This window comes from Lathyrus oleraceus, chromosome 1 (genome assembly GCF_024323335.1).
Source record: "Lathyrus oleraceus cultivar Zhongwan6 chromosome 1, CAAS_Psat_ZW6_1.0, whole genome shotgun sequence".
In the NCBI taxonomy this organism is placed as follows: Eukaryota; Viridiplantae; Streptophyta; class Magnoliopsida; order Fabales; family Fabaceae; genus Lathyrus; species Lathyrus oleraceus.
Genome location: NC_066579.1, coordinates 118,678,460 through 118,750,548, shown reverse-complemented (window position 1 = coordinate 118,750,548; position 72,089 = coordinate 118,678,460). Strand labels below are relative to the sequence as shown.

General features: G+C 35.1%; 1 long non-coding RNA gene across 1 annotated transcript; it reads left to right on the top strand.

Moving 5' to 3' along the window:
* The first annotated feature begins 24,056 nt into the window (after window positions 1-24,056).
* LOC127115510 (uncharacterized) lies at window positions 24,057-35,653 on the top strand. Its single transcript, XR_007800754.1, has 2 exons — window positions 24,057-24,325; window positions 35,400-35,653. It is a non-coding gene; the product is annotated as an uncharacterized LOC127115510 (long non-coding RNA).
* The last annotated feature ends 36,436 nt before the right edge of the window (window positions 35,654-72,089 follow it).

Here is a 72,089-nt window from a genome sequence, read left to right as displayed (position 1 = left end):
TTTCCATCCTTCTTCGGAACGAGCACAATATTGGCCACCCACTGCGGATACTCAACAGTCACAAGGAAACCAAGGTCAATCTGCCTCTGCACTTCTTCTTTGATCTTTACTGCCATATCAGGATAAGTTCTCCTCAACTTCTACTTGACTAGCGGGCATTCTTGATTCAACGACAATCTATGCTCCACAATCTCAAAATCCAACCCATGCATGTCTTTATAGGACCAAGCAAACACATCTAAATATTCTCGAAGAAGATCAATCAACCCCTTCTTAACTTCTGGACACAATCGAGACCCAATCTTGACTTCCTTCACATTATCCTCGGAACCCAAGTTGACTAACTCAATCTTCTCTTCCAATGGTTGAATGGCTTTTTCCTCGTGCTCAAGAAAACGAGACAATTCATCACTTACTTCTTTATCATTTCCCTCCTCAGCCTCAAACACATGGAATTCAAAATTTGGAGAAGGAGAAGGATCATTGTATTCTACGGGGTTAGAAACCAACCTACATAATGATTTGATATTTTGATTTTAGAGAAGTGAATTGTGACCAAATATTATGCAGATGGACAATTATATTATTTATTTATGTTTTTTTGTGATTACCATTTTCAGAATAAAGCAAAAAGTAAAAATAAAACATCATAGATGTGGATGAAAAGAATTATATTTTATTGATGATCAAATTTGAAAATGCCCAAACAATGCTCACTTCTCCCTTAGGCATAGGAGAAGGATTTAAAAAAAAACAAATAAAATGAATTACTTAGATCGATGCATAATAACAGGAATATCAACAGTAGTCCAATTGTTGCAAGCTTTTCCATGCGTCACAAAATTGGTGCAGTCTTTACCTTCATCACCCTCTAGTGTAAGACCCCAATTTTGACCCTAAGATCCCTCATGCAATTTCATCATATGCATTAACATTGGGATCACACCCTGGCATCCTCTTTACCCCTCTCTCATTGGGTTTGTTTTGGGAGAGATCACCAAGCACTATGTGATTGTATCATACTTGTATATTATCATTTTACTAACCAAAATACCAAAAATATGTCTTTTTCATTTGCCTAACTCTTTTGTAGGTAGGGCATGATCCCATTGATTTATCAAGTTCATATATAGGGTTTGAGGCCCTCATGACAAAGAGCATAACCATGAATTTGATCCAGGAATGGTTATAAGCATCATATATGAGTTCCATTGATTCCTACATGTGATATTGATCAATTATTCTTCAAGAGTTTGGAGGTGATTTGCCTTGGAAACCCTAGTTTGACTGGGTATCTTGAGTAACTTCTCCAACAAGCTATCTCACCAATTGATCAAATTCCTCAAGGGACACTTCAAAATTCATCATCTTATGCATATATGATCTACCATGATCCAAGAAAGTCAAGAGAATTGAAGGTTAGCAAGTCGGTTGATGGTGGTTGGCCAGATGAATTCATCCGATCAAAACTAGGTCTCCCTAGGCCCTATCTCCTCCAATTTTCATCATATGAAAATGATTTCAATAGAAATGTTACTCTACATGGCATTCCAAACAACTTTCATGTTGAGACCTAGATCTAGTTTTTCTTGGAAAATCATTTTCTATGTTGAAACATTATAGGTCATTTTGTCCTAACCCTAATTTGAAATTCAACTTCTGTAAGACCCCAATTTTGTCCCTAAGATCCCTCATGGCATCATAACATTGCATTTGCATTGCCTAAAGGATCATAAGCCTCTTGATTCCCTTTGCCTTTGGGTGGGATCCCTTGTGAATGGTTTGAGATCACCAAGCATGCTTGAATTATATATTATTGCTTTTCTCATTTTGTTTATTAACCAAAAGCAGAAAAATATGTCACTAACATCTTTTTTTTGTAGCTTGAGCAATCACAAGGTCCAAAGCATCCATGAGATCTTTTGTGCAATGATAAGGTCAAGAGGAGATGAAAGCAAGCATGGTAATGGTTCCCAAAGCTCTCCTCCATCAAATATGCCTCTCTAGTATCCCAATTCATCATTTTGATCAAAGCAAGTCAAAGGGTTTGAGGTTTGTCCCCCAAAGGAACCCTAATTCATCTGTGCACCACAATGCCTTGCTCATGAAGCAACCTCAGCCCATGGTCAAATGCAATCAAGGGAAGTTACATTATAGGTCATTTTTGACCTATACCATTAAACAAGTGATTTTTCCAAACTTCAAAAATGCATAACTCTATCATTCTAAATCCAAATGACATTAAATTTGTGATCATTTTTAAGGTATTTGAAAGAGCTACAACTTTGATGAAGACACTTTTCTCATTTGAAGCTCACATAAAATGTTAAGTAAGGTGGAATATTGAGGTATATGGCTTGACACTTAGAAAAAATTTCAACATGTTGAAATTTCCAAACTTCCACCTCAAAATTCACCATGATCCAAGCTGCAAATGAAAAAGTGTTGAACATAAAACTTGTTCCCCTTGATCTAAGCTTTCTAAAGAACTCAAGCTCATGCATTTTGGACAAAGATTGTTAGGTCTGCGTATGGCTTTAACAGGGTTGCATCATTGGAAAGAATCAATTGCAAAAACTTCAGTTCACAATGCCTTGCCATTCAAGCTTCATTCAGACTTCACTTGGAATCATTTTGGACCTTAATTCATTGCATCATGGGCCTGTACATGCCCATGCACTCGTGCCATTCACATTGCCAATTTTGGACAGATTTTGAAGTGTGCAAATATCATTCCCTTTTGCTATAAATAGAAGGCCTCTTAGCTCATTTGAACAACACTTGGCGTGCCAGCTTTGCCCCCCATTGAAAATCTCTCATTCTAAAGGAAAACCTGAGAAATTTCAATTTGAAATTTGAGTTTGAATCTCAACTGTTGGAGATTCAAGAACTCTGGGATCCAAAGCCTTGCAACCTCTCTAATCACTTCCTGCTAGCTTCTCAATTGTGATCAGATCGTGTTTGGAGCAAGCGACATCAAGAACTAAATAGCATTGAAGGTAATTTTCAAAAAAACTTCATCTCTTCGACTCTCTCTCAATTCCACTCAATTCTCTTGGATCCTTGGTTGTCTAAAGTCCTACCAATGTAGGCAAGAATATTGAGTTGCTTAAAGGTCAAATTGAAGCAACTCAGTTGACACACCTCAAAATTCAACTCCTCATATCTTTTTATATATTTGGAGTTGGATGAAAACAAGGTAGGATTCGTGCTCTACGCCATTTTTTCTTTCAGATCATGTCCTCCTTTTTTTATTTTGGTGATGGTTGAGGGTGGACCAGTCCGGTGAGGTCCATCGGAGAAGAAGACCGGAGTTACAGCTCCGGCGGTGCGTTGGCACGTCTCTCAGCCATATGATTCAGTTGATTTATTTTAATCTCATGTGTTGCTTGTAATTACCATTTGTGTTACGCATTGACTCGTGACTATGGTGGAAAGCGCGCTGATGGCCATTTGATCTGTCGCCTCAATTAATGAGGGAGATCAAGTGGTCCACGTTTTTTTGTATTTTTCTTATTTTCTTTTATTCATTTTATTTTCATTAATTCATATTAATTTTAATATTGATCCAAAAAATATGAGAGTTTCACCAAATAATTTCCTCTTTCATATTCTGAATTAAAATTATTTTTTGGATCATTATTAATATTTTTTATAATTTAATTGATTTTGTGTTTGTTTTTAATTGTTTAAAAAAATTTAATGCTTTAAAAATTATGAAATTTTTTCTCCAAGGTCCTTTGACCTTGTTTGACCTATGACAAATCTCATGGCCATTTCTTTGGTGTTTTGATGTGGTTTTAGGAATTTGACAAACCATATTTAATTTAAATGTAGTATTTTAGTCTTTTTAATTTGAATAAATGTCAATTAATTGTGTTGACCATTTGTGATGAATTGTTTGAGTTTGACTCTTGTTGTTGGGCCTTGGTCAAGGTTGACTTGACTTTGTCAAGTTAATATCATTGGATTTAGGGGATTGATGGAATGTACATTCCATCTCCCAAAATGAATGGATGACATTAATTTGGTAAAAGTCCTCCTTTGACCAATTTGAGTTTTGATTCATTCCCCTCCCTCTTCATGTCATTCCCCTTCTTTATGCATTCATCTCATTTGGCCTATGATATCTCAAAGTCCTAAGGCTAGTTGATTAAAAAATCAACATAAGTATGGATGAGATTAGGCCACCTCTTTTGCATATTCTTTTTGTGTGTGGTATGTTTCATGAGCATAGTCCATTATACTATGTCTCTAACATGCATTAACACCAAAATTCTATTGCTCGACCTCAAATAGTTGTGACTTCTAAATAAGTCCAATTACGATTGCTTAACATAGCGCTAAATTTGTGACACAAAAGGCATAACATTCTAGTTAGTGAGATTGTAAGTCTCCCCTCTTTCATGGTATTGTGTGGAAACTTGGTCTTTTTTCCTTCCTTTGTAAGATGTCTTGGCTCAAGGATCCATGCTTTTGATAAGTGGGTTGAGGGTTCTCCAGAGAATGACTTAAAAACGAAAAACAAAAGCAAAACAATACTAACTTCTAATTCATTAACAACTAACTTTTAATTTCAAGTCATTTACTTTAATGTCATTAAATTTTAGTCTTTATTCATTTGCCGTTATTCATACAATTCTAATTGTTTATGTTAATGCAATTTTTACTTTGTCCATTTGGACCATATTGTGTGATGTATCATGTTTGTGTATACTTTACTTGTTTGTGTGGCTTTTGACCATTAATGTACATAATAACAACAAAAACCCTAAAAAAAACTTTTGTGTGGACTGTTGACTTGATCTTGGACAAATGGACTTAGAACTTAGGCAACATTCCTATGCTAAAGGACTTGGCCAATGCCAACTTTTTTGAAACCAAATGCTTGCAATTTGAACCTCATTTGATACATCATTCAAGATCTCTCTGAGTTCATCTGCAACATGATCATTGTGAAGCTGTTATTTTGAACCTGTAACTTGTGGAATTCATCTTTTGCATGGGCTAATTTGAAGAAGATCATGGAGTGGCTAAAGCTTGGATGTGGCTATCTTTATTTGATGCCTTTGCTCTTCAAGATTGATATAATTGTGCATTTGTGTGTTGCTTGATTCTAAATGTCCAAGGGAATCTGGGTTTCTATTGACATTCTTGTCTATTGGATTGCTACCCATTGGTCAGATCTTTTCAACCCTTAACTTTTAATTTTGTGCATAGGATTAGTCTCTTCATCTTCTACCCATTTCTTTAATTTCAAAATATCTCCCTCCTTTTAAAAGTTTCTTTGATTGAACTTATTTTGTTCCAAACTTTGACCACTTTGCAAAAAGATAGAAACTTTGCCCTTATGCCATTGCATTTTCAAACTTCTTTTCTTAATCAAACTTGTAAATAAACTTAACTATACTTGACTTAAACTTTCAAAAAGCCAAAAAGAACTAACTCATTCAAACCATTTTTGGTATTTTGGTATTTTGGTTAGTAAACAATGAAAAAAAAAGTATGATACCATCCAATGTGCTTGGTGATCTCTCCCAATGCAAGCCCAATGAATGAGGGGTAAGGAGGATGCCAATGTGTGATCCCAAAGCCAATGAAAATCATGAGATAGCATGAGGGATCTTAGGGTCAAAATTGGGGTCTTACAAGATGCAATATGAAAGATTTTAGGATTCCATTTTCTGAAGCCTTAGAACAAATGCAGACATATGCCAAATTCATGATGGAAATTCTTACAAAGAAAATAAGGTACACAGATGACAAAACAATTCATTTCGGTTCTAGCTATATTTCTATAAATCATATAACCCTTCCGCAGAAATAAAAAGATCTTTAAAGAGTTATGTTACCTATTACCACATGAAACATAAATGTTGGAAAAGCATTAATTTATCTTGGTTCCAGCATAAACCTTATAATTTTATCAGTGGTTCATCGTATAGGAGATCTTGACATGAAACTTACAAACATGACATTAGAACTAGAAAACAAATCCATCACTTGTGTGTCAGGGATAACGGAAGACATTTTGGTTAAAGTTGACAATTTTTTGTTCCCTGTAGATTTTTTGGTGATGGATATTTAAGTAGATGATGAAATTCCTTTAATTCTAGGCCGACCCTTCATGAAGATAGCAAGAATTATGTTAGATGTGGATGATGGATTCATGAAATTCAAAGTTTAGAATGAAGCGGACAGTTTCAATTTGTTTGAATCAATAAAGCATCCAAACAACAAGGGAGTATGTTGAAAAATTAATACTGATAATGAATCAAGCATTGATATAAGAAAGAAAAAATACAAATTAATTCATCTGAAAAAGCTCTCTGACAGATGAACTTAGTAAACTCAGTGTAGGAGAAGAAAAAAAGATTGGGGAGTGTATAAAAGAACTTGACATGTCAAAGGAATATTTCCCACTGGAAGCTGGACTAGAGAAAACAACAGTTGACGTGAGTGAGAAACTTTCACTGTAGTGGTAAATTCATGACCATTAAGCTATGGATAAACTTAACGTCAATAAAACAAGAGTCGCCACCGTGCTTTTATTGTTTCTAAAGGAAAGGGGAAAAGTACGAACAAAACCCCAAGATAAGAAGTTTTCAAATCAAAACTAATAAAATGCCAGAGATTACAAGTAAAGGGGTTGGTTACGCAAAGGGAAGGTGTTAGCACCCAAAGTATCCTAGGTACTCCTAAGGAGCCCTTGTTTATGTGTGCATGTGTTTTTGGTATAAAAGATGTTTTCAATAAATATAGTGGGTGGATAAGAAAAGAATTCATTAATTATATTTTTGTGTTTGACAAGACCTTCGGACTTGTGCCTATGTACCAACATAAAAATGAGGGATCAAAACCTTGTAGTTCGTGGTATCAATTTCAAAGTGAGTTGATTGCTTTTAATAAAAGTTTAAGTTTAAAAGAGGCACAAAAGGCCTAAAAGAGTTTGAATGGGTGTCAGTTCTTTTTTGTCTTTTGAAATTTTAAGTCGAGTATGGTTAAGTTCATTTACAAGTTTATTAAGAAAAAGAGTTCAAAAATGCAGTGGCATAAGGCCAAAGTTTTTAATTTACAATAAAGTCTAAGTTTAAAAATCACAAGCAAAAAGGTTTTGAAAGAGGGGAGAGATTTGAAATTTAAGAAGTGGGAGAAGATGAAGAGACTAATCTTAAGCAGAAATTTAAAAGTTGAAAGTTGAAAAGATCTAACCAATGGGATGCAATCCAATAGACAAGAATGTCGTATAGAAACCCACTTTTCCTTTGGACTTTAAAATCAAGCAATATCAATAAGCAAGCAAGATGAAGAGCAAGGCATCAAATAAAGATAGCTACATCCAAGTTAGCAACTCCATAGTCTTCTTCATAATCTTCCATATATCAGATGACATACTCCTTGAATGGTTCATAATAGGCATTAGACACAGGTTCAAAGTAACATTTGCATCAAGACCATGTAGCAGATGAACTCAGAGGGATCTCAATACTTGCATCATATGAAAGTTAAATTCACAATGACTTGGCTTTAGAAAAGTTGGCATTGGCCAAGTCCTTTTGCATAGGGAGTGTTGCCTAATTCTAAGTCCAAGTTTCGGATCAAATCCAACAGTCCACACAATTTTTTTTCGAGTTTTTGTTGTTTATTATGTATATTAAGGTCTTAAGACCACAAACACAAACAAAATATGAAAAAAAGTATATACAATCTCAATATATTCACAATTCATGGATCATGTGAGCAAAGTGAAAATGGCATTAAAATAAACAAGTTAAATGATATGAATAACAGCAAATGATAAAAGGGCTTGAATTTAAAGTGCATAAGGTAAATGAATTGAAATTAAAAGTTAGTCAAATGTTAGTTGATTAGATGTTAGTATTGTTTTTGCTTTTCAATTGTTTGAGTCATTCTTTGGAGAACACTTAACCCTCTATTCACAACCATGGATCATTGAACCAAGACATCTTCCAAAGGAAGGAAAAAAGGCCAAGTTTCCACACAATACCATGAAAGGGGGAGACTTACAATCTCACTTACAAGAATGCTATGCTTTTGGGTCAAAACTTAGCGTTATGTTAAGCAATCGTAATTGGACTTATGTAGAAGTCACAACTATCTGAGGTCGGGCAATAGAAATTTTAGTGTTAATGCATGTTAGAGATATGGTATAATGAACCATACTGCTAAAACATACCACACTTAAAAGAAAATGGCAAAAGGGTGGAACTAATCTCATCCATACTTGTATTGGTTTATCAACCAATTAGCCTTAGGATATAGAGATATCATAGTTCAATAGAACGAATGAGATAGAAGGGGATTAAAGATGAAGAGGGAGGGGAAATGAGACAAACACAAATTGGACAAGGGAAGGATTTTATCAAATTAAAATCATTCATTCATTTTGGGAGATGAAATGTACATTTCATCAATCCCCTAAATCCAATGATTTTAATCCAACAAAGTCAAATCAACCTTGACCAAGGCCTAAACACAATAGTCAAACTTCACAAGTCAACAAAAATGGCTTAACACAATTTATTCACAATTAAACAATTGAAAAAATTAATTAAAAATGCATTAAATTAAATTATGTTTGATCAAAAACCTAAAACCTCTTCAAAACACTAAATAAATGGCCAAGAGATTTATCATAGGTCAAACAAGGTCAAAAGACCTTGGAGAATTTTTTTAATTATTTTTGAAAATTCAAAAGTATTTTTAAACAATTAAAAATATGCATAAAAATAATTAAATCATGAAAGATATTAATATTGATCCCAAAAGTAATTTTAATTCAGAAAATGAAAGAGAAAAATATTTGAAATTTTTTGGTGAAAGTTCCATATTTTCTGGATCAATATTAAAATTAATATGAATTAATGAAAATAAACAAATTAAAATATAAATTCAGAAATTAAAAAAAATGTGGACCATCTGATCTCCCTCATTAATTGAGGTGGCAAATCAGATGGTCCCAAGCGCGCGTTCCAAAAGGTCTCTAGTCAACTGCGCAACATATGTGGTAAGCACAACCAACGCCTAAGATTAAAACAAAATGAAAGGATCATCTGGTTCAGAGACTTGCCAACGCATCGCCGGAGCCAGAGCTCCGGTCTTCTTCTTAGGTGGACCTCACCGAACTGGTCCACCTTCAACCATCACCAAAATGAAAAATCAAGACATGGATTTAAAGAAAAAATGCCCAAGAGCTCGAATCTGGCCTCAATTTTGTCTAACTCCAAGTATATAGGAAGATACAGGGGGTTGAATTTTGAGGATCATGATCTGAGTTGCTTCGATTTGACCTCTAAGCAACTCAATCTTGTTGCCTACATTGGTAGGACTTTAGACAACCAAAAATCAACAAGAATAGTGGAGAAATAAGAGAGAATAAAAGAGTGGAAAAATCTGGAAAATCACCTTCAATGGAGCTTCAGATTGGCACAATCTTGCTCTCAATTATGTTTGGCCTTGCTTCAGATGCTTGATTGAGTAGAAATGAATCAAGGAAAGGGATGTACTCTTGGATTTTCAATCTCAAAAATAGTGGGAGATTCAAACTCGATTTTCAAAGAATATATTCAAGCTTATCCTTTAATGGTGAGGGTTTAGGATTGTTGAATCAAAGCTTGCGCATGAGGTCCCTATTTCTGAGAAAGAGAGCTTCTTCTGCCTCCCTACTAACACTGCATTGGTTTTGCCTTCCTTCTTTCTGGCGAAACTATTACCGTACTATTTGCTCGAAGATACCTCTTCCTTAGACAATCGTCCCTCACGAACACCTTCTTCTAACCTCATCCCCATATTTACCATTTCGGTAAAGTCACTAGGGGCACTAGCAATCATTTGTTCATAATAAAACAAACTCAGAGTCTTGAGGAAAATCTTGGTCATCTCTTTCTCTTCCAACAGAGGGTTGATCTGAGCGGAAATCTCTCTCCACCTCTAGGCGTACTTTTTAAATGTCTCTTTTTCCTTCTGAGACATCGACGTCATCTGGTCTCTATCAGGCGCCATATCAACATTGTATTTGTACTGTTTCACAAAGGCTTCACCCAAATCATTAAATGTACGAACACTTGCACTATCCAATCCCATGTACCACCTCAGAGTGGCACCAGTCAGACTGTATTGGAAATAGTGAATCAATAACTGATCATTATCAGTTTGAGTTGACATTTTCCTAGCATACATGACAAGATGGCTAAGAAGACATGTATTTGCCTTATACTTTTCAAAGTCAGGGATTTTGAACTTCATCGGGATCTTTATATTTGGCACTAGACAAAGTTCAGCAGCACTCTTACCAAACAAATCTTTTCCCCTCAAGGTATTCAACTCCTTTCACAACTCAAGGAATTGGTCTTTCATCTCATCCATCTTCTCATAAACATCAGGGCCCTCAGACGGCTCAGAATGGTAAATGGTGTCCTCAACATAAGGCAGAGTATGAACAATTGGAGGTGGAACAGGCATGATCGGGCTAGATACCGGCATGGAAGCAAAAGTAGGCGCAAAACCTTCGGGCACAAAATTTTGCGGCATTCCCCACGGGAATCCAGTAGGCATGGAAGGAGCAAACTGAGTGGCAGGCACAATTGAGGTAGCAACCTCTGAAATGACAGTCCTCTGAGGAGGAGGAGTTGCAGGCATTTGGTAAGACTGACTTTGAGCAGCTAGAACAGACTTCATCATGGCATTCAAGCGGGAAATCTCGTCCTTCAACTCTCGGTTCTCTGGTTCCAAGTGTTCCATGATTCTCGGACGATTGGCACGAGTATTGTATAGATGAGTCAGCTTAGCTGAAGCACAGAAGAATAACCAATAAGACATCTGCCGGAGGAAAAACCCATTATGCAAATGATGCATGAAATGCAATGCTTTGATTGTTTTTATTTTCAAGGAACATACTATTTTATTTGCAAATATATAATAATAACAATTGTAACAATTTAATTGACCATAAAAATTTCTTTTATTCATATAATTTGGAAGGATTGCACTGAGTACAATTTCAGAAACCAAAAATACAAATACAAGAGAAAAGGAAACTAATCATCCTAAGGATCCCCTAACAACAGTGTCAGATAATCTGGCTGCAGGCGCGTACTTCCTTCGGATGTGTCAGATCTCGGACTCAAAAGAAGTCTTCATCTGAGCCTTCTCGAGGACAAACTAATCAATAATCTTCTTCCAAGCACCGGAAGGCTGAGGCATACTAGAGGGAGATGGACCCTCTGTTTCTCTTTGTCTCTTCACTGCTCGGTCTTCAAGAAGTTCAATAAGCGCATCTTTATCCTTAGACTCAAGTTGCAACTCCTCATGCTTTCTGCTCAAAACATGGAACGCTCTTTCAACATATCCTTCTCTTCCTTCATCTTGGCGAGTGCGTCTTCCAACTCCTCTACGTCTTGGTTAGGGAGAGTTGATGGCTCAACCACAACCATAGACATAGGTCTCTCACAAGCATATGACATCTTCAACTCCAAAGCTCCCTTCTTCACCCAAATAGTGTAAACTTCCAAAGCTACACAGTTGCGTGGACCAAGCTCGGATCTTTCTTTCCTATTCACATTATGCCAAGCGTGAACTATCTTCTGCTTCAAAAGTTGGGGATCTTTACCCTCTTGATAGAAAAGCCCTTCTGACAGAGTGTTATTAGGTTTGTCTCTCAAGGGGAATCCAAGTTGACGACGAGCCAAAGTAGGGTTGTAGTTAATTCCTCCTTGTGTACCAATGAGAGGCACATTAGAGAATTTAACACAACTATCAATAATCTCCAAGCTACTCAACGAAGAATCATACCAAACTATATCATCATTAGTGAGAGACATGAGTCTCTGAGACCACCGTAGACATTGTTTGTTCTCCACAAAAGCAGGCGTCTGAGGCAAGTGCAAAATAAACCACTTGTACAGAAGAGGAACACAACACACAATAGTTCCACCACCTTTAGAATTACTCAAATGCAAAGAGAAGTACATATCACCCAACAAAGTAGGCACGGGATTCCCAATCAAGAAGATTTTAATGGCGTTAACATCAACAAAACCGTCAATGTTAGGGAACAAAGCCAAAGCATAGATGAGCAACACAAAGATAGCTTCAAAAGCATCCACACTACCGGCTTGAGAAAAGGCAGTAGCTTTCCCAATAAGGAACTCAGAATTCAACCAAAAGATTCCTCCTTTCTTCACCCAATGAGCCTCAATCTCAGAATCCTTCAGATGAAGAGCTTCAGTTATGATATGAGATCTGGGAATCTCTTCCAATCCACTAAAAGGCACTTTGTCAGAAACATGTATTCCCAAGAGATGGGCATACTCCTCTAACGTAGGCACGAGCTGATAATCAGGAAAAGTGAAGCAACGGTAGAGAGGGTCATAAAACTGAACCAACACACTCAAAAGTCCTTAGACCACAATAGCAGATAACACAGATAAAAGCTTCCCATGGTGTTGCTTGAATTCTAAGGGATCTAATACAAAAGATGATAGCTTCCTTAACTCTTTCAAATCTGGACATCTGAAACTGTACTTCTTAGTGTTCCTTCGTCCATAATCCATGGTCTGAAAATATTTGCAAATAAAACCTCAGTTCCTTGAAGCTATTTTTTGTGTGATGAATGTTATGATGCGCATGAATGCATGAATGCAACAATCACAAATAAGGGATCACACACAAGGCAAACAAACAAAGGTGAAGGTATGAATCAAGTCATTGTCAAGACCAATCATCTATTTTGGTGGATTATGATCGTCACCTTATCAACATCCAAGTTCCATTGATATTGACAAGACTTGATTGGATCAACCAAGAATCAAGGGTTTGTTGTGAGTCACGAGCACGGAGTCAGGTTAAGAACCATCCCAAAGGAGTGTGCTAAGGATAAAACCTATAGATCATGTTCTAAAAAGTTCCCAGAGTCCTAATTCCATCTATCGGATATTATAGGTTAGGATGACTGACTCATCAACCCATAATATTCTCAAGAGAAACTCGTCTGAGTGTAGTATCGCGTAATAACTGTTATCAAGTCTACACCTGAACAGTCTTCGTACTATGTCCTAAATAGGCCAAGATGGGTTAAATGTTCTACGGTCCTTAGCTTCTCGGACCCCAAATCAGAGAAAGTAATGCCTAACCACAAATAACTTATGTGACATCAATAGATCCAAAAGGGTCTCCACTGAGTAGATGGGTCTCAAGCCAATTGTTAAGGACTACTCCACACAAGTCGAACATGGCTATACCATCCTCCTATCTTAATTGCACTCAAGTTCGAGTTAGAACTTATCTCACCATTCAGAGATCACCAAGCATAACAAATAGATTATATCACACAAACAAATATACAAACATCAAATACATAATATATACACATAAAAAAGTAGGCTAAACCCACTGAGGACTACTCCCCAGTAGAGTCGCCACTTAATTTCTGTAGCGGTAAATTCACGACCATTAAGCTATGGATAAACTTAACGTCAATAAAACCAGAGTCGCCACCGCGCTTTTATTGTTTCCAAAGGTAAGAAGTTTCCAAATCAAAACTAATAAAATGTCAGAGATTATAGGTAAGGGGGTTGGTTACACAGAGGGAAGGTGTTAGCGCCCAAAGTGTCCTAGGTACTCCTAGGGAGCCCTTTTTTATGTGTGCATATATTTTTGGTATAAAAGATGTTTGCAATAAATAGAGTGGGGGGATAAGAAGAGAATCCATTAATTATATTTTTGTGTTTGACAAGACCTTCGGACTTGTGCCTACGTACCAAAATAAAAATCAGGGATCAAAACCTCATAGTTCATGGTATCAGTTTGAAAGTGAGTTGATTGCTTTTAACAAAATTTTAAGTTTAAAAGAGCCACAAAAGGCCTAAAAGAGTTTGAATGGGTGTTAGTCCTTTTTTGTCTTTTGAAATTTTAAGTCTAGTATGGTTAAGTTCATTTACAAGTTGATTAAGAAAAAGAGTTCAAAAATGCAATGGCATAAGGCCAAAGTTTCTAATTTATAATAAAGTTTAAGTTTAAAAATCACAAGCAAAGAAGGTTTTGAAAGAGGGGAGAGATTTGAAATTTAAGAAGTGGGAGAAGATGAAGAGACTAATCCTAAGCAAAAATTTAAAAGTTGAGAGTTCAAAAGATCTGACCAATGGGATACAATCCAATAGACAAGAATGTCATATAGAAACCCATTTTTCCTTTGGACTTTAAAATCAAGCAATATGAAGAGCAAGGCATCAAATAAAGATAGCCACATCCAAGTTAGCAACTCCATAGTCTTCTTCATAATCTCCCATGTATCAGATGACATACTCCTTGAATGGTTCAGAAATAGGATTAGATACAGGTTTAAAGTAACATTTGCATCAAGACCATATAGCAGATGAACTCAGAGGGACCTCAATACTTACATTAGATGAAAGTTCAATTCACCATGACTTGGCTTCATAAAAGTTGGCATTGGCCAAGTTCTTTTGCATAGGGAGTGTTGCCTAATTCTAAGTCCAAGTCTCAGATCAAATCCAACAGTCCACACAAACATTTTTTTAGGGTTTTTGTTGTTTATTATGTACATTAAGGTCCTAAGACCACAAACACAAACAAAATATGCAAAAAAGTATATACAATCTCAATATATTCACAATTCATGGCTCAAGTGAGCAAAGTGAAAATGGCATTAAAATAAACAAGTTAAATGATATGAATAATGGCAAATGATAAAAGGGTTTGAATTTAAAGTGCATAAGGTAAATAACTTGAAATTAAAAGTTAGTCAAATGTTAGTTGATTAGATGTTAGTATTGTTTTTGCTTTTCAATTGTTTAAGTCAATCTTTGGAGAACACTCAAACCTCTATTCACAAGCATGTATCCTTGAACCAAGACATCTTCCAAAGGAAGGAAAAAAGGCCAAGTCTCCATACAATACCATGAAAGGGGGGAGACTTACAATCTCACTTACTAGAATGCTATGCTTTTGGGTTAAAATTTAGCGTTATGTTAAGCAATCATAATTGGACTTATGTAGAAGTCACAACTATCTGAGGTCGAGTAATAGAAATTTTAGTGTTAATGCATGTTATAGATATGGTATAATGAATCATACTCCTAAAACATACCACACTTAAAAGAAAATGGCAAAAGGGTGGACCTAATCTCATCCATACTTGTATTGGTTTATCAACCAATTAGTCTTAGGATATAGAGATATCATAGGTCAATGGAATGAATAGGATAGAAGGGGATTGAAGATGGAGAGGGAGGAGAAATGAGACAAATACAAATTGATCAAGGGAAGGATTTTATCAAATTAAAATCATGCATTCATTTTGGGAGATGAAATGTACATTTCATCAATCCCCTAAATCCAATGATTTTAATCCAACAAAGTCAAATCAACCTTGACCAAGGCCCAAACACAATAGTCAAACTTCACAAGTCAACAAAAATGGCTCAACACAATTTATTCACAATTAAACAATTAAAAATGCATTAAATTAAATTATGTTTGATGAAAAACCTAAAACCTCTTCAAAACACCAAATAAATGGCCAAGAGATTTATCATAGGTCAAACAAGGTCAATGGACCTTGGAGAAATTTTTTTACTATTTTTGAAAATTCAAAAGTTTTTTTAAACAATTAAAAATATGCACAAAAACAATTAAATCCTGAAAAGTATTAATATTGATCCAAAAAATAATTTTAATTCAGAAAATGAAAGAGAAAAATATTTGAATTTTTTTGGTGAAAGTCCCATATTTTTTGGATCAATATTAAAATTAATATGAATTAATGAAAATAAAAATAAAATAAAATAGAAATTCATAAATTAAAAAAACGTGGATCAACTGATCTCCCTCATTAATTGATGGAGTAGAAATGAATCAAGGAAATGGATGGACTCTTGAAGTTTCAATCTCAAAAACAGTGGGAGATTCAAACTTGATTTTCAAAGAAAATCTTCAAGCTTATCCTTTAATGGTGAGGGTATAGGGTTGGTGAATCAAAGTTTGCGCATGAGGTCCCTATTTCTGAGCAAGAGAGCTTTTATTTATAGGCCAATGTCAATGATATTTGCACACTTCCATTTTTTGCAGAACTTGAAAATCTCTCTTGCATGCTTGCATGGGTGTGTGATAGGCCCATCAAGTGATGCACCAAGGTCCAAAAATGAGTGTAAGCCGTGCTAAAATCATGTTGTGAAGCCATACATTCGTGTATGAAAAGTGGAACTGGAAATCTTCCAAATGGTCCTTCAACTTTAAACCATGTGCAAGTGCCTCATACTTTGTCCAAATGAGAAGATTTTGGATTTTTTGGAAAGGCTAGATCAAGAGGAACAACTTTCATGTTGAATGCTTTTTCATTTGAAGCTTGGATCATGATGAATTTTGAGGTGGAAGTTTGGAAAATCAAACATATAAAAAAAATCAAAGTACCAAGCCATATGTTCACTTCTTCCACCTTGAATAACTTTTTCTATGGGCTTCAAATGAGAAACGTTCCATAATCAAAGTTGTAAATCATTCAAATCCATTAAATTTGGTCACAAATTTGACCTTATTTGGATTTAGAATGAAGGAGTTATGTATTTTAGAAGTTGAGGAAAATCACTTGTTCAATGGTATTGGCCCAAAATGACCTATAATGTTTCCTCTTGGCACATGCATTTGATAGTTTAATTTTCACTTACTCCAAACATAAAGTTTGAAATAGACATATTGAATTTGATCATTCAAGTTGAATGGCTTTCATATCATGCAAAATGAGAAAGTTATGATCTTGGGAGGTTGATCTCCAAATTAGGGTTTAGACAAAATGACTTATAATCTTTCACCATAAAAATGACTTTCCAAGCAAAAATAGTTCTTAACCTCAACATGAAAGTTGTTTGGAATGTCATTTAGAGTAACATTTCTCTTGGAATCATTTTCATATGATAAAAATTGTAGGAGATAGGGTCTAGGGAACCCTAGTTTGACTAGTTGAATTCCTCTGGTCAACCACCATGAACCAACTTGCTAGCTTGATATTCTATTATCTTTTGGGACTCATGCAGGATCATATATGCATAAGATGATGAAATTTGAAGTATCCCTTGAAATATTTGATCAATTGTTGAAGAAACTTGTTGAAGAAGTCACACAAGATACCCAAATGAATTAGGGTTTCCAAGGCAAACAAACTTCAAACTCTTGATGATTTCTTGACCAGAATAACATGTGAACATCATGGGGATCCATATATTACACTTAGAGCCAAAGTAAACCCTTTCTTGACTGATTCCTTGCATTGAGGGTCTTGAACCCTAGAAATGAGCGTGATATATCAAAGGTGAGCATACACACTACCTACAAAAGCAGTTAAACTATACAATGACATATTTTTGGTATTTTGGTTAGTAAATAAAAAAAAAGTAAGTATGATACAATCAAATGTGCTTGGTGATCTCCCCCAATGCAAACCCAATGAATTAAGGGTAAGGAGAATGCCAATGTGTGATCCCAAAGTTAATGCATATGATGATAATAACATGAGGCATCTTAGGGTCAAAATTGGGGTCTTACATTCACCACCAAATAAAGTCAAAGGAATCAAAATATTTCAGAGGCATACCAAATTTTACAAGAAAACATCAAATATTTAATCAAAATGGTCAAGCCATTAAGGAAGCTGCACCAAAAAGCAAAGCCATATTGTATTGGTGAAAGTGAATGGATAAGTACAAGAAAGCCACCTCAAATTCTTTTCAAAAATGGGGTCGAGCTAATGACGTTAAAAAAACGCTTGTTGGGAGGCAACCCAATGTTTTAAGTATTTTAGTTTTTATTTTCATTTTAGTTTTAAAAATTGAGAGTTTAAATGGCATGATTGTTGTACAAAAGAAAATTGCAAAAATATGATGTACTGGCATGCGCGCTTAGCCACCAAATTTGGTGTTAAGCGCCACTGTTTTGAGCGCATCATTTTTGCGCTAAGCCCAACTTTTATATGCTAAGCCCACATGACAGTACAACAAAAACAACATTTAATGAAATTTAATCTCATTCAACCACCACCCAAACGGGATTTTTGTTGATGTTTCAAGAAACCATAATATTTGAATGATGGTTTATGTTTTTTTATTTTGTTTTAAAAGTTTTTTCAATTATTAAGTAGTAATGTTGTGATCTTAATTTGTCAATTGTTTTCATTTTGGTGTTTATGTCAAACTTGTCTATAAAAATTGCTTGAAGAAGCAAAGAGTGAACACTCAAGATTTGAGTGAACCAACAACACGTGCAGTGGTAATGATAAGAATTTGAATGAATTGCACAAGCCAAGGTACATGTTTATTACTTTTTAGAGCATATCATGAATATGAAACTTGTGTCCTGCACAAAATCAATTCATGCATTCTTTTGCAATAACATGTCTCATGCTTGAACCACTTTAGAACCAAACTAAATGTGAGGTAGCTTTCCATTGATCACTATATGCACAGGAGACCATAATTTTTTGTTTTAACTCGGTTGACTTATGTTTAATCTTGCAACCATTTGTAATGATATGAAAGCATAGAAATGATCAAGGAAAATATTTGAACTCGAGCACAACTACTTTCCTAAAGTAACCTACCTTGTGAGCAAGCGAGTATTTGATAACTCATTTGAGCCTAATGGACAAAATCTCATCAATTATGAAATGTTTAGATTCACTAAGTAAGTCAAACACTTAGCGAGCCTTCTCTATTCATTAAAACATTTAGTTCATAATGGATTAATGAATAGATTTTTAATTTTTCTTGTGAAAAATCAAACTCAAAAGTGTCACTGAATTTTATCCATTGCCTTAGGATGAATTGATTCTGAATTTTTCTTGTGAAAAATCAAACTTGAAACCGTCATTGAACTCTGTCCATTGCCTTAGGATAGGGGAGCATTCAAGTGAAATTCTAAGATTTATTCAAGTTGGGGAGATGAAAAAGAGGGTTACTTCAAAAGAAAACATCATGAAAAGTAAAGAAAATAGAAAAGAAACCTTGGATGCTCATCTAACCTTGGCTACTTTGAATCGTTGACCATAAATATGACCTTTACTTGGTACCCAAGCCCCATTACAACGCTTGAAAGACCTTAGTGATCTATGCTTTTGTGCTTTCATAATGGTATGCCTATATGAATGCACGATTTGATTAAGAGGTTAGCAAAATTATGGATGCGAGTTCAAATCCCATATTGTTTTCATCTCTTTATTAACTTACAAATAAGTGTGTTAGGTGTAATTAATGATTGAAGATGTGTATTGCCTTGGAATTCTTGACATGGATTTTATGTTGAAAACTTGTTTCATGGTCATGGTTTGATTCTATAAGGTAATCAATATAATAACATGCATGTGCATTCTATAATTGAAACATTCACTTTGAATATTTTCTAAGTGTCATATACCATATTTTGCCACTTATCAATGTCAAATGCCTCGACTAAGGGACTTATAGTCTCATCAGCCAAGCTACATATAACTTCGCCTGAGGGACTTTGATTTCCATTGCTACTTAAACTCTCGCCTGAGGGACTTAGAGTGCCCTCAGGCGGGATCAAACATAGAAATCTCGTCTAAGAGGCACAACCGAAGTCTAGCCTAAGAGACTTACTCACATGTCTTATTTGAGGGCTTGATAGAAGTTCCACCCAGGAGGCCCAACTTCTCGCCTGAGGGATAGTCTCATCAACAAGGTTACATATAGCTTTGCCTGAGGGACTTAGATTTCCCAGGCTTCCTAAACTCTCGCCTAAAGGACTTAGAGCTTCCTTGGGCGCCATTAAATATAGAAATATCGCCCAAGATACACGACCGAAGTCTATCCTAAGAGATTGAGTCACAAGTCTTATCTGAGGGCTTGATAGAAGTCTTGTCTGGGAGGAAAATGCCTCATCTGAGGGACTTATAGTCTCATCAGCTAGACTATATATAACTTTTCCTGAGGGACTTAAATTTCCCAGACTGATTAAACTCTAGCCTGAGGGACTTAAAGCTTCATCGAGCGAGATCAAACATAGAAATCTCGCATAAGAGACGCAAACAGAGTCTAGCCTAAGAGACTTGTCATAAGTCTTGTCTTAGAGGTTGATAGAACTCTCACCCAGAAGGTCCAACACCTTGCCTGGGGAACTTATACTCTTATCATCCAGGCTACATATAATTTCGCCTAAGGGGTTTAGATTTCCCATGTTGCTTAAACTCTCGCCCGAGGAACTTAGAGCTTCCTTGAGTGGGATCAAATATATAAATCTCTCCCAAGTGGTACGACCGAAGTCTATCCTAAGAGACTTAGTTAGATGTCTTGTCTTAGGGCTTGATATAAGCCGCACCTATGAGGTATAATGCCTCGCCTGAGGGACTTATAGTGTCATCCTCCAGGCTACATATAACTTTTCTAAAGGGACTTAGATTTCTCAAGTTACTTAAACTCTCGCTTGAGGGATATAGAGCTTCCTCGTGCGGGATCAAACATAAAAATATCGCCCAAGAGGACCGAGACTCAATCAACAGGCTTGTTTGTGGACTTGATAGAAGTCTCGTCTAAGAGGTCGAACGCCTCGATTAAGAGACTTAGATTTCTCAAGATATTTAAACTTTTGTTTATGAAACTTAGAGTTTCCTAGAGCATGGCCAAACAATACAACTTTTATTTAAAAACTTGGAGCTTAATAGGCCTTAGACGTCACACAAATCGTCGTGAAACATACGACCTTTGGATACTTCCATGTACCACGGTCTAAAAACATTTTGTCCTCCATCAAAGGCCTTATATCTTAGGGATTGTGTAGTGTTATATTTGTAAAAGACCTGGCAAGGGCGATGACCATAAGCTTTCTCCCAGAAAAGGCGACAACCATGTGTCTCCCTCAAAGAGGTACCCCCTCAATAAATGTTCTCCTTGCGCCCAATCATAAGAAATGTGGGAAAAGTCATTCGTGGGGCTAAGAGAAGTCAGGGTCAGCGACTAACACACGATCCCCTGGGAAATGGGGATTCAACAATCCACCATTGACTGATCGAGCGATGATCTTTTCCAAGAAAACCATAAGCCAAAAAAACCTCTACAAATATTTTCCCCCAAGGGGATGAGAAAGGAGATCGAATTCATATGCTTATACCTAAGCATAGATAAATACCCATAGCCTCTCACCTCATGTGAGCATGTCCTCTAAAGTACCATAAACATCATCATATATGACTTCTCGCAGCCGTGGATAAGTCATAACCACCATACATCATAATATATATACTTAAGTCTCTGAGTGGCCTTGATTTTGTATTTGTAACATGCACATCTGTACTATAAATTATATATATATATATATATATATATATATATATATATATATATATATATATATATATATATATATATATATATATATATATATATATATATATATATATATATATATAAATTATAAATTATAAATTATAAACTCAAAATTAACCATTGAAATATAACCTTAAGTAAAACTTTTAACACATTCTTTTCACGATCCTCTGGAATAATGAATAACTAGATTAAGACCCGTGCGATGTGCGATTGTAAATTAGTTTATTCGTTTTTATTAAATTTTAAATATATTAAGAAATTATTTTGAAAAATATGATTACTAAATTTATATTATAGTAATTTATTATAAATTATAATTAAGACAATGATATGAATTAATCACATATAAAAATATATAATTTATTTGAAAGGAAAATACATGCTTGTAAATTAGGAATGATATTCATAATTAGCTTTGCAAATTTAAATAACTATAAAATGATTTTTGTTTTATTTTGATTCTCATGTCTTTTTAGTAGTTATCTTTAATTTTGTATATATAATTTTAAGTTGTTAAAGGTGTGTATTCTCATTGTTAAACAAAATTAAAAGTTTATTTGCAAATATTATCAAATAAAACTTTATTAGCTTTATTAAATTTATATTTATTTTTGTCAAACTTTAGTTATCTAATGAGTAAAGAGTTGAAAATGCTGGTTGTTATTTTAATTTAAATATTTTTTAAATAATTATTTTTAATTTATTATACTCTCTAAGGTCACATGTATATTTTAAAATTGAAATTTAGGAGAATATATATAGTTGGAATATTAATTTTCTTCTTAGATCATTTTTGTTAAAAATGAAGAAAAAAAATCGTCTTTTTTAAGGTTCGAGGTGACACATAAGACTATAGGATGATGGAATATATACTTATCTATTTAAAAACTGAAAATAAGATTTTGGAGGTGATACATAAGATTATAGGATGATGGGGCACAAATAAAATAAAATTGTTAATATGTGTTGCCATATAATCTGAAATTTCAGATTTAATATATTATATAGATTGGAACATAAATTGAAATCCAATAAGAAAAGAAATTTAGTACATTGTCCAAGGAAGGTTTATTATGCTCATATATCATATAAAAATAGAATAGAGAACAAGAGATATAATAATAAATTGAGTCTCGGTTATTTCCCTTATATTGACAATGATAAAAAGATCAATCCTATAATAATAATATATTTTATTTCGGCGAATTCTTAAGTACCTTTAAATTTTAGTTAAGAATTCATACTTTTACTTTTAATTGATTTAAAATTTTAATTTTTTAAAAAATAAAATAATATTATAAAAATGATGTGGCATTAAATATCTTTAATTGATCGAAGAAAACCATAGGTATGAGTGGTTTAAGCGGATCAGAAAAAATCAATTAAACTAACAAATCAAAGCAAACAAAACCGAAAAATCGATTGTCTTTTGCTCGGCTCTAAAATCAAACTGAACCAATGAAAATTAAGGTGATTTTGTTTGGTTCTCAATTTTAATTTTTAAGTCAAACCGATGAACCGAACTAATGATTATAATAATGTTTTAAATCTTTTATTTCACCTAAAATTTTGTATGAATTTAACCATTATCCATCTTTGTCTAAGCTTCATATCTTTCCGCAAAAGGCACAATTAGAACCAAACTTCAAACATAAAAAATAGAAACTATAAATCATAGAAATAGACTCTCATCGAACTGCTGCTCTCGCCGTCCTCCGCCAGTGTTGCTCTCTCTATATGACGTTCTAATATGTTATGGTCACATTTTTCGTGTTCAAGTTTTCTTTGATAATTTTTATATTTTTAAACTTTTTTTTTCTTCTTCAATGAAATTCTTTCGAATCTTGTTATAAAATAGTTTTGATATGTATTTGAGATATAAAACATTATTGAAATTTTTTATTTTTATTGTTGTATTTGTTAATCATTCAAATCTCTAAAGGCAAACTTTTATATTTGAAATTGAAATTATACAATAAAAATCATACCATTCTTACGTATGAATTAAGAATAATTATAAGTTGTTTGAAAAAATAGAGCATGAAATAAATTATATAAAATATATTATTTAAAAAAATAATAGCATAAAATATATTTAAAAACCTCAAATCGAAAAATACACAAATAAATATAATATTAAAAAATATATATTATAAAATATAAGTAAATCAGATAATTTGATTCGATTTCATTTTTAAAAAATACTAAAAACATAACAAAATCAAATCGATAAAAATATCATCGATTTAAACATATTTTAGATCAAAAATCAATCAAAATCAAATCGATTATACCATTAATCAATAATCAATTAAATTCAAAAATAACAAAATGTTCTCATTTTATTTATCTCTAGTTTTCATTTTAAAATAAATATGATTTTTATTTTTAATGTAAAATAAAAATTTTTGGGTGTCAAGTAGTAGTACTTACTTACTGTATAACTTTATAAAGTTTTGGTAAAGGGGAGATGAGAATAAAACAGTGATATTCATCTTGTTGGAAAAAGAAGAAGACAGAGAAAAAGACAAAAGAAAATGATGATTGAGTGCACGTGTGATAGGTCGTGTCCACGTGCATCTGTTTGTATTCACCTAATTCATAGATTTGTCGCTTATTAATGCTCTTATCTGTGTGAGCGTGCATGCATTTCTTTACCCTTTTTTCTCCTTTCCTTTCTGTCTTTTTCTATAACAATGACATCTCTTTTTATTCTCCAACAAATCTATTCTATCTTCACAGTGTACAATTACTCACTACTGTATCTACCATCTTATTTTACTAACTACACCAACCATCAACCATGCATTAAGGCTTTTACTACAGTATTTATGAACACGATGATGTTGCAGTGAAAATTTATGACTACGACTATCACTGACCCCAACAAGAATCGTCAAGACCAGCCCCAACCACGTAAATCTCTGCTTATGTCATACTATGCTCTTTTCGAGGTAAATTAATTACTACTCTGTCGCTAAACTTTACTTCTTCATGGAACTACTTTCTAGACTCGGTTTTAAATCCGAGTTGAACTTTAGTACCAGTACAAAATTTGTAAGATAGTGTTTGTTTCTTCATGCGGATTTATGATTATATGGTTTAGATTACTCTTCCGTTTTAAAATAGATTTCCCTTTAAAGTTTTGGCACACAGGTTAAGGATTAAGGAATGTAATAATATTGTTTTTTTGGTATTTACGTGTTAAAGAACATTTGAATCAAATCGAAATTTAAATTAAACCATGATATTTAGTTCGAGTATTTTATAGTTTGAGAAAAGTTCGAATCAAACCAATGAAATTCGATGTTAATTAAATCGGATAACAGATTCAAAAATTCTATCAACATGTTCATCCATCCGAATCAATCATAATTAACGTATATCATTATAATCATAGAAACTAGAATAAGGTATTCAACTTCAAGAAGAAGAAAAAAATGTCATTTGTGATATTCACAACCAATATAGAAAACTAAAAAATTTAAGAATTTTACATTATTTTGGAAAATTAGTTGATGTAGATTAGATATTGTTTAAGAATATTTTTATACACATATGGATCTGATCAAACCAACCTAAATTAACCCTTTGTTTATTGGTTTGGTTCGGTTTGGACTTTATCACAAAAATGTATAAATCAAATCCAAACCAAATCATATATTTTTTTTATCGGTTTGAACATCGCATTCTCCCAAAATCGAATCAAATTGGCCGCGAACACCCCTTATTGTAAGATATTATACTTTTATTAAATTAACCTTATAAATATGTTAAAAGCAGTGCACAAAGTAATAATTAAATGACAAAATTAAAAAAATAGGAATCATTTCTACATTAAAAAGTGAGAATGACATTCATTTTAAAATATTTTTTTACTAAAACGACGAAAGACTTTTATGATTATCATTTTAACACTTAAGCTAATACATGAATATCAAAATATAGTGAATTATGAATAGAATCATATCTTTTTTGTGTTTATGCGTTGGTTATAACTAGGGGTGACAAAACCCAATCCATTGGGCATACCCGTTTTGCCAACACTTAAGTGTGGGACGGGTCAAGAGTTTAGTTTGTCACCCTCTAATATGTTTGTCCTGTCCCGCCCTGCTCCGATTTTTGCAAGCATTTACGGGCATGAACTTTAACATAATTTTATGCATTTTAGGCCTAAAAGGTGTAGTGCCCGCGGGCCTGTACGTTTGTCGGGGCCAGGTTAAGGTTTTTGGTCCACACCCTTAACTATGTCTGTCCCGCTCGCCCTATTTTTTACGGGCTTTTGCGGAGAGGGCCTTAATGGGACGGGCATACCCATTTTTCACCCCTAGTTATACTTTATATTCAATGAGCAATCATTGGGCCTGTGACATATTGGACTTGTGATCAGCCCATAACAGTTGCCTTCGATGGTTGTTATAGTGTGATGTACGAAAAGTCTTTCAAGGAATTGAGTCGGGTACGTTTAGTTGGGATCTTGTATTGAGAAGTGGAAGAGATATGGAACAACTGCATTAAATGCTAGTAATATCATTCAGACGTTTTGCAGGTTCTCTTTCATATGTGGTCCTAGGTTTTTAGGTTAGGGTGTGACATTTTCTTCTAGAGTGCTCAAGTGCACTCATGTTTTGTTATATTTTTGAGGTGATAACCGCTAATTTTCTTGTCTTGTCTTTTTTTTTCATTCTGCAACATTGATTCACCTACCTTGTTTCCTTATATAAATGTTATCTCGACCTTTCAAACAACTTTTATTTCCTCTCATTACTAAAGCTAATATTTCTCTACAAACCTTTTATCCATAAGCTTCAGTGACTCCTAATCTTGCCATCTTTTCTTTTTGTTTCGGATCCATTGTTCTCGATTCATCCTTGTTCTCAAGTTTCTCTTGTTCTTAATTGTTCCTTCACTTAGCTTCTTACGGAGGTATCATTTCTAACCCCTTTTCCCTTACATTTGTTGCTTAGCTTTCTTATACTCATTATGGTGAACATAGAAAATATTCTTAAGAATGTAATGAATGACCTTCATAGACGAGAGTTTCCATTATCAGCAATATATGAGAATCTAGATGTTCCAGACGTCGTTCCCATAAAACTTAACCATTCAAACACCAATTTTACTGTACTTAGTGATAGTTCTAGATCTGGAGGAGATTTGATAGAGAGTGGTGAAGGAACCTTCAATGCTTCTATTAAGGGAAGTACTAAAGACTCTTCCGATGAAAATAATATGGGGAACTCCAACAATTTTAATTTTAGGGAGGTGGTTTCCTGTCTTGCTTCCTTCACCAGGTCTTATACAGATCTAGATGTTGCTATAACGGCTCGAGATGAGCAATGAGCTTGCTTTTTTACAAGTGTTTTTAGGGAGGCACATGGTGGGTCCCCTAGCGATATAGAGATTAGGGATCATCTTATTTTAAGGAGTAGTAGTGTACTTTCTAACCAACATTACCTTTTTTATGACAGTCGAGAAGAAATGGTTAAACAAAGACGCGTAAACAAAGAATGGATTATGGAAAAATGTTTCTGAAGAACAGATTCTGGGAAACAAGAATGAACCTGTCAGAACAAGATTAACATTCAAAGTCTCTGAAGAAGCACTTTTGAGACTAGTATCTCTGATAGAGCCAACATCCTGTAAATAAGCTCTTCAAGACAAAGAATGGATTATGGAAATGAAAGAATAACTTGATCAATTTGCCAAGAATGATGTTCGGGATCTTTTACCAAGACCAAAGGGAACCCATGTGATTGGAACCAAATAGGTTTACAAAAACAAACTAAATGAAAAGGGTGAAGTGGTCAGAAACAAAGCACAGTTTGTGGCACAAGGTTATAGTCAACAGGAAGGCATTGACTACAATGAAATCGTTGCCTTAGTCGCAAGGTTAGAATCTATTCGTATCCTTGTATCTTTTGCTGTAAATTATTCCATTAAGTTATATCAGATGGATATCAAAAACGCATTTCTGAATGGTTATATTTCCGAAGAAGTGTATGTTCATCAGCCTCCTGGCTTTGAAAACTCAAAACTTCCAGAACATATTTTTAAACTGAAAAAAACACTTTATGGTCTGAAACAAGCTCCCAGAGCTTGGTATGAAAGACTTAGTTCATTCTTTCTGGAGAATGATTCTATCAGAGGCAAAGTGGACTCCACTCTCTTCTGTAAAAACATCAGAAATAATCTTATGATCTTTCAGATATACGTTGATGACATAATATTTGGTTCTGCTAACCCCTCTACTTGTCAAGAATTTTCTAAGTTAATGCAGGCAAAATTTGAGATGAGTCTGATGCAAGAACTAAAGTTCTTTCTGGGGATTCAAATCAACCAAACTTCAGAATCCACATACATATATCAACGCAAATACATAAAAGATATTATGAAGAAATTCAATATGTCAGAAAGCAAACCAGTCAAGACTCCAATGCATCCTACTTGCATTCTAGAGAAAGAAGAGGTAAGTCAAAAGGTTTGTCAGAAACTCTACCCTGGTATGATAGGTTCTCTCCTCTATCTAACTATTACGGATCCAGATATATTATTCAGCGTATGTCTTTGTGCTAGATTTCAGTAAGATCCAAGGGAATCTCACGTAACTGCTGTTAAGAGAATCCTCAGGTATCTGAAAGGAACATCTAACCTTGGCCTGATGTATAAGAAAACATCAGAGTATAGGCTTTCTGGGTACTATGATGAAGATTACGCTGGAGACAGGATGGAACGCAAAAGCACATATGGGAACTGTCAGTTTCTGGGAAAAAATCTCATCTCATGGGCAGGCAAAAGACAATCAACCATTGCACTGTACACTGCAGAAGCATAGTACATTTTAGCTTCACTATGCAGTATTCAGATGCTCTGGATGAAGAATCAGCTTGAGGACTTTCAAATTTATGAGAGTAACATCCCTATCTTTTGTGATAATATTGCTTCTATATGTTTAAGTAAGAATCCAATTTTACATTCCAGAGTGAAGCACATAGAAATTAAACATCATTTTATTAGAGACTATGTTCAGAAAGGGATAATTATTTTAAAAATTCATAGATACAAACCATCAATGGGATGATATCTTTACAAAATCCTTAGCTGAAGACAAATTTCTTTTCATTATGAAAAACTTAAATATTGTAGATTGCCCAAAATGAATTTGAACATGTGCTTCTCCTCTCTAATGTTAAACTAGAATCTGACGTAAACATATGTTGTCATCTGATTCTGGTTTTGATACTTCTATAAGTTAGAAGACATCTGGATCAGAAACCTTCTAAGTCAGAAACCTTTTGGTATTCTTGACTCTAGAAACATCAACATGTGGTCTCCCCAACGTATGGCCTTGGATCTTCTAGACAACTGTCTAGCTCAAAACTCAAGAGTCAAACTATTGAGATCCCCTCAAGCAGTGTGCATATTTTTGAGATTAGGCAACCATCATTACCTGCATTTAGTTCTCCCCACGCTTGTCAACTCAAATTGTAGCAATCATAATTATTTTTGTCCCCTCTTTAACCTAACAATGTCGTTTTGCATGCGTTTTTGAACTTGTATATATATTACCATGATTCCCATATTCACACTTTTCACTCTCACAACTTACATAAATCCTTGCTTTCAAATTCCCTGCAACTTCAACCTATTTGCAACTTCATCTCCTTCAACAAACAACAACATGAATCCTCAACAACAAGTGTTCAAATACTCACAAGAAATAAATGTTGTTGAGCAAAATATTGAAGCTCCACAACAAGTTATAACCCAAACTACTAAGCCTTTAACAACCATATATCAAGAACCTCATGTTCTTGATCGTCCTCCTCACATCAATCTTGCCACACCATTTGAAAAACTGGAAGTACTATGTGAACTTTTGGTTGATTTTGATAACCTCAAGAAAAATGGCATAAATTTAACTGAAGAGCTGGAAAATCAAGGGTGGAAAAACTACTTTAAACGTCTCTATGGACCCGTTTACATCTTCCTGGTGAAGGAATTCTGAAGATTCACCGTGTCTTATGTCCTGGGCATCAAGACAATGATCACAGAGAAATCAATTGCCAAGCTTCTGGACATGGAAAAAGCTAGGGGAAGAAGGATATACAACATTAACCCTAGGGAAAAGTACATGTCCCGGGAAATTATCCCTACTATTTTCTCTCAGAACCCAGAAGGGAGAACCTCAAAGAACAAAGAACTTCACCAAAATCTGAGAGTTTGGTTGAAGAACATTATGGGAACAATCCATCATCGTCCCGCTTCCAGCTCCTCTAACTACATCAACACGAACCAGAATTGCACTATGTACTATCTGCACAAAGGGCTGAAGCTGAATCTTCTCTCCCTCCTCTTCAAGTATCTGAGGGATTCCGTCAAAGACACTAGAAATAACATGAAGCCCAAAAATTACATACCTCTAGGAAGATTAATTTTTGACGTGCTGATTGAGAGTGGTCTGGTGGACCATCTCATATCTCCGAATATGATGAAATATGTTACTATGGACGTGGGGAAGCCTCTGAACGCGAAGAATATAAGGAGCATGGGCATAATAGACAAGGTCATAGTCAAACCCACAAAGGACACCTCCTAGGAAGCTCTGAAGGATCACAAGGAGTTATCAGATGGTATGTACCTCTTCTCTAAGATCGATCCCCCAGAGGTCATCGTCTGCTACCTTTAGGATCTGGAAGCTCAAGGAATTGACATTTCTAGCTTCGATCTTAAAGATTTTCGATGCCCAAGATAAATAATATTTTTTTCCATTTTGTAATTGGTGGTGGCATGTACCAAAGTCACATATCTGACATGCTTTGTGTCTCTTGACGTTGTACCCAGAAAAATTACCGTATGCAGGAAAGTCATTGATTATGAAAAATAACATGGTACACAATTTAAAGTTTTCTCATGTATACGCCTCATCAATATCAATGCATTCCTCCCATAAAAGTATTAAATCTTAAATCAATGGTGTTAAATAAACATCTATGTCATTTCCTGGTTGTTTTGGACCAAGAACCATCATTGATAACATCATATATTTAAGCTTCATGTACAACCATGGAGATAGGTTATAAATTATGATAAGAATAGGCAATAACGTATGGCTAGTATTCAAATTACCAAAAAGGGTTCGTTCTAACAGTGGAAAGTCCAAGCCTAAGGTCCCTCAGTTCAAGGGAAAATCTGGAAACAGGGAATCAATTTTCTTCAATTGTAATGAATCAGCTACATGGCGAATGTTCCCATTAACACTCTTTCATCTGTGTTCCATCTAGTATTCTTTCCTTTATTTACCTTAGTAACAATATCTTGAACCTTTGAATTATCAGTAGGTACCACATCACCTTGGAAGGAACACCCTTTCTAGTTATACTGTCATTGTCTTCAACATTATTTTTCTTCTGCTTATAGCATGACTCCCCACATCTCGGGCACTCCTTCAAGTTTTCATACTATTTCCTGTATAATATGCAATCATTACGACATGCATGTATTTTTTCATAGTCAAACCCATTGGACACAATATCTTTTTGGTCTTATAACTACGATTCAACAACATGTTACCTTCTGGAAGCATTTCTTTCAACAATTCAAGAAATTCAGTGAAACTTATATTCGTCCACCCACCTCTTGCCTTAAGATTAATTAGTCTTAACACATTTGACAATCTTATAAAACTTTCACATCCCAGATACAATGGCTCTTCCATGTCTATTTGCAAAGTATCTACCATAATAGCTTTCTTGAAAGCATCTACTATAATATCACAAATCATGTCTTCTAGAGTATCATTCATAAATTCATCATCATCTTCAACTATATGTGACAAAGGTCTTTTTTGTCACTTCCCCATGCCATAACCATCTCGTGTAATTTTGAATAATTCCATCATAACCTAAATGATTGAATATAACAACACTTGGATGTTTTTGTGTATTTCCACAAATTTTACAAGGACACCAAAAAATCCCATTATCGTCAAGAAGGTTTTTTTCCTCGTGAATTCAAGAAAGTGAGTACTCCATTCTCATGCTCTTTACTTAATCTACTGGATTTCATCCAACTATGATCCGTAATCACATTCAACTTCTGAAAATAAAATAAGAATAGTACACAACCAACAAAAATGAATCGTATAAGTCTCAAAAACCATAAACACAACAACAATAACGAGGCAACAACATCAACGACGACCATAATGCCAATAACAACAACAACGAAAATGACAGAAACAACAACAACAACAACAATAGTGGATAATTTGTACATACCAGAAATGTGATGAGACACAAAGAAAAGTGTTGGTTTGTGGTTTGATCTTCCTTCCTCCTTAGAGAATAATGGTGTTTCAATTTCGTTCGCTGGAGAAGAATAGTGTTTCAGTATCGTTCGCTAGCTAGAACGCAAAAAGTGAATGAGACTTAACATTAACATTAAAACTAAAGGAATACAAAATTGTTTAGAGAGTTTTTATCTCGGTTTTCTTAAAAACCGAGGGAACATGTCTGACATAAAAACTATAAAAATTAAAGGCGCCTTTTTGTAAGTGATTGTGCTGGTCGTTTATATTTTTAAGAGTGTGATACTCTTAAGAGATTGAGTTTGGTTCTTGAGATAAACATGTTATAAAATATTTGAATTTGAGTTCTTAAGCTTTGCCCGAAAAAAATTTATTTTTGTTATTGAGATAAGCCATAAGTATCTAAACGGTTCATTAGCTTATCCTGGGGTAAAAGCTTTAATTGATTGGGGATAAGCCTGTAAAAATATATAGGTCATATTGTCTCAAAGTCCGTGGGCATATCCTTGAAAATCTCAAAAGTTTATAGTCATAACTCTCTAGAAGGCCTCTTGGGGACGAGGCAACAACATCAACGACGACCATAATACCAACAACAACAACAACAAAGATGACAGAAATAACAATAACAACAACAACAACAAACAATCACAACAATAATGGATAATTTGTACATACCAGAAATGTGATGAGACTAAAAGAAAAGTGTTGGTTTGAGGTTTGAGATTCCTTCCTCCTTGGAGAATAATGGTGTTTCAATTTTGTTCGCTGGAGAAGAATAATGTTTCAGTATCGTTCGCTAGCTAGGACACAAAAAGTGAATGAGACTTAACATTAACATTAAAACTAAAGGAATACAAATTTTTTTAGAGAGTTTTTATCTCGGCTTTCTTAAAAATCGAGGGAACATGTCCGACATAAAAACTATAAAAATTAAAGGCGCCTTTTTGTAAGTGATTATGCTGGTCATTTATATTTTTAAGAGTGTGATACTCCTAAGAGATTGAGTTTGGTTCTTGAGATAAACATGTCATAAAATATTTGAATTTGAGTTCTTAAGCTTTGCCGGAAAAAGCTTTATTCTTGTTATTGAGATAAGCCATAAGTATCTAAACGGTTCATTAGCTTATCCTGGGGTAAAAGCTGTCATTGGTTGGGGATAAGCCTGTCTAAATCTATAGGTCATATTGTCTCAAAGTTCGTGGTCATATCCTTGAAAACCTCAAAAGTTTATAGTCATAACTCTCTAGAAGGCCTCTTGGGGATGAGACTAGGCCAACGTTCGACCATACCTGTATAAATCTCCGGGGCAATATTTCTAACCCTATCCTTTTACTTTCCGCAATTTACTTTTAGGACTATATATCTACTACAAATTACTCACTTGAAATTACTAACACGGTGTTAGTCGAGAAAGGTTTAAAATTAATCACAAATTTTAAATATCACAATTCACACTCTCTTGTGCTTGAAGTCACTTGTTCAACATGGACCATAATGCTTTCAAGCCAAAGGGTGGAATAAACCATTATTACTGTAAGAATAACTTATGACACATATATAACATACCATATATGATTCTCATGAAAGTCCGTTCCAGTTTAAATATTACTCCTAATATTTATACCTACCTAAAGACTTGATATATCATATCCTTGACTTGTGAGATATGGTCATCATTATATGAATTGTTATTGTCCAATTTGCATGTAAGGCTTGACTATGGATACTTTAAGAGTGACATCCTTATATTTAATGGTGTCACGCGTTTAAGTCACACTTAATTCTCCATTAAATAGATCAAACATTCCAAGGACTTTATTACTTTTAAAACAAACATAATAAATAAAAGTCTTTTTATTATTAATAATTAACATGATATAAATTTTAAATTCAATCATAAAACCATTGAAATATACGGCTTACACCAATAATCTACTTATATCACTAGAGTCAATCAAACATATAACTAATACCCATAAATCTAGTATGCCCATCATGCTTCTATTGAGTAAACAACTTTGTGAATGAGTTAGAACATTGTCAAGTATTGGTACTTTTAATATCTTGACATATTCTCCTTAATGAAGTCATAACACCTAAGTATGTGTTTGGACTGCTGGTGAAATCTAGGCTCTTTAGATTACAGAATGGTGACATTTATTTACTATAATATAGATCAATTGGAACCATAATGCTAGGAGTTGTACCAAGTTTAGTAATAAACTTCTTGATCCAAACAAATTTTTGGTACATTTGAAATGAAAATAAACTAACCTCTACGGTAGAATTAACAAACGGTTTCTGCTTTGATCTCTCCCAACTCATAGGGCCACCATTTAGCCAAAACACATAATCAAATTGCGATTGGGAGTCATCCTTATGTTCGAAATCTAGCATCAATGTAACATGTTATACCAAACTCTTTATAACCTCCATATACCAATAATGCATCCTTATTTCTTCTCAAGTACATAAGGATATTCTTGACAACAACCCAATGAATACCACTGAGATCACATGAGTACCTTCTCGTTGTATTCAAAGCATACGAGATATCTGGTTGAACGCACAATATGACATACATGGCAGATCCAATTGCAGTTGCATATGGAATCTTATTCATGCAATACATTTCTTCTTTTGTTGCAGTGGATTTTTCTTTTAACAGACACACACCATGTGACGTAGTCATGAAAAATTTAATGGAATCGTGCATATTAAATCATCTCAATCTTTTGCCAGTGTATGTACTCTAACTTAGGGCAAACAAACTTTGAGATATAACTATATAGATGCTTATTCCTAATATAATTGTAGATTCACCTAAATCTTTCATAGAAAATAAATTTTCCAACCAAGTTTTAACTTATTGCAAGGTAGGGATGCCACTTCTGATGAGTAAGATGTCATCCACATATAACACCAAAATTATTGTTATGCTCTCATAAAATTTCTTGTAAACACAATGTTCATATTCATTTTTAATGAATCCAAATTACCTTGCATTTTCATCAAAATAAAGTTTTCAACTTTTAAAAGTTTGCTTCAATCCATAGATTAATCACTAAAACTTTCATATATTTTGGCTTAAATGCACTTTTGGTCCCCCTAGTTTGAACGTTTTAAATAATCGATCCTCTTATTATAAAACCGGCTATTTTGATCCCTCAATTTTGATGCTCTTTAGATTTTTGTGGCCCCATCTACTTTTGTATAAGTGGTCATGATGATTAGGATTTAAAAATTATTTTTAATTACGTCGAATCACTGACTAGGATAATCTATTTTTAATGATGATTAGGATAATTTATTATTTAATATTTTTACATAATTAATTAATAATTATAATTAAATCTTTTTAAAAATTAGTTAATTAAAATTTTGAAAAGTATTTTGCACCTTAAACCCATCTCATTTCAGCACTAACCCCAATATTATATTTGTAAGTAGTACTATTAATGAGATAAATAAACACTGCCTTTGTTAAAAAATCAACATGAACCTTTAATGAGAAGACTACTTATTTGATCTTGTTTCTACCTATAACTTTGCTACTTTGCTACAATTGTAAGATTACATCATCTTGAGAATTTAGCTATGCCTATGAGCCTTCCATAGGTTGAGAACACATAGATATATTATGCAAATTTCAAGCAGTCACTAAAACCATCTCATGAACACAATATAATATCTCCCATCTTCTTCTTGTCCATTAGGAATATAATGCCGCTGCTGAAAATTCTCCAACCACTGCAAGTTTGAGTCGCAATAGTGATATGATGTCTTCTCTTGATGCTTTAGAAGTTATCACTCAAACTGGAGTTAATATTATATGTATATATATCCTTTTGATTACCATGTGGCACTACTGAAGCATGTTCTTCTATAACACTGTACCCACCATGATAACGTAAAAGTAACTTGTGGAAAATGACTCAATTAGCTTTAATATAACTATTCCTAAAATCTACCCATGCATGTATATTTTTAATTGTACATGTTTCTGGTCTATTCGTTATGATTGAAAAATCTGTCTTAATATACGTTGAACTTGTCTAGTCCATTCTAATGAAAATAAAGAGTTGTTCAAAGTTTATAGACAGTGTATGCATTTATAACTGGTGTAAATGTTTGTTGATATTGTTTTGAAGCATTAAATTCTCATGATAATATAATCTTGCAATTGTAGCAAAGTTATATAAAAAAACAAGGTTTTTAGTGCAGTGTGAGTTTTATTTTTCATTAAAGTTCCACCTTATTTTTTAATAAATGTAATTAATCTTTATATATCTCGTTAATAGTATAACTTACAAACATGAATATTGAGTTAGTGTTGAAATGAGATGAATATAAGACCAAAAATACTTTTTAAAATTTTAATAACTAATTTCTCAACATGACTTCTCTAGATTGACTGAGTCCTGAAGTGGCTTGCCTTTTTGCTCAACGGAGTCTTCCGGTGTTTTCCCCTTTGTTTGATCAAACTTCCCATTATGCAAGCCTTCTTAAGGTCAAATGCTTATTCGCAAGTAAAAATGCTCATTTTGAAAATGATAATTGTAATGTGATGCTTATGACAATTCTGAAATCCAAGCATGTTCACTAAGATTATGACATATAATGAATGACAAGCACATTTTTAGGAGTCAGCTTTGACGTGATCCTACTGCAGTATGCTTTCGAAATAAACTTTGCTTCAATTAGGTCTTTTGAGGGTTGTAATATGGTCTGGTTCACGATTTAAAAAAGGATATAAGGCTCAAAGCCTAGTCTAACCCACTCATTCTTCTTGATGTTCTCCAGTCTTATGTTCAGTTAGCTCGACACAAGTGTTCACCTTTCAAAAAATATTTTGGAATGATATATGTGATGGTTAAAGAAACAAAGAGGTTTCATAGTGGCAGTTACTCTCCCATGGCTTTTGTTCATAACCACACAATTTTGTTCTTACTGAGGATTTTATTTTGATCCTTCTATTTTTCTTTGTTTTTGTTTTCCCTTCTTTTTGCCTGGACTAATATTTGGATTTACAGTCCACCAAGAATCCCTAATTTTTGCCTAATTATTTTCAAGTTTCGACTTAGCGGGCTTTCTTTAGCTCTTTTGATTTTGATCTCTTGATTTTTCTTCTCTTTTTGTATTTCTCATTTTTTTGAACAAATCGTGCGACATCCGCTTGATTGATTTGTAAGGGTTGTGACTACCCGATTCCTTTAGTTGGTGAGGAATAACCGTTTATAGATTTGTGATTCCAAACTCACAAGATGAGTATGTGTGATCGATCCTCAGATGGGATGCTTCCATTTTTGAAATTTAAATGCAAGGTCAGACTAACTGAATACTACCCTACCCCTGGTTAAATTGAGGGTTTTATATATACAGAAAGAAACTCCTACTCCAAGGCCCAAAGGGGTTGACTAGGAATTATCTTTCTTATACCTCTGATGTTTAGGGATTGAACCAATGCCTTACATCATCAGTAGAGTTTTATTCAAAGAATACAAACATTGATCTTGTGTCTTTTTTGATTTTATCAATCTCTTTTGGATTTTGCTTGATCAAACGTTTGATACTGATAAAAAGTATGAGTGAACATGAATGGATTTATTCAAAACATTCATATTCATTTCATTATGATTCATAAAATCAAACAAGTTCACAATTTATCAATGCATCAAAAAACAAGAAAATATTACAAATGAAAATATTGAAAGACAATATGATTGTTGGCGTGATTAGCCTCGTTATTCTTATGCATATGCGACCTCTTTGAAACCATCTTTGTTTCTGTATACACTAGTCATGGTATTGCAGTTGTACCTGTCTGCGGAGGCATGGGGTTGAACAATACATTCAGGCCATCTGGTGTGAAAATGATAGCCTTCAAGTCGATCAAGTCTTGTACCTTATGCTTCAAGGCTCAATAGTTCTCAACTGTATGCCCGGGCACCCCTGAGTGAAACTCACATCTAGCATTTGCGTCATAACCTAGAGGGAAGGGTGTTGGAGGAGGTCCCATATCTATGAACTAAACCAATGAAAAATTGAGAAACTGAAGGAATAGGTGATAATAGGGCATAGGAATTTGATCAATCCTTCTTTCCGGTTTCCTCTGTTTTTGTTGTTTCTGCCCTCGATTTCTGTTGTTCTGAGCAGCTGGTTGATTCGGGTTAGCTTGAGCTTGTGGAGGCTATTGATATTGAGGTTGTTGGTGATATTGAACTGCCACAACATAAGGGTAGGGATAATATGGCATAGAAGCCATCGATGCTTAGAATTTAGGGTTGTCATTTGTTTTCATGGCACTTGCCTCTCCTTTTTTCTTCTTAGCAAACCCACCTCGTGGCTTCTTGGCCACTGATTGTTGATTATTATTATCGTCGGTAATCTTTCCTCACTTGAGCCCAATTTATATTCTTTATCAAATCCCGACTATATCAGCAAAGTTGGAAGATGAACTACTAACCATTTTTTCATAGTAAAGACCCTGGAGAGTTCCCATAAAGATATCTACCAATGTTGTATCAGATAATGCAAGCCTGACTCTGTAAGCCATCTCATGTCACCTTTGCGCGTACTCTTTGAACGTATCATTATACCTTTGTGACTGATTTTGTAGCTGCAATCTTGTAGGAGCCATATCTAGATTATACTTGTACTTATTCAAGAATTCCTCAGACAAATCTTTCCATGTCCTTATCTTCCCTGATTCCAAATTCATGTACCAATCCAATAATGCCCCAAATAGGCTCTCTTGGAAGCAATAGATCAATAACTCATCATTGTCAATATAAGAAGCCATCTTCCTGCAGTACATAATGATGTGACTGCGAGGACATCTCAAAACTTTGTACTTGGGCAAGCCAGGTACCTTGAATTTTTGTGGGAGCACAACATTCGGCACTAAGCACAGCTCTCTAGAATTCAAACCATGAGCAGAGAAACCTTCGATAGCACGAATCCTTTCCTCTAAAAGTTGATAATCTGCAGGCTTGGGGTGATCTAACTCGGGACCCTTTGAGTGGCAACCCTTGGAGGAGGTTGAGCAATATCCTGAACAGACGGTGGTTGTAGCATGAACTACATATACATCTGATACAACAAGGAAGGATTCAGAGTCTGAGTCGCTGGAGTGCCCTCTTGAGAAAAATTCCCCCATGGAGAAAATGGTGCCCCCAGAATGAGCATACTGGAGCACAACGTTGTTAGGAAGCGGTTAAACCATAACAGAAGACACATACGGATTCGTCTTAGCTGGTTAAGCAGGAATCTGGAAATTGTTATGAGGGTCCTTATACTCGGGCTCTTGGTCCTCAACATTGTCAACATTCACAGCAGTCTGGCGAGTCTCTTCAGTTTCAACCCCTTGATCGGAGAAATGATTCGGCATCCCCCATGGGACGATATCAGAATTCCCATTGAAATAGGAAGCAGGAAAGGGATGGTACGACACGAAAGGATTCCCATTAGAAAATTGTGGAGTGTAGTTATGAGGTATTCCCCACGGGTAGGCAGTAGCAAACCTATTGAGGCCAATTTGAAAGAGAGGTTGGCTTCTAACATCTGGTTGAACAACAGTGTCAACGGGATCCACCATAACAAGAGTGGTTCCAGCAGAAGTAGTTACAGCAGTACTGTCGGTCGGATTGACAACAGTAGCATTCTCCCTTTAAGCTTGTATATTTTCTAGGATGGTATCCATTTGAACTTGTAGTTGAGCTAAGGCCTTCCTGGTTGCAACATTTTCTTGTTTGTATTCACACATGATTCTTTGTTTGTTGACTCGGTGTTATACTGATGCCGACTCATTGTCTTTCTGAAGGTGAGAAAGTGCTAGGTGAGTTTTTTCTGGTTGACATGCATGAAATGTAGATGCATGAATGCATATGTTTTGGATGGAATGCAAATAATTATGCAACATCCATATATTCAAAGGCTGAATAGTGCAATAATTCAACTTCAAAAGTCTGGTATATACACAGGGATGTAAATAATAATATGCAAAAATGTATGTACAATACAACAGATTCCTGATACTCTGCATATACTGCCTGACGCGGGATCAAAAGTCTGATGTTATATGAAAACAAAGGTATGTGGGGTCTTGGTTTCCTGCAAAAAAAACTCAATATCCCCTCACAAGTGTGTACTAGTCTCCAAAGGTGATACCTAAAAGGCTTCCCATAATCATGGATTCAAATGAAAATATTTTACCGTAGTGAATTCTCATGGGACAAAAGTACCACTAAGTGAATCTAGTATGGGTATGGGTATCGTGCCAACCCAATGTGCGAAATATAACTCACACGACTATCCACGAGTCTATCGTATGTGTATACTCAAGCTCGGGTGTAGAGCTTCTCTCAAGTAACATCAGCCTAACCCAACAACAACAAAATACAAATATCCAAAATGGGTTAAATATATATCTAAAGAAATAAAATAAATGCAACAAACATGATGGTAAAATAAGGCTAAACATGAAAATCAACACACAAGAAAACAAGAAAGCAATCAAAAATAGGCTTGACTCCTTCTAAATCTAGAAATTATGTCCCCAGCAGAGTCGCCACCTGAAGCTAGCCGAAATATACCCGAATGTGTCGCACGATCAAACATACAATAGAGTCGCCACCGAAATTTATTTATCCTAAAAGAGGGAAGGGAAAACATCGATAAAACCCAAGGGAAAAAAGAAATGGGTAAGGAATTCGGTTATGCAAGGGGAAGGTATTAGCACCCCTCACATCCATTGTACTCCATGGGAACCGTTTTGATTTCTCTTACTTGGATGGGTGTTGCTATATTGATGTACCTGCATAAATATAAAATGGGTTAGAGAGAGAGAGAGAGTTCTCTATGAGGATTGGGGCCCTCATGCCTACGTATTCTCATAGTGCAATGAAAAAGTCAGAGCTTCGTAGTTCAGGGAACTAGAGAAAGAAAGGGGGGAAGCAAAAAAAGTGCTCGCCAAGGATTCACACCCTTATGCCTACGTATCCTCATAGTGCAATAAGGAAGTCATAGCTCCGTAGTTTGGAGGACTAAGACTGCAAGAAAGATATGATCGAGGGTGGTGTTTAAACTGGAAAAAGCTAGAAACTGACTAAAATGGTGTTTAGACCAAAGGAAAATGATTGTGGTGTTTAAACCAGATGTTAATAAAAAAAGGGTGGTGTTTAAACCAAAGGGGTGGTGTTTAAACCAAAGGTCGGTGTTTAAACTGGAACAAAAACAAAATAGGTGTTTAAACAAAAGAGTGGTGTTTAAACGAAAGATCGGTGTTTAAACCGGAAAAAAAAATTGTGTTTAAACCAAAAAGTGGTGTTTAAACCAAAGGTCGGTGTTTAAACCGGAAAAGAAGAAAAAGTGGTGTTTAAACTAAAAGAGAGTTGAGATGGAAAGCCACAGGGATGGCTGAAAACTTGACAGTGAATTGATTTGAATTTCACTAAAGTCTATTGATATAGGTGAATACTCTGAGCAACTGGGTCATTCGTCTCGTACCCAAAATATTCAGAATGAGGATAGTAATGCTCCCTCTCACCCCTTTCTCTATTGCTTAAGGCTCATGACATGCAATCCTTGTCAATGTCTGACAAGTTGTTGAAACAGATTCTTAGGGATCTTCTATGGGGATGAGGCAGATGGCAAATGCCTTGACTTGAGCTTGAGGTCTTGTACTTATTGGGAAGCTTGATCTCTAAAGTAACAAAGACAAGTCCCATCAAGTGACCAAGAGAATTATGGTCCATTGACAAATACAAATGGAATGTGTGCAAAATCAAAGGATCTATTTGATCAAATGGAATTTTATCAAATGGAATTTGATCAAGCTAAATTAAAGGGAAGTAGATGAATAAAACCCAATGTATGGTCATACAAAGACTAGCCTAGGGTCTCATTGTTTGGTAGCCCAAGAGTAAGCCATGTGGGTGAAAAAGTGTAATAAGCCTTGGTCTCATTGTTAGGTAGCCCAAGAATAAGCCATGTGTGTGCTAACCTAACAAATGAATGTGATAAGTCGGGGTATAAGGTGATGGACAACAAAAAATATGACAAGATCATAAATTCAAAAGTTTAACAAGTGAACAAGGTGTAAGTTTGTCTAAGGTCACTCCAAATCAAGGATAGGTCCAAGTCCTAAGTCTAAAGTCTTCAACATCATTCCAAGTCAAGCATGGGTCTTAAGGATCAAGTCTATCCATTTTATCATGTTTTGATTCATTGAGATTGACAAGCAAACCAAACACAAGATAAGAAGTATGGGATGAACAAGATAAGATGAATAATGTATGAAGTGAGGTGATGAATAATGAGACATAAAAGTAAATTGCATAAAGTAAAGACATGGAAGTAAATTGCAAGAATTAAATGACATAAAGTAAAATGCATAAAGTAAATGTTAGGAGTTAATGGTCAATTAATTATGTCGGGATAATTTAGCACTATGTTAAGTAATCGTAGCATAATCTATATGAAGATCATACTATGGGAGGTCGGGCAATGACAATTTATGTATCAAACATGTTAGATTAATAAAACAAGTTATACTCCTCGAACATGTAACACAATGGTAAAAATAAAGAAGAAGAAATAGATGAAGGAGAGATCAAGGCAAACACATAGGGATCATCTATCCACAAGTCAAATGACTCAAAATATGGCACATTAAGGGAAAACCTATCCTTGATTCCAAGTGTAAAAAATGATCAAATGATCATTTATCAACATGTTTGAATTAACCAAAAGTCCATCTATAAATGATTTGAAATATGGAAGACAAGATCAACCAAGCAATCATAAGAGCCAAAACAAAAAAGATGAATACAAATTGAATAAACAGTTGAATTAGAAATGATTTAAAAAGGAAATAAAATCAAGATGATAGAAATGGAAAATCAAAAGTGTGACCAATATATAAAAGTTATTGAAAACAAAAATTGAAACAAGAAAAAAACGAGAGAAACTGATAATAACCAAAATAACAAAGAGGAAATGAATAGGGGGTGCAGATAGAAATAAAGAGGTTGAGATACTGAAAAATCCCAGGCCCATGCGTTGAGGCTCATTCCACTTGCCAGAGTTGACCAAGAAGTCAAGGCAAGGATCTCAGATGATCAGATCCATTAGATCTAATCCAATGGCACATGCGCGCTTCCAAGGAGACTCATCTAGACCATTGGATTTGAATACTAATTAAGGTAAACATAAGGGAAGATCTAGATCTGAGGGAGCAAGTGCTCTTGAGTCAACTAGCCCACACATGGCTTGTTCAGACACCTCATCTCTCATCAGCCAATTAAAACACGCCATGCAATTTAATTTGAAATATTTGAATAAAAAAGAAAATGGAGGGAGCTGAGTCACTCATCTTTAACCTCAAACCATGAAAACTGAAACTATGTATCTCAAAGCTTTATTGCACAAACAAGGGTTCATTGCACTCGACTTGGATCACTGATACTTCCATCCATGCTCAGAATCCATTGATTCGGCCTGAGCATGGAGAATTTTGGATTACATCATGAAGAACAAAAAACCTAATTTAAAAATTAAATGATGGATAAACATTAATAGATCCTCAGATGTTATGGGAAATACTCAGTGAAGCAAGGCAAACACACTAGTAATAAGTTTCAAGTGAATTGATGGTGGTTTCTACCTTGCCGGAAAAGGTCTAAAATACAAATTCCGACGAAGTTGCAGAACTCAAATGAGGACAATTCAGTGGTGGTTCTCGATCTGGTTAGCTTAAGGGATGATCGGAGAAGATGTTAGGATGCTTGGCTTGAGCTAAAAGTGCCTTAATTACTCTGACTATATGCTCTGTTTGGAAGGAGGCAGGTGATGACTCCAACAACATTTCAATGGCTTGGAAGCTTGGAGTAATGATTTAGAACCTTCCTCATTTATAGGGAAGGTGATGGATGAAGAGTGGTGATGATTTGGAGTGAGATTCATGTGATTCAGATATGGGAACGGGTGCGAAAAGGCTTGGATCGGTGAGTTGGCGAACGTGATCTCATCCACTCCAATTTGCGTGCTAAGCATTACGAAATGATGTGGCAATCATTTTCATTCTTGAAGGATCTCCAAATTTGTGTTCTTATGTCATTTTCCTTGAAATTATGCTCATGCTTTTCACGTGATTTGGCTTGCGTTTGGCTCATGTATGGCACCTATTTTGCACATGATTGTAGGCTTGCAACTGACTACTTTTCATTGCTTTCAGTACCTGATGCTGCATTGAATCAAACTTGGTTGAATTTAGGGTTTGAGAATGGAATTTTGGAGCTACTTGTGGCTAGTTTCATGGTGACAAATGATGAACATGGTGACTTGAATTCTTCCTTGCATTGGCTCATGGTTTGGATGATGATGAAGCCATTGTTGATGGCAGGCTTATGCTCATGATGAAGAAGGCTTGAATGATGATGATGGCTAGATGTTGTAATGTCTTGGACATGTCTTACTTGTCATAAAAGTTTGAATGATATGGCTACTTGAATGCACTCATGGACCATGTCGATCAAACCATTTACAAGTTGAACCATGTGGCCTTATCTTGATAAACATTCATTCTTGGGCCATGCCTACTTGTACTTGAACTATGATAGTGCATATGTAAAATGAACCATGAATGTAGCTCATTTTGAATGCTCGAAACTCACACTTAAATCTTGATCTTCTACTTGAGATTGATGAATAGTTAAGCTTGATTCAACCTTGATTATGCCTTGTTTAGAATGGACAAACTATAGGTGTCATAACCACTTGGATGAAACTTGGATGAGGAAGCCTCATGCACCAAATATATATATTGATTCGATTCCTAAATTCATAATGGATGACAATATTTCCCATGAACGGATAACATGTTTCTTACCAAAACAATGATATTTGAGCCTTATTTTACAAGTCACAATTGTCCCATAATAAGTATGCCTTAAGGGTTTGACCATATGAACCTCTAATTAAGCTTGATTTAAAGTACCACACTTTTCTTCATCTTTGTATACCTACATGAACATAATGGAAAAGAGACAAAATGGAATATATTTTTGTGTTTTTGATGCATAAGGGTTAGATGTAATACTTGATGAATAAGTAAACCCTAGTCTACAAGTGATGGCACAAAGAAAAAGTACCAAAAGGTAGCATGAGCATGCCAATGAGAGTCTTGATGAAACCTTGGGAAGGTAAGAAAGTAGAACCATAATTCCAAGCTCCACCTCAAGAATGGATATGCTTGTATGATGAATGGTATGATCTCATGTATGCATATGGATCACAAACCATGATGGAAAAAGAGAGGGTAAATTTTGGGGTCTGACATAAGGGCACAAAATTTGTAGATGATTTGACTCCCCATAATGATGAAGATTTTGATCCCATTGGTTTTGATTTGGAGTAAGTTGTTATTGTCTTTTCAGGAAACACTATGTTATCTGCTGAAGAAGATGGGAGTCGTTATGATGCTAAATTTTTTTACCACTTGGAGTCATCAGATTGATGCCAAGATTGTCATGTATTATGAAGTTTAAAATTCATCAGATGGATATGTAAAGTGCCTTTATCAATCAGAACTTGAATGCATTCCTTTTGCCAACATAATGAAGAGGATCATGGAGACTTTGACCAAGTCTCGCGACATGGTTGCTCAAGAAAAGGATCATGTGAAGAATGATGGGAATGATAACATTGATTGTGTTGTTAATGATTATGCCAATATTAATGAAGCTTCTATCCCTATGAATAATAAAGTTCATGATGGGTTTGAACCAGTCAATAAAGGTGGTACTAATGACAATAATATGTGTAACATGTATATCCATCGTAAGGAAATTGTATTGAAGTATTTATATAAGATGAGGATAACCATTGAAAGGATGTTTCCAAGAGAAGCTCTGACATTTGAAGAGGATGTTCAGCTGTTGGAGGAAGTCATCGTGAAAGACAATGAGAATCTTGAGAGAGCTCTCAGGTACGTTGATATGGTGGAGCATGTTGTTAAGAAAATGCAGTCTAATGATGAGTTAAGCATGATATGAGAGGTTACCTACCTTACCGACTCTTAAGAGACTTAAATGAAGGACTAATCCTTAGATTTTCAAGGTTTGCATGATGGAAGTAGTTGCACTAAACTATCATGGTCCACCCAAAGGCTCAAAGAGGTCACCAAATATGGTGGCGGAGATGACAACCTGGACATGACTGACAACATGGATGACATGTTGGTGAGTGAGTTTCCAACTCAGTGGAAGAATGAGCGGGTTGACCTTGTTATTTATGAAGTGAATGAGAAGCTTATTCAAATAAGTGAATTTGAGGCAGATGATGCAACAAATGTCCAAGACATTGTTTCCACTTTAACGATAAAGGTTGGAGGGAAGAGAATTCACGTGAATGTTTACTATGGAAATCCAACATGACTGATTGAAGCACAAGAAAGAAAAATAATTTCAACTTCATGTTTGATCAATTGACAAATAACGAAGCTAGTGAAATTTGAGCCTAAAATATTCAAATTTTTAATTTTTCATTGTATAATATAGTGAGTATCCAGGCATTTGTTTATTTTTTGGAAATAGTATTTTTTTTCTCTATGGTTGATTTATCATATTGCTACGCACACTTAAGCATGTGTATTGATATCCCACACCTTTTTCAAGCCATTGTTTTATAATATTATCAATTTGCTATTCACTTTGAAACTAATACCTTTATTTTTTATGATAATCACATTACAATTCTTTAGCCTGAAGAATTAATTTTACCCATGTGTCTTTGGAGTTAGGAAGTAAATTGAGTAATCTAATCTAGACAAATACTTTAAGTTTGGTGTGGATAAAGGGATAACAATCTTTTATGTTTAAATTGGTGTTCTTAATCAATGAAAATAGAGAGACTTGGATAAAATTGTTGATACTACTACAAAAAACACATTTTATCTCAATTGTAAAATGAGTTTTACCTCAGTTTCATATGCGAAGTAATGAAGGGCGTCATGAAAACTTGTCGCTTTTCCTCTAGGTTATAGTTCCACTGAGTGGGAAGTGTATTGGTCATGGATTTGTTCCCTAGCACAACATTTTGGAATTTTTAAATGGCGAAAAACACTTTTCTTCTCGATTGTGGATTTTAACCGAGGGAGGGGAAATATTGAGTTGAGTTTATTATATCTAATGTGAATTGATTATTTCACCAAACCCTAACTGAAAATATAACCTTTCAAATTGATTTAGAAAAATAATTATATGAAACTTTATATTATATTTGAAGAATAACTTACACTAATCATTTATTTTTGAGCATCCTGTAACTCATTATTCATCTCTTGTTTTTTGACGGTTAGAATTTCATTCAATATTTCAAGTTCTTTATTTAACATTTCCTTCCCTACTAATTCATTCTCCAAAGCATAAAATTTGATGCTTTACAAAATTAAAAAGTATAGAAGAAAGTGTTGAACTAAAAATAAAAGCATTGGGAGAAATTTTAACTGTCAAAGAACGAGATATAAATTTTAACTTGCAAATGCTCGAAAAAACATTGATTAGTGTAATTTGTTTCTTCAAATGAAAATTAATTTTTCATATTATTATTTTCGAAATTATTTTTTAAGGTTATATGTTCAAAGAGGGGTTAGTGAAACAGACAAACATTAGATATAATAAACTCAACTTTATTTTCTGTCACTCTAATATCCTCTTGACAAGTTACAAGAATAAGATGAAAGTTGCGCAAAGAATCACAAAAACAATATTTCAATATCAATCTCAAACTCAATCATAACAACTAAACAACAACATATAACTTTCAAAACTTTACTAATTAGAACAACTAAACAAAAATAACAAAACTAAAAAAAAAGTAATCTCAAACTCAACAAAACTACAACAACATCAACAATAACCTATTACGTACTTATCTCTACATAAATAATAATGTATTGCATTGAATCTCCATCTAAACCGCAATAACAACAATAGTCAACAACTCAATCTCAACCAAACTATAACAACATTAACAATAATCCTCTTTTGTACTTATCTCAACAAAAACAATATCATATAATATTCAATCCCAGTCTAAAAATGCAACAACAACACTAAACCTCTATGATTTAGGGCTCAACAACAATAACAATAACAACATTAGTGTAACATGAGTAATGATGTTTCATGTATAGGATATGTGATTAAGAAGTCAAAGAAATGATTTTGGTTTTTCCTTCTTCAAGTATCGAACGAGAGTCCTAAACACATATTATCTTCATATTTCTTTGATTTTTTATGAGTCGGAGAAGATGTAGATATGGAGTTATGATATGATGGTGAATGAGTTAAGGATGATAAGTGTTTAGGACTCTCATTATTAATGGATATGATAAACTTTGTTAGGGTTCTTGATTTATTGTTTTAGGTAAGTCAGATTGAAAATACCTACAAGCTAAGTTTTATATATATATATATATATATATATATATATATATATATATATATATATATATATATATATATATATATGTGCGTGTGTGTGTGTGTGTGTGTGTGTGTGTGTATGTGCGTGTGTGTGTGCTGTGTGTAAAACATTTCACCACAGTTGGAAATCACAACCGAGGTGAAAAGTGGTTTATCTTTTATTTAAAAATATAATATGAAGGAAGATGCAACAATGTAAAATAAAATAAAGCATTAGAAATAAATACAAACATAAACTGCAGTTGGTAGAATTCAAAGTGTGTCTGTGAGTTAGTGTTCCCCTCAGTTTCCTACTCCAACTAAGGGAATATATGGATTTTTTTTAAAATTAAAATGTGGCACGCCCATGAATTTTATCCTGGTTATTTATTGGTTGAGGTGAAAGCTTTGTCATAAAATATATTATTTGTAGTAATGTGAATAAAAAATAAATAATAAATAAAAGTAAAAAAAAATATGCATCCAGTAGAATAGAAAGAAAAGTCAAGTCCCTATAGTGCTAGTACCATTTTTCAAACTTAACCTCGTGGTCAAATTATAATCGAATGATTTAGGGATAATATGACTAACTTCAAAGTACAAAGTTTTACATTCCAAAAAAAAAATCCAGTTTTACCTAAGTCATGTTACAACCCTCAAAGAACTTAAACGTGCGTGTTATAGTATTGATTTTGGTAACCGTTTAGAAACATTTTAATCTTGTGGTAAAATGACAGATGTGTGTAGATTGAGTGATCACCCTGATTTTTACTTGAGCTAGTTGGTGAGAAACAGAAAAAGGTTGGGTAAAATTGAAAGTTGGAAGATTTTATTGGACATGTCCAAATTGAAGTTTGAGAATTAAACTAGCATATAAGCATGGTCATGTGAGTGAAGTCGGTGATTTCAATATGTAGATAAGAAGCATTAGACTTTGAATTTATCATTGGTTAAGTAAGTTTGTTATTTTATTATATATTTTTTATTTTACAAGTATATTCCTTGAGAACAAATAACAATTCTAGTTTGGATTTGTGATGACACCCTTTCAAACTAGTATTTCTTAGTAGTTTTAAAACTATTTTAGATAGATTATTTTATTAACATTGCATAATTTTGAGAAACTTATAGTAGGAGTCAAGACAATTTTATAAAGTTTAATTGCATTTTTAATCACTCTAATAAAAAACCTTTGTGATGTTTGCATCGGGTGGATGTTATGATGGCAAGTGTAATGCCCCAACTTATCATTTAAGCATTTTATTTAATTGTTTACGTGATTTAGTCCTTATATTAGAATTATGATGTTTTGGGGAGTATTTGGGTTTTTTACTAATTACCAAGATTAAAAGTTGTGAGAATAGATAAATAGTGTTCTTTTAATTATTACTTAATTATTGGTAATAAAATAAAATAATAAGAAGTGGAGCATCATGATTAAATAATTATTTAATTTAATATTTATTTAATTTAAATATTTATTTGATTTGAATATTTATTTAATTTATTAAATAAAAGAAATAGCCATTTTGGTGAATAACGGAGAGTAGAAGGCAGAAGGTGAGAGGATTGGATTTATTTGGGCAAAAAATTTAATTTTGAAAAATAAGCCCATATAAATACTAAAAGTGACGAGAAAATTAGGTTGGAATCCCATTTGGCATTACGTGAAAGGAGGCATAGAGATTTCCGGGAGAACGTGAAGGTTTGGGATTAGGGATTCAAGAAATTTTCAGGAGAGTCAACTTTACAACAAATTCGAGGTAAGACAGGGAATTGTCGGCACTTAGGTGATATCAGGCTTGCAGGATAGTGAAGGTTCCTTACCCTCCTATCAACGTCCTTAGGGATTGTTATGGGTTTCCCTTTTTTTATGTGATGAATGAGCTACAATATTTTCTTGCATATCATAAATTATGTTGGATTGTGTTTTTGTGTGTTTCCTGTGAGACCCTATTAGGGGATTTATCCTAAATCCCCTAAGGTCTCTATAGGTAATTGTGAGTGTGATAACCTTAAATAGTGGCGATCTAATGTTTTGGTTCTATTGGACTAGGAATTTCCCTCAAGGAATTGAACGCCTCATTTTTGGTCGTTTGATTTCTCAAATGTGTGTTTTTGAGGATATGGCATATTATCCCCAAAATTTTCTAAATCGATTGATTTTCCGTCATTTTTCCCCAAAACCAAGAAAACTTAATTTTTAAGTCGTTTTACAAGAAAAACCACTTTTGGAAAGATTGGAGTTTTAGGGGAAAATCGAAAAAAATCGATCAAAAGGGGATTACCGGCCGCGTCGTAGTGGCGGAGGCGGAGTTGTGTTGATCGAAGGCGGTCGGAGGCGCCGGAAAATAGGTGGCCAATGATTGCGGTGATTGTATCCGCACAAAGGTGTTGCGGCAACAGGATCCATTACGAGGCAGCAGCCGGGGAGCCGCGTCGCACTCTGACTACTGTGGGGGAAACCGATCGTCTACGAGTTACGGAGGTGGGCCACGGAGGATGGAGGTGGTCGAGCGACTTCAGGTCATGGTTTCAGGGGTGGCTGCGATGGCCGACGGTCGGCCTACAGTGGCCTATTTCGGCTCGATTTCTGATTTTTGGCGGTTTGGGTGTTTCTGACTTTTCGAGCGATTTTGTGGTTTTCTGACTTTTTGGCCATTTTTAGTGTTTTCCAAGTTTGCGAGCATTACCTAGAGTTTCTGTAGTTCGGGAGTCCTCCGGTGACATTTTGGAAGATCTTGTGGCATTAGAGTCCATTTGATGATCTTATGGTCATTTTGAGTAATTTGAGTAAACTACTTGTCATTACCATATTGATGGTCTGACTAATAATAATATTGAGTTTTTGAGAAAATATGAATATTGAAGAGTTTTTGAAAATAATAAGTTTTTGAGAAACTACGAGTCATTGGGACTTTTTGAGTTGTTTTGAGCAGTTAATGAGTTGAGAGTAATTGGTAATAATATAACTTTACCTCTTGAGATAAATAATTAATTTATTTTTAAATTATATTTTAAGTATAGTAATCCATAGAGGGATTACAATGATGGTCTTAAATGGAGTTTTGAGCATAGTAATACAGAGAGGGATTACAGTGATGGCCAAGTATGGGGAATTATAGGTTCAAAAGTGGAACCTTTTGTGAATGATTGAGACTTGTGATTTGTTATGATTTTGAAATGATGATGATGTTGAATTTTGTGTTGCTTGTGATCATGCCTTCATCTATTTCGGAGATAGGTAGGACTTAGGTCCAGTGATGGTCTGGTTTAGAGAGGGATTGTGGTAGTCTCACATCAGAGAGGAACATTGTTCAGAGAAGAGCCAAAGACCGGGGAATATCAGTAACATACCTTTGATCTCAGTGATTTTGGTACCACATGCATTTGAGATGGAGATGGTGACATTGCATTGCATTTGCATTATGACATGTTTGATTGTGTTTTGAATGTGATTGAGAATACTGTTATATTTGTTATTCCTATCATGTCTTTCTAAATTTCACCACTAATAATTGTTAGATGTATTTCACCCCGTGTTCGTTGTTGTGGCGTATGTGCACATCGGGAGTATATGAAACCAGGTACAAGAGTAACTGATGAGTTAGTGAATGGTATTGATGCCCCCTTTAGCTTTTATCATTGGGTCTTAGAGGAGTCGATCTGATATGTAGCATTGGGGATTGGGATGTCTTACATCATTTATGTTTCTTTTTGTTTTGTTGGAGTTTGTTGTTAAGACTTTATGTCAGACTTGGTTTAATTTTCGCTGGTTATTTTGCATGACTATTTGGTATTTGAAGTTTTTATATTTTGATGACACTCTAATATTTGATTTTATTCAAACTAATTCATTAAATGTCGAGTTAGGGATTATGGTGTTACAACAAGAGGTAAACAAGAAATACACACAAAAGCATGAAGAAGGAATAAACAATCATGTATAAATCTCCCCCACGACAACTAGAATTGAGGTGTGATGCATGATTGAAGTCTTGGCTTGATTTAGTATCCAATATCATGCTATTAAGTGGATTAAATGAAAAATTACACCGCGTGTGTTTTGGGTCGTGGAAGAGTTTATGCATGCTGGAATCTACACTATAAAAGGAAAACTTGGAAATTTTGCAAGGATTCATAATTTTAACAGAGAAAAAGCAGCTGCAAAGTATATAGAGGTTAAGATTGATGCCACTGATCTCGCGTGGGACCGTTCCTTGTAAATAATGATTTTTTAATCAAATTACGAATGTGCGTTGAAGAAAATTAAAGCTAATGGAAACTCCAGGTTAATCTATAGAACTATAGATCAACTGATCAAAAGGAAAATGACAATGTTTATGCACTTTGTGAATGCATCGTATTCAAGAAGTAATTTTGATGAATACCAAATATCTCAAAGAATATTTTAAAGTAAGCTATAACATGTGTATCAAGTGAAAATAATCAAGATATAAGTGAATGGAATCATATTCAAAGGCACTTGTTTCAATTTATGGTATAAGACATTTCAATGCTTAGAAAAATTATGCTTCACTTCATCTACACCCTTCTTACATTATCATTCATATGTATGCATCATATCATACTTTAAAAAACATTTTTAAGCAAACTGGAAAAGGGGTATTCAAATACCATATTTGATATCCGAATACCAAATGAACAAAATGCCAATTTTTTAAGTTTTTAAGGAGGGTATTCAAATACCATATATGGTATCAGAATACCAAATGAACACAATTCCAATTTTCCAGATTTTTAAGGGTGGTGTTCTAATACTATATATGGTATCTAAAGACCAGGTTTCAAAATTCGAAAAACAAACGTATTTTTCGATGTCGTATTCGAACACCACATTATTGTATCTGAATACCAACCTAGAACCATGTATTTTTTCAAAATTAAATTGTTCTCCAATCATCGCTTAGATTCATTGTTTGATAAAATCGGAAGAGTTTCACTACATCATTTTTCAAGATTCAAAATTCAATGTAATGCTTCATGGATAGTTTCTAAAAGAATGTGCATCTCTTCATGACAATGATTCATTGTGTATATAAGATACGCTTTTAAAAATCCAGATTTCACATCTTTCCAACATTCACAATTTTTATATCAATTCCAACATATTATTAACTACCCATTCATTAAAACTTTATGTGTTAGTTTTCACATCATCCAAAGTTTTTCATACATTATTGTGAGTACTTGAACTGTCATAGTTTAAATTATAACATATTGAAAGAGAATATCCAAGGATAAAGTTTTGGATATAAAACATGATATTATTTCTTCAATTATTCTAAGAGTTTTTTGTGACTTAATCATGATATGTTATTTGCAATAAGAGTGACTGGTGTACTTTCTCAAGATTATTTGCAAAATAAAATGGTGTATTTTCTTACTAGTGTTAGAAGATTGTAAAAAGAGTCCTGGTGTGAGGCTGTACAAAAATCGGATATAGTGAAATTCTTATCAAGGTGTGAAGGGACTAGATATTCCATTGAAGTTAAAGGGAACTAGTATAATTCTTGGGTCTCATTTACTTTCCTGCACTTTATTTTGCTGTATTTTTTATTCTAAGTTCTTCAACATAATTCCAGAAAAATAAAAAGGAAAGGATCATCACTTAAGAACGAGAAAAATTCATAAAACTTAATTAATGTCCCTTCTTAAGTTGCACTTTATAGCTACAATTGGCATCAGAGTGGGTTAAGATAACTTGCTCATTGATCCCGAAAAATATGGTGTCCACAAAACTGTTCTTAGTAGATGGTGAAAATAACAACAAACCTCCATGTTTCGTTGGTAAATATTATGACTTCTAGAAGATTCTCATGCGAATGTACTTGGAAGCACAAGGAGAAGAAATTTGGTATGCTATTGAAAATGATCCATTCGTTCCAATAATGCTTATTAACGATGTTGAACAAGCAAATGTGAAAGACTCTTGGAATGAAGATGACAAGAAGAAAGTGTTATTTGACAAAAAAGATAGAATGTTTTTTCATCAACCCTAGGTATGGATGAATTATTTTATGTTTATAATTTTAGAACAACAAAATAAATTTGGGATACTTTGGAAGTGACTCATGAAGGTACGATGATTTTTTTAAAGAACCATGTTTTTCAAAAAAATAATCAAATAACCAACATTTCAAACAATTTACCAAAGTAACAACTTTTCAAACAAAAACATTATGTCACATAGAGGATGCACCCCTGCATGTGGTGCATGCACTCTAAATTGGTCCTAGGCGCCATCTCATATGGCGCATGCTTTATTGTCATGTCAACAGCAACGACACATGCATGTTGGTAGCAGGAGCATGCGCCATCCCTCCTGGCTCTTATGTTGTATTTATTAATTTTTAAAAAAAATATTTTAACAACAAAATAATAATAATAAAATGTTAAATAGAAAAAATTAAATTATAATATTATTCCATAAAATAGAATTACACAATGATTGGAGAGAATTTTAATGACCCGCTCGGTCGTAACACCCATGGGTTCCACGCCAGCGTGTTCACTTACCTTTGAGGCCTCCCATGATTTCTGTGAGGTGTTTGGGGTCTCCTAGTATTTTCCTGAGCCAGACGTGTATGGTGCCCATGTTGTAGTCGAGTTTGGTGCCCATGTTGTCGTAGTTGGGTCATGTTGGTTGAGCTACATGTGGGTTGTAACACCCTATTTCTCAACTCGAAAAATAATGAAATAAAACATAAATCCATCAAGTAGGATGTCACTTAACATACAAACAACTCATATTTGAACCATATAATTTAAAAAATTAAACCATTTGATAAGCAGTGGAATTAAAAAATACTCGGCATAAAAGACTTAACAACAATATTAGTTTGAAAAGTGGTTCATCAAAAAATAAAACCAAAGGAAAAGATACGCAACATAAATAAATAAAGAACAATATGTTCCCCTCGTGTTACGTATCAGAGCGACTTCAACTATAGACTCGAACAACAAGCAACTAAAGAGGCACAACATTATCCTCAACCTCAAGCTCCTACTCAAATACCTAATTATCTGTACTCTGGAGGAGCACATACGCAACAACACAAAAAGGGGGTGAGAATACATACAAATAATAAATGGTACATAAACAATTAGGATAGATTCACACACTACATATCATACATGTATCAGATATGCACCTCAAATAATCATGTATTCACATCTCACCCACATGAATCAAACTCTAACAATCATAAAAAGTTATTCATCAGTATACAAGCATCTCAGTTGCACAATCATTATATAATGCAATGCAACAATCGACTTGACTCATGCTCGTCACGGTCTCCACTCTGAATCGGGCTCATAACTTAACTTTATATGCATGCGGTACCGACTAAATAATTGGTTCTTCGTACGAACCGAGTTCCAAAGTATGTGAAACCTGAGCCCCCACTCTGAGCTCCAAACCCCAACTATGAGTTTGGGACAAGTCACTAGTCCACACTTTGAACTAGCAAACATGCCTCTTTCATAACACGACAACATATGATGCATGGAATATCACAATGTAATGATAGTAACACAATAACAAATAGAGCCCCATTCTGACTCTAAACAATCATACAACAACATATCAAAGACTATGGCCTCACTTTGACTGTAATTCATCATGCACTCAACACAATACGAGTAGTTTTCACTCTGAACCACTCGCCTCATCAATCATCGACAAATATGTATAATAATTCACATAATTATATATAGAATCCACAACATACCTGTAAGACCCCAATTTTGACCCTAAGATCCCTCACGTTATCTCATCATATGCATTGGATTTGGGATGACACCTTGGCATCCTCCTTACCCCTCATTCATTGGATTTGCATTGGGAGAGATTACCAAGCACATTTTATTGTATCATACTTTGTTTTAATTTGCTTACTAACCAAAATACCAAAAATATGCCCATGTATAACTTTGTTTCTTTTGTATATAGTGTGTGCATCCGTCAATACCTCATCAAGCTCACAACTAGGGTTTCAGACCCTCATGGAAAAAAGATCAATCAAGAGATGGTTCACATTGGTTCTATAAATCATATATAGATTTCCATGTTCTTCATTTATCATTTGGATCAAGAAATCATCAAGAGTTTGAAGCTTGGTTTGCCTTGGAAACCCTAATTCATCTGGGTATCTTGTGTGACTTCCTCAACAAGTTTCTTCAACAATTGGTCCAATATATCAATTTATACTTCATTTAACATCATCTTATACATATATTATCCTCCATGAGTCCTAAATATTAATATAACTTCAAGTTTGCAAGTAGGTTCAAGGTTGTTGACCAGAGAAAGTCAACTGGTCAAAACTGGGGTTCCCTAGACCCTATCTCCTACAATATTTGTCATATGAAAATTATTCCAAGATAAAATTTACTCTTTATGACATTCCAAACAAATTTCATGTTGAGGTCAAGAGCTATTTTTACATGGAAAGTCATTTTTTATGGTGAAATATTATAGGTCATTTTGTTTGTGCCCTAGTTAGGAGGTCAACTTACAAGGACTATAACTTGCTCAATTTTTATGAGATGAAGTCTATCCAAGTTTCATGATCAATTTAAAGATATACTCTCCAAATTTTATTCTTTAAGAAATTTCAAATTCAACTTTCAAGAGCATGTGCCAAGAGGAAACATTATAGGTCATTTTGGGCCATTACCATTGAAGAAACAATTTTCCTCACCTTCTAAAATGCATAACTACTTCATTCCAAATCCAAATGAAGTCAAATTTGTGACCAAATTAAATAGGATTGAAATAGATACAACTTTGACGAAGAAACGTTTTCCATTTGAAGCGCATAGAAAAAGTTATTCAAGATGGAAGAAGTGGATATTTGACTTGGTACTTAGAAAAATTTCAATTATGTTTGATTTCTCAAACTTCCACCTTAACATTTATCATGATCCAAGCTTCAAAAATAAAAATGTTCAACCTGAAAGTTGTTCCCCTTGACGTCACCTTTCTAAAAAGTCCAAAATCACCTCATTTGGACATGATTTCAATGACTTGCGCATGGTTACTCTTCATGGTCCCATTTGGATGAATCTCATGATCATTTCTCAATTACAAATGCATGGCCTCATGTTAGACTGTCAGCATCATCCATGATCATTTTTGGATCTGACAACGTCATCTCATGGGCATATCACACGCCCATGCAAGCATGCACCTCACCTTTCTAATTTTGGCCAATTTTTGAAGTGTGTGAAAAGCAATGAGCATGGCTATAAATACATGACCCTGGTGATCAGAATGAGGATCCTCTTGCCCAAGCTTCGACCCCCTTCTTCCCCAAACACCATTGAAAGGATAATCTTGAAGATTTCTTGAGAAATCGAGTTTCAATTCTCATTCGGTTTTAGAATTGAAACTCCAAGAGTCCAAGCTTTTTAATCATCAATATCATCTCCTGCAAGCTTCTAGAGTCGAGCCAAGCCAAGATGGAAGCAAGATCAAGCTGATTTGAAGCTCCCCGAAGGTGAGATTTCAGAAAGTTCTCTTCTTCGATTCTCCCTCATTTCTCATCCATTTTGATTAATTACTGGTTATCTGAAGTGTTGCCAATGTAGGCAATAAGATTGAGTTGCTTTGAGGTCAAATCGAAGCAACTCTGTTCATGATCCTCAAAATTCAAATCCATGTATCTTTCAATATACTTGGAATTGGACAAAATTGAGGCCAGATTCGAGCTCCTGATCATTTTTTTCTTTAAAACCATGTCCTTATTTTACATTTTGGTGAAGGTTTGTGGCGGACCAGTCTGGTGAGGTCCACCGGAGAAGATGGCCGGAGCCCTAGCTCTGGTGGTGCGTTGGCACTCTCTCAACCTTTTGATCCATTTGAAATGATCTAATCCTAGCCCTTACTTTTGATAACCATGCGTGTGGCGCAGTTGACTCAGGTGTTTGTGGGATGCGCACGCTTGGCCATTAGATCTGCCACCCAATTAATGAGGGAGATTTGATGGCCCCTGATTTTCTATATTTTCTTAGTTTTCATTTAATTGTGTTATTTTGTTTAATTCATAATAAATCCATTTTTAATCCAAAAAATATGGGATTTTCACAAAAAAAAATTAAATATGTTCTTTTCCATATTCTGAATTAAAATTATTTTTTGGATTAATTTTGGTATTTTTCATGAATTAAGTGCTTTATGCATATTTTTAATTGTTTAACAATACTTCTGACTTTTTAAAAATCATGAAATTTTTTGTCTAAGGTCCTTTGACCTTGTTTGACCTAGGATAAATCCCTTGGCCATTTATTTGGTGTTTTGAAGGGATTTTAGGTTTTGTCCAAATTAAAATGCATTTTTAAATTCATTTTTAAATTGATTTTTAATTGATTAAATGTTTGAAAATTATGTTGAGCCATTTTATGGTTTTGTGGTGTTTGACTTCCTGTTTGGGCCTTGGTCATGGTCATGGTTGATTTGACTTTTGTTGGATCAAAACCATTGAATTTAGGGGATTGATGAAATGTATATTTCATCTCCCAAAATGAATGGATGGTTTTAATCAGATGAAATTCCTCTCATGATCAATTTGTGTTTCTATTTCCCCTTCCCTCTTCATCTTCATCCCTATTATTCCCCATTCCCTCATTTGACCAATGAAATCTCTAATGTCTAAATGCTAATTGATTCATCAATGACCTTGTGTCAGATGAATCAATACATGTATGACTGAGATAGGCCCCTCCCATTTTCTTTTAGTATGTGGTATGTTTTAGGAGTTTGGTTCTTTGTACCAAATATCTAACATGTTTTAACACCTATATTTTTATTGCCCGAACTCAGATAGTTGTGACTTCTACATAAGTCCAATTACGATTGCTTAACATAGAGCTAAATTTGACCCTCAAGACATATCATTCTTGTAAGTGAGATTGTAAGTCTCCCATTCTTCATGGCATTGTGTGGGGACTTGACCTTTTTTATTTTCATGAGAGCTAGTGGCATACTTATTGAATTATCCAAGTTGGAGCCCTTCTCATGGATGATGTCTTGGTTCAAGGATCCATACTTGTGAATGAATGGTTGAGTGTTCTCCAAAGAATGACTTAATCAATTAAAACTCAACACTAACTTTTAACTAACCATTGACTACCTTTTATCTATTATGCTTTTACTTTCAAGCCCTTTACTTTATGCAATTTTAATTTCCAGTCATTTATCACTCATTGCCATTCACATTTCATATAGCTTATTTATGTTCAAGTCCTTTTTCACTTTTCTCACTTGAGCCATATCTTGTGATTGTATATATTTATTTGTGTGGTTTGATCTTGTTTGTGGTATTAGTACCTTAAAACACTTAATAACAACAAAAACCCTAAAAAAACATTTGGTTGATTGTTGGAATTTTATCTGAGCTTTGGACTTAGAATTAGACAACTTCCCTTATGCTAAAGGACTTGGCCAATGTCAACTTCTGAGACTGAGCTATTCTTGACAAGTGACTTTCATCTGATGCAAGACTTTGAATCTCTTTAGTTCATCTGCTATCCTATCTATGTACTTACTTGTTACTTTGTTATGATCTTTCTCTGATGTTTTGTTATGAGTTGATTAAGGAATATTTCATCTGATACATGGGAAGATAATGAAGACTGCTAGCTATTGGAATGCTTGCTTGGATGCGGCTATCTTTATTTGATGCCTTAATCTTTATGATGTCTAGATATTGCTCATTGCTCATTTCTTATTGCTTGATCAAAGTAAAAAGGAAAATGGGTTTCTATATGACATTCTTGTCTGTTGGATTGCATCCCATTGGTCTGATCTTTTCAACTCTTAACTTTTAAATTTTTGCTTAAGGTAGTCTCTTCATCTCCTCCCACTTCTTAAATTTCAAAATCTCTCCCTCCTTTCAAAAAACTTTCTTTGCTTGGGATTTCAAACTTAGACATGTTTTAATGATTAGAAACTTTGGTCTTATGCCAATGAATTTTAAAATCTTTTTCTTAATCAAAATTTGTAAATAAACTTAACCATATTGACTTAAAATTTAAAAATACAAAAAGAACTAACAACCTCATTCAAAACTTTGGCCTTTTGTGCTTTTTTTCTTAAATTTTTCTTAAAATTAATTCACCAATTTCCTTTGAAATTTTTACCATGAACTACGAGGTTTTGATCCCTCATTCTCATGTTGGTACGTAGACACAAGACCGAAGGTTTTGTCAAACACAAAAATATAATCAATGAATTCTTTTCTCATCCCCACACTCTATTTTTTCTCAAACATCATTTACACCCAAAAACATATGCACACAAAAAGAGCTCCCTAGGAGTACCTAGGACACTTTGGGTGCTAACACCTTCCCTCTGTGTAACCAACCCCTTACCTATAATCTCTGGAATTTTATTAGTTTTGATTTGAAAACTTATTATCCTTGAGTTTTGTTCGTACTTTTCCCCTTTCCTTTGAAAACAATAAAAGTGCGGTGGTGACTCTGGTTTTATTGATGTCAAGCTTATCCATAGATTGATGGTCATGATATTACCGCTACAGAAATTAAGTGGCGACTCTATTGGGGAGTAGTCCTCAGTGGGTTTAGCCTACTTATTATGTGTATATACTTGTATATTTGATGTTTGTATATTTTATTTGTGTGATATAATCTGTCTGTTGTGCTTGGTGATCTCTGAGTGGTGAGATAAGTTCTAACCCAAACTTGAGTGCAATTAAGATAGGAGGATGATATAGTCATGTTCAACTTGTGTGGAGTATCCCTTAACAAGTTGACTTGAGACCCATCTACTCAGTGGAGACCTCTTTGGAGTTACTGATGTCACACAAGTTATTTGTGGATAGGCATTACATTCTCTAAATCTGGGGTCCGAGAAGCTGAGGATCGTAGAACATTTAACCCAACTTGGCCTATTTAGGACGTAGTACGGAGATTGTTCAACTGTAGACTTGATAACATTTGTTACGCGATACTACACTCAGACGAGTTTCTCTTGAGAATATTATAGGTTGATGAGTCAGTCATCCTAACCTGTAATATTCGATAGATGACATTAAGACTCTGGGCACTTTTATAGAACATGATCTACAGGTTTATTACCCTTAGTACACTCCTTTGGGATGGTTCGTAACATGACTCCATGCTCGTGACTCACAACAAACCCTTTGATTCTTGGTTGATCCAATCAAGTCTTATCAATATCAATGGAACTTGGGTGTTGATAAGGTGAAAACCATAATCCACCAAAATGGATGATTGATCTTGATAATGACTTGATCCATACCTTGACCCTTGTTTGTGTTTTCCTTGTGTGTGATCCCATGTTTGTGATTGTTGTATTCATGCATACATGCACATCATAACATTCATCACAGAAAATAGATTTCAAGAAAACTAAGGTCTCATTTGCAAATATTTTTAGACCATGGATTATGGACGAAGGAACATTAAGAAGTACAGTTTCAGATGGCCTGATTTGAAAGAGCTAAGGAAGTTGTCATCCTTTGTACTAGATCCCTTGGACTTCAAGCAACATTGTGGGAAGCTCTTGTCTGTGTTATCTACTGATGTGGTTGAAGGACTTCTGAGTGTTTTGGTTTAGTTCTATGACCCTCTCTACCGGTGCTTCACTTTTCCAGATTATTAGCTTGTGCCCATGTTGGAGGAGTATGCTCATCTCTTAGGTATACCCGTATCTAACAAAGTGCCTTTCAGTGGATTGGAGGAGATCCCGAGACCTCATATTATAGATGAAGATCTTCATCTGAAGAAGCATGAGATTGATGCTCATTTGGTGAAGAAAGGAGGAATTCTTGGGTTGACTTCTAAGTTTCTCATTGGTAGGGCTACTGTTTTTGCTCAAGCCGATAGCATGTATGCTTTTGAGGCTATCTTGGTATTGCTCATTTATGGTTTGGCCTTGTTCCTTAATATTGATGATTTTGTTGATGTTAACGCCATTAGAATTTTCTTGATTGGGAATCCTGTTCCGACTCTGTTGGGTGACATGTACTCCTCTTTGCATTTGAGAAATTATAAAGGTGGTGGGACTATTGTATGTTGTGTTCCTCTTCTGTACGAGCTGTTTATTTCGCACTTGCCTCAGACACCTGCTTTCTTGGAGAAGTGACAATGTCTACGGTGGTCCCAGAGGCTTATGTCTATCACTAATGATGATATTGTTTGGTATGATTCTGCATTGGGTAGCTTGGATATTATTGACAGTTGTGGTGAGTTCTCTAACGTGCTTCCCATTGGTACACAACGAGGAATTAACTACAACCCAACATTGGCCAATCATCAACTTGGGTTCCCCTTGAAAGATAAGCCTAATAACACTCAGTTAGAGGATTTATTTTATCAAGAGGCTAAAGATACCCAACATTTAAAGAAAATGATGATACATGATTGTCATAATGTGCATAGTAAGGGAAGATCCGAGCTTGGTCCATGCAACTGTGTAGCCTTTGAAGCTTACACTAATTGGGTGAAGAAGAGAGCTTTGGAGATGAAGATGTCGTATGCTTGTGAAAGACCTATATTTGTGGTTATGGTTGAGCCATCAACTCTCCCTAACCAAGATGTAGAGGAGTTGGAAGACACACTTGCCAAGATAAAGCAAGAGAGAGATATGTGGGAAGAGCGGTTACATGCTTTGAGCCGAAAGCATGAAGAGTAGCAGCTTGAGTCGAAAGACAAGGATGCCCTTATAGAGACTCTTGAAGACCGAGCAATGAAGAGAAAGAGAGAGTCAGAGGGTTTATCTTCCTCTAGCATGCCTCATCCTTCCGGTTCTTGGAAGAAGATTATTGATCAGCTTGTCCTCGAGAAGGCTTAGATGAAGACATCCTTTGAGTATGAGATTCGACGCATCCGAAGGAAGTATGCACCCATAGCCAGATCATCTGATGCAGTTGCTAGGGATCCTTAGGATGACATTTTCCTTTTCTCTTGTATTTGTACTTTGGTTTCTAAAATTGTACTCAGTGTAATCCTCCTAATTTTATGAACAAAAAGAGATTTTATGGTCAATAAAATTGTTACTATTGTTATTATTTGAATATATATTGGCAAATAGGACTTCATATGTTTCCTGAAATTAAAAAATAGTCAAAACATTAAATTTCATGCATCATTTTCATAACAGGTTTTCTTCCCCCAGGTGTCTTATTAGTTCTTCTTTTGTGCATTCTGCCAAGCTGACTCACCACTATAACACTCGTGATAATCAACCGAAAATAATGGAGCATCTAGAGCAAGAAAACAGAGAGTTAAAGGATGAAATCGCCAGACTTACGGCGCAGATGGAATCCGTGATTGCTGCTCAGAATCAGCTGTCACCATCTCTTGCAACTCTTCCTCCTCAAAGGACTGTTATTTCTGAGATTGTTTCTTCAATTGTTCCTATTGTTGCTTCCATCTAGCCAATTCCTGCTATGCCTACTGGATCACCTTGAGAAATTCCACCAAACTTCATGCCTGAAGGGTATGCACCCACATTTGTTTCTCTGTCGGCATCTAGCCTGGTCATGTATGTGCCTCCTCCTGTTGTTCACACTCTTCCTTGTGTTGAGGACACTATCTACCACTTTGAACCATCTGAAGGTTCAGATGTCTATCAAAAAATGGATGAAATGAAGGATCAATTCCTTGAGCTGCACAAAGAGTTGAAGACTCTGAGAGGGAAAAACTTGTTTGGGAAGAGTGTTGTTGAACTCTGCTTGGTCCCCAATGTTAAGATCCCGGTGAAATTCATGGTCCCAGACTTTGAAAAGTACAAAGGGAATACTTGCCCGCTAAGCCATCTTTTTAGATATGCCAGGAAAATGTCTACTCAAACTGATAATGATCAGTTGTTGATTCACTACTTCCAAGATAGTTTAACTGGAGTTGCCCTGAGATGGTATATGGGCATGGATAGTGCTAGCATTCATACTTTTAATGACTTAGGCAAGGCCTTTGTCAAGAAGTAGAAGTACAACGTGGATATGGAACCAAATAGAGACCAATTGAGGTATATGTCTCAGAAGGATAAGGAGACATTTAAAAAATATGCTCAGAGATGGAGAGAATTAGCCGCTCAGATAAGCCCGCCTCTTGAAGAGAAGGAGATGACTAATATCTTCTTGAAAACATTGAGTTTGCTTTATTACGAACGCATGATTGCAAGTGCTCCCAATGATTTTACTGAAATGGTAAACATGGGGATGAGGCTAGAAGAAGGAGTCTGTAAGGGATGTTTGACTAAAGAAGAGGCGTCAGTTAGAAAGAAGTATGGTGGGAGTTTCTCTAAGAGGAAGGAGGGAAAAACTAATGCAGTATTGGTGGGGAGGCAGAGGAGGCCTCATGTCAAGAAAAGTTCTCAATCCCGACAACATCAACACCAAGTTTCTTCATTAATTCCATTTTTTTCCAATAATTCAACCAATCAATCAGTCCCAATTCAACAACAACACCACCACCAACAACCGTAACAAAGAACAAACAACAACAACAACAACAATCATCATCAACAAAACTTTGAGAGGAAGAAGGTCTCCTTTGACCCTATTCCTATGATGTATGCAGAATTATACCTGTCTTTGGTACTCAAGAATCTAATCCAGCCGAGAAACCCTCTACAAATCCCTGAGCCACTACCATGGTGGTTCAAGCCTGATCTTCATTGTGCTTTTCACCAGGGAGCCCCTGGTCATGATATAGAGAATTGTTATCCATTAAAGTACGAAGTTCAGAAACTTATGAAAAATGGTATGGTGTCCTTTGAGGACAGAGCGCCGAATGTGAAATCCAATTTTTTGCCTGCTCATGGTAACGCTTCTGTCAACATGGTGGACGGATGTCCATGAAATTTCAGAGTTTTTGATGTAAGGCGTATATGGAGATCTCTGGTGGAAATGCATAGGACTTTGTGTTTAATCAGTGCCTGCGAACATGACCATGAAGGTTGTGTCATTTGTAGAATGGACCCTTGTGGGTGTATGATTGTCAAGAGAGATATCCATAAGTTGATGGATAAGAATGTAATCCAGATTCAACAGTTGAGGGATTAGGGAGATGATGTGAATGTCATTGTACTGGTGTTCAAGATCCATGAGCGGGTAGTCATTCAGTTTGATAGCAGCAACAATAATAATGTCAATAGATTGGTATCATTGTTGGTTATACAGTTAGCGGTTCATGTCCCTTATACATCCGATAGAGTTGTGCCATAACAATATAATGCCACAATGATTGAAAATGGTCAAGAGGTTCCTCTACCAGTTGCAGAATCAATGGTAAATATTGAAGATATTGCAAAGGTGACCCGTAGTGGTCGTGTGTTCAGTTTGGTGTTCCCAAAGGTTATGGAAGGTGTTTCTCTAGGTAAGAAAGTAGAGATTCCTATAGTGAATCCAGTTAGTGCTCCAATGTGTCAGTCTGGTGAATCCAGCAAATTGAAGACTAACGATGATGATGAGGTATTAAGATTAATAAAAAGAAGTGAATTCAATGTTGTGGAGCAGTTGCTCCAGACACCGTCAAAGATCATTGTGTTATCATTATTGATGAATTCTGAAGCACACAGAGAAGCGTTACAGAAAGTGTTGGAACAGGCTTACGTTGAACATGACATTACTATGGACCAGTTTGACCACATTGTTGCCAACATCGCTTCTTGTAACAATTTGAGTTTTTGTGATGAGGAACTCCCCGAGGAAGGTAGGAATCACAATTTGGTATTACATATTTCGATGAACTGCAAGGAGGATACTTTTTCCAATGTATTGGTTGACACTGGGTCATCATTGAATGTATTGCCAAAGTCAACTCTGTCAAAACTCTCCTACCAAGGTGCCCCGATGAGGTATAGTGGCGTAGTTGTTAAAGCGTTCGACGGTTCTCATAAAACTATCATTGGAGAAGTGGACCTTTTGGTGAAGATAGGTCCGAGTGATTTCCAAGTTAATTTCCAGGTAATGGATATCCACCCGGCCTATAGCTTCTTGTTGGGAAGGCCATGGATTCATGAAGCTGGATCTATGACGTCTACTCTACACTGAGAGCTGAAATTTGTGAAGAACGGCAAGCTTGTCGTTATGGGTGGAGATAAAGCATTATTGGTGAGCCATTTGTCATCTTTCACTTATGTTGATGTTAAGGAGGAAGTTGGAACGTCGTTCCAAGCTTTGTCCATTGCTGAAGAATTGAAGAAAGATGGGGCACCCATGTCTTCTTTGAAGGAAGCACAAAAGGCTATTCAGGCTGGCAGTATTGATAAGTGGGGCTGTGTTGTGGAGGTCGCTGAGAACAAGAGCAGGGCAGGGCTAGGATTTCAACCGAGGCCATTCAACGCCAATGTCAAGGTTATGAAACCAGTATTCCGCAGTGGAGGGTTCATTCATGAGAATGATCAACACTCAACTGCCATTATTAAGGACAGTGGTGATGAAGATGAAACTTGCGCCAACTTTGTGACGCATGGCCATACTTGCAACAGTTGGGTTGTTGTTGATGTTCCTACTATTATTCACCGTTCTAAGTAATTTGTTTTCATTTATTTTAAGAAAAAACCTTCTCCTATGTAACACCCTTCTAAAATACCCCAAATATTTAATCAAAATAACAAATATGTATCTATCAGAGTAAATATGCAATTAAGGGTGTCACACAATATATCACACTATTCATCAAAGTAGCTTGTCATGCTCATTTATTTATCACATAAAACAGTTGCATAATACGCAGCGGATAGAGATCAAATCGATCATTCAAAACATGCAACATACTACATGTAAACTGGTTCAACAATCATCAACAACACAATTAAAATGTTCCCTCCCGATGTTACATCTATCAGAGCATGACCCACTAAGGAGACTACACTAGACTCCAAGCATTAGCTTCTACTCAACTCATTGCTCGTTACCTGAAAAATAGTTGTAAGGGTGAGTTCCTCAATCGATATAGTAAGCATTATAAAATATCATGTCATGTTAAGTAATTTAACACATTAATCACCCTAATCATATCACACATTCAGTAACGGCACATCAACCCAATTATCATACTCAATACTACACAATTCATACTCATACTCAATGTCAACACAACCACACGTATAATATTGGAATACATCCATTCATATTATACGCCATACATACATTATGAAATGAGACTCCCCACATGCGGTACCGACTATTCGTGAACATATAGTTCACCTCACCGATCAAATCCAGATACGGCTACCAAGCCCACTAGTCCCACTCATTTGAGACCTAGTGACTCACTCACTAATTCCTCACCACGGAAATTAGCTACCACCAACTCACTAATTCCTCACTATGGGAATTAGCTACCACCATACAGACTACAATATGCATGCTAAATCACCTAGCAATGCAAAATCATCAACAATAATCCACAATGATTTACTCACTAATTCCTCACCATGGGAATTAGCTACCACCATAAAGGCCACAATATGCATGCTAATTCACCTAGCAATGCAACATCATTAACAACAATCCACAATGGACATATGCTCACACTCTAAGCCATAAAACAGTCCATTCACCAACACATGCATAATATATACATTCACAACATTATGCATATTTTCACACATCATCAGTATATTTATCACATAATCATATCATGTCATGCCAATTAATCAATCACAGTATTAGCACACTCCACTAATACCTATACTGCTCAAAACAGCAGGAATTAATCCCTATTACGTCATACGCCAATATAGGCCAAACACCAATTATGCACACATTATTCAAATATTAATTTTTTCCAATTTCCAACAGTGTTAACCGGTTAACGCCCTGGGTTAACCGGTTAACACAACACATAACACGCTTTCTGGCAAAACTCAACAGTGTTAACCGGTTAACGCCCTGGGTTAACCGGTTAACGCAGACAGAACAGCAATTTCTCAGAAATCACAACAGTGTTAACCGGTTAACGCCCTGGGTTAACCGGTTAACGCAAGCAAAACAGCAATATTTTCACAGTTCATAACAGTGTTAACCGGTTAACACCCTGGGTTAACCGGGTAACGCAAGACAGAAAGCTGTTCCTGCGCTAACACGAAGCAGAATGCAGAATTCTCCGCATTTTCCGCCGTTGGAGGACTTCCGGACCTCCGATTCCGATTCCGTAAAAAGCTATACGTTCGGGAAATCACAACTCACACAAATACAGATTCAATTACAGTTTTCACATCATCTATTCATCACAATTTTTCAACATTCATAATCCAATTAGGGTCAAATCAACGGCTTATCACTACCCATTACATGTTAACCCATAATACCCATTAACCGACGATAAACCCCCTTACCTGAGTTAATCCGGCGAATCTTTTAGCCTCAAGCTCTTCTCTTCTCCAACCTTCTTCCTCTTGCTCTGCCTCTTTGCCCTTTTCCTCTTTTCAGCCGCTTCTCTGCTTTCACGTGAAAACTCTTTTTACCAAAATGGAACTCTTTTTTCCTTATTTCCAACTTATATATATTTTCCAATAATTATTATTCCAATAATAATAATAATAATAATAATAATAATATTCCAATAATTCCAATAATTCCAATTATTTAATTAAATTAATAAATATAATATTAACTTAAATTAAATAATTATCTTATTTTTATCGGGGTGTTACATCCTACGCCTAAGGGAGAAGTGAAAATTGTTGGCCATTTTCCTTATTATCATCAATAAAATACAATTTTATTCATCCACATCTATGATGTTTTATTTTTACTTTTTGTTTTTTCTGAAAATGGTAATCACAAAAAAAAAAACATAAATAAATAATAATATTCCATCTGCATAATATTTGTTCGCACTCCACTTCTCTAAAGTCAAAATATCAAATTATTATGCAGGTTGGTTCTCAAACCCATTTAATACAATGATCTTACTCTCTCTCTCTCTCTCCAAACTTTAATTTCCCTGTATTTGAAGCAGAGGAAGAGATTAATGATGAAGAAGTATCTGATAAGTTATCTCGTTTACTTGAGCACGAGGAAAAGGTCATTCGGCCGTTTGAAGAGCAGATTGAATTAGTCAACTTGGGTTTCGATGACGATGTGAAGGAAGTCAAGGTTGGGTCTCAACTGTGTCCAGAAGCTAAGAAGGGGTTGATTGATCTGCTTCGAGATTATTCTTATGTGTTTGCTTGGTCCTATCAAGACATGACTGATTTGGATTTTGAGATTGTGGAGCATAGATTGTCGTTAAAGCCGGAATACCCGCTGGTCAAGAAGAAGTTGAGAAGGACTCATCCTGATATGGAAGTGAAGATCAAAGAGGAAGTGCAGAAACAAATTGATGCTGGTTTTCTTGTTACCTTCGAATATCCTCAATGGGTGGCCAATATTGTGCCTGTGCCAAAAAAAGATGGAAAAGTCTGCATGTGTGTTGATTATAGAGATTTGAATAAGGCCAGTCTGAAAGATGATTTTCCTCTGCCACACATTGATATGTTGGTAGACAATACAACTAAATTCAAATTCTTTTCGTTTATGGACGGATTTTCCGGTTATAATCAAATCAAGATGGCACCTGAAGATATGGAGAAGACCACATTCATTACACCCTAGAGAACATTCTGTTATAGAGTGATGCCTTTCGGTTTAAAGAATGCTGGTGCAACATACCAAAGAGCTATGACCACTCTTTTTCATGACATGATGCATAAAGAGATTGAAGTTTACATTGACGATATGATTGTTATGTCAAGTGATGAAAAAGAACATATTGAGCATTTGTTGAAGTTATTCCAGCATTTGAGGAAATATAAACTCCGTTTGAATCCCAATAATTGTACTTTTGGTGTTCGTTCTGGTAAGTTTTTGGGCTTTATTGTAAGCGAGAAGGTTATTGAAGTTGATCCTGCCAAGGTCAAAGCAATACAAGCAATGCATGCGCCCAAAACTGAGAAGCAAGTCAGAGGTTTTCTTAGCCACTTGAACTATATATCAAGATTTATATCGCATATGACTGCTACATGTGCACCTATATTCAAGCTTCTTCAGAAAGACCAGTCTTGTGATTGGATCGAAGATTGCCAAAAAGATTTTGATAGTATCAAAGAGTATCTGCTTGAGCCTCTGATTCTATCTCCGCCTGTTGAAGGAATGCATTTGATCATGTATTTGAATGTGCTTGAAGAGAGTATGTGATGTGTTCTTTGTCAGCAAGATGAATCTAGAAAGAAAGAATATGCAATTTACTACCTTAGTAAGAAGTCCACCGACTGTGAGACTCGGTATTCTATGCTTGAGAAGACATGTTGCGCATTGGCTTGGGCTGCTAAGAGTCTGCGCCAATATATGTTGAATCATACTACTTGGTTGATATCCAAAATGGATCCAATCAAGTACATTTTTGAGAAACCTACTTTAACTGGGACGGTAGTCCGTTGGCAGATGTTGTTATCTAAGTATGATATTGAATATCAATCTCCAAACAGCAATTAAAGGTAGTGTCTTCGCTGACCTTTTGGCTCACCAACCTATTGAAGACTATCAGTCAGTATGTCATACCCCAATTTTGTCCGGGCATATTTAAATTTCATAGAATTTGATCTCATTTTATTTTTGCATCATATGCATAGCATGACATACATTGCATCATGAATAACCCCTAAAATATCAGTCAGAATGAATTTATTGAAAATACAGACCAATCAGTCGAATCATTTCTCAGAGACAGGCAAAGTCAGCAGTGACTGTTTCAGTTATATCTTGACCCACCGGAGCCTTTTTTAATCGGTGCAAAATTATTTCATAATTTGAGGAAAGACTGTATTTTTTAATAAGTTTATTTTGAGCCGACAATTTTAGTGTGACCAGTTCGATTTTTCGAACAAAATTTGCATTCGATTTCTTTTTTAATTGGTCAATAATTTTTTGGTTTAGTTATGCAATTAAAACAATTAAAATTTGATATTCATTAGAATTTGTTTTATAATTCCATTTCTTTAGATAAATAATAATTATAAAAAATGGTGCATTGGATTCCTGTACACACACTCACGAATTCTCTCACAATTCTCTCACCACGTGTCATCCACTCACCTCACAAAATCCCTCTCAGGATCTCTCTAACGGACAAGAGATTACACACGTCTCTCCCTATAATTCCTCTCTCCTCACACGCTACGCTCTTAAAAACACCACATACCTCACTCTCTTTCTGCTACTCACAAATTCCTTATCCTAAAAAACCCTCCGCCTTCTCACTGACCCCTTTCACCCTCCTTCATCGCCTCTCTCAACATCTCCCTCTCAACCCTAAATCACCTCACCGTCACCTTCATTTTCTTCCATCACCAATCTTCCATTTCCGTCACCTTCAACCACCCAAAACCCGCCTTCATCAACCATCAACCCATCGCCTTCCATCTTCAACACCTTCGAATCATTTCCACAAAACCCACGCAAATCCGCTCAAAATCGCACCACCATCAAAACCCTCATCTCACTCGCTTCTACCACCAGCATCACCATCCAACAAATCCGCCGCTTCACATCATTTTCATCGCCGTAATGGAAATCACCCTCCGTTAATGCCAAACCCTCTAATTCGACCCTTCAAATCAACCTTCACCTTCACAGTGCCGTGGAAATCGCCGACACAGTCCATCAACAACAACCACCCTTTTTAACAAAAACCCCAAATCTTGTTTGAATGCTCCTTACTAAAGATTTGTTTTAGTTAAGTGTTTGAAGCCTGCAGGAAGGTTTGAAGTTCATTATTGGGAGCTTTGGAACCATAGTGATTTCAAGAAGCCAAGAGGGAACAGCCGTGAAGCCTTTGTTCTTCAGGCGGAGCATCTGCAAAACTTTGATAGAGACTATCCAGTGGTTGGTTCAATACGACGACACGAGGGTAACGATTCAAAAAAATTTAATGTGA